Genomic DNA, 72089 nt, shown 5'->3' with positions numbered 1-72089 from the left:
CACCCGTCCCGGATCTTACGGCCAGGAATGAAAGGAAGCACCCGGCGGCGGAGGGGGGTCGCCGGAGCTCCTTCCCGCGGCGGCGCTACGCCGGCGATGGCCTAACTTGGCCGTCCGGGCACTATTTGGGACGAGGTCAAGCCCTGGAGGACGCTGGCGGCATGTGTAACCCATCTGGGCAGTCGTGGTGGAGGATTTGGGCACGACTAGATCAGAACGGCGGCGAGAGCGGCTCGGGGCGACGGCGCATCGACGGCGCTCGCGTTCTGGGCGCTACGGGCGGCTAAAGGCTACTGCTGCTGGTGCAAAAGGACCAGAGTGATGGAGCGAAGCTCACCGGAGTAATGTGGGGGCCGGCGGTGCAACGGAGGAAGGACGGCGACAACGACCGGCGGCGGAGGGGTCGGGCTCCCGCGGAGGAGGGCGATGCCGGGGTGGCCGGGCCCTCTGGATGGTGGGAATTGCTCCGGGAGGTTCCTGCGAAGGAGATGGGGAGGTCAGCACGGCTCGGGAACCTTTGACAGTGAGCAATCGCGGCGGCGGGAGGTCTCACCGTCGGTGGCTTCAGGTCAAATTTCGGCGAGCACAGGAACGGAGGACGCGAGCACGGCTAGGTGGTCCACTCTGGCACCTGGGCGGAGCTCCTGTGGAGATCTCAGGCGGTGGGGCTGCAGCGGATAGGTGTGCCCGCGGCGGCGAGGCTCGGCTCCAAGTAGGGGCAAGGCAGCGGCCGCAATCCGGGTTTTGGGGGCGGCGCTGTTGAGATGAGGTGGTCCAAGGGTGGCGTAGGGGAATAAGAAGGGTGAGGCCCGGGGTCTCGGGATAGGGTTGCGGCGGAGAGGAGCCGGGGATCTTGGCCGTGCAGCGGCGCGGCCGTTGCGGGAGCAGGGGTGCGGGAGGAGGGGGATGACGGGTGGGGTCGGGCGGTCAGCGACAGGAAAGAGAGGGAGAGCGGGGAGGGAGCGAGCGGCCCAGGGAAGCTGGCGCGCGTGCGAGCGGGCTGAGGGAGGAAGCGGGCCGGGCGCGGCCTACGCGGGGGAAGAGGGAAAAGAGGGGAGAGAGCTGGGCCTCGGGCGGCTTTGGGCCGTGGGAAGAGAAAGAGGGAGAGGGAGAGAGGTTTGGGCCGGCTGGGCTGGGCTCCTTTCCATTCCTTTTCTTTTTCTACACTCCACTAATTCAAACAAATCTAATTGAATTCAAATGAATTTGAATTCAAACTCTATAAACTCAACACAAATAAAACAATGCTGCAGCATGAATGCACAAACATTTTAATCCTATGATAAATTTTATTTTCTTGCGTTATAAATTGCTTTAAATGCCACAAAAATTAAAGAAAAGCCTGGAAAATTTATTTAAGCCCAAATAAATTCACTTAAATTAGGGAAAATTACATTAGGGTGTTACACAACGCGCGGGCGTCGTGGCGCGCGGGCAAGGCGCCAACAGAGGGGATTTGAGCGGTGAAAGGCGGGGGAAGCGACGCGTGGCGAGGGGGAAACAAGAGGTGGCCGGCGGCGGCCAAGGCCGACGTACTGTGCCGGCGGCAGGGCGCCTGAAAGCAGAGCAGGAGAGAGCAGGGGCGCCAGGAAGAAGAAGGAGGTAAGAACTGAGCCGGGGACTGATTTGCAATTTCAGAGAAAAGCAGGGACCTCACTGAAAAGAACTTGCAACTTTTAAACCAGTGCTCAAATGAAGATGGTCCAAAAAGCAAAAGTGCAGGGTTTTTCAAACTCTACAACTTCTCTTTAAGGTTCATCTGCAGTTGAGCAACAGTTTTGAAGATATTATAGACTTAGTAATATTTTCACATTTTTATGTAAGTCCTATGGTTAAAAATACTTTTACATATATACCTAATGGTAATTTCACATATTTTTGCAATTTAACCACAGATACCACTTTTTGCAAAACAACCCTCTTACTTTTAAACTTTTCCCTCTACTTCCACCCATTTTGCATAAAAGGACCTCTAGTTAAAATTAATTACATAAATATCACTTTATCCATAACCTTGCACATATTAAACACACCTTTTGCCATACTTTACACATAAAAACATACCAAAACTCTAGGGTATGACCTAGCTAATTACCTGAGTGTCACAGCCTTCCCCCCTAAAAAGAATCTCATCCTGAGATTCCGAAGCAGGATGGGATAGAAAGATCAAGCTCGGAGATTGGCTTGGAAGAAATTGGGAAAGTTACGTTGAAGATAAGATTCAGTTTCCCATGTCGCTTCTTCTTCCGTATGATGGTTCCACTGAATCTTGTACATTCTGATGGTTTCTCTTCTGGTACTTCTCTCTTTAGTGTCTAGGATTTTGATTGGATGCTCGATATAGGTCAGATCTGGTTCGATTTCGATAGTTCGAGATTCGATGATTTCGGTAGGGATCTTGACACACTTCTTGAGTTGGGATACATGGAAAATGTTATGGATGGCCGCTAGTTGGGGAGGAAGTTGAAGACGATAGGCTATAGGTCCACAGTCTTCAAGGATTTCAAAGGGTCCGATGTATCGAGGAGCAAGTTTCCCTTTTACACCGAATCTTTGAACACCTCGGGTAGGAGATACTCGAAGATATACGAAGTCTCCGACTTGAAACTGTAATGGTCTTCTCCGTATATCAGCGTAGCTTTTCTGCCGAGATTGGGCGGCCTTTAGATTGTTCTGGATAAGCCTGACTTTATCTTCTGCTTCCATAACTAGATCGGGTCCAAAAATTTTACGCTCGCCGGTTTGTGACCAACTCAAAGGAGTTCGGCATCGGCGACCGTATAATGCTTCAAATGGGGCCATCTTAACACTTGTCTGATAGCTATTATTATAAGAAAATTCTGCCAGTGATAAGTATTTATCCCAATTTTTGTCAAATTGAAGTGCACAAGCTCTGAGCATATCTTCCAGAATCTGGTTTACTCGCTCAGTTTGCCCATCTGTCTGAGGATGATAGGCAGAGCTTCAAATTAACTTAGTTCCAAGAGCATCATGAAGCTGCTCCCAGAACCTAGCGACAAATTGTGCTCCACGATCAGAAATAATTATCTTAGGTACTCCATGAAGATGAACAATTTGATCCAGATAAATCTTGGCATACCTTTTGGCATTATATGTGGTATGCACGGGAAGGAAATGTGCAGTCTTGGTTAATCGATCAACGATCACCCAAATAGAGTCATGCTTCCGAGAAGTGTTGGGCAGGCCAACAATAAAGTCCATACTGATATCCTCCCACTTCCACGAGGGAATGGGTAGAGGTTGAAGGATACCAGCAGTCTTCAAATGACTGGCTTTGACTCTTTGGCAGATATCACATTCCGACACATATTTGGCAATCTCTCATCTCATACAAGTCCACCAAAAGTTCTGTTTCAGATCTTGATACATCTTCGTACTGCCAGGATGTATAGAGAATTTGGACAAGTGGGCCTCGTCCATTATTTGCCTGCGGAGCCTATGGTCCTTGGGTACAACAATACGTTCGTTGAACCATAAAACTCCTTTAGGATCAACTCGGAAGCATTTATACTTCCCTTCTCCTTGTGTTATCTTCTGTTTAATAATTCTGACCCCTTTATTACGCTGTTGTGCTAGAACAATACTATCTCTAAGTGTGGCTTCAACCGAAAGATGGTTTAAGTCACCTTGGGAAATAATCTCTAGGTTGAGCTTGCTCATTTCCCAACAGAGAGTCTCGTTGACTGCTTCAACGGATAGGCAAGAACAATGCGCTTTGCGACTAAGGGCATCTGCAACGACATTGGCCTTGCCTGGATGATAATGCACTTCCAAATCATAATCTTTGATAAGTTCTAGCCAGCGTCTTTGCCTCATATTCAGATCTGCCTGGGTAAAGATATACTTGAGGCTTTTATGATCAGTATAAATATGACATTTCGTACCCATCAGATGGTGTCTCCAGATCTTTAGGGCATGAATAATAGCTGCAAGTTCGAGATCATGAGTAGGGTAGTTCTGTTCATGAATTCTAAGTGCTCGTGATGCATATGCAATTACTCAGTTGTCTTGCATAAGTACACAACCAAGTCCAGTTCTCGATGCATCATAGTAGATGTCAAAAGGTTTTGAGACATCTGGTTGAGCTAAGACTGGAGCAGTCATAAGATGATCTCTGAGAATATGAAATGCATCTTCGCATTTTTGATCCCAAGAGAATTTCACACCTTTCTTTAGTAGTTCAGTCATAGGTTTGGCTATTCTGGAAAAGTCAGGAATGAAACGACGATAATAGCCAGCTAGACCGAGAAAACTACGAATTTGATGGACGGAGGTCGGGGGTTTCCAATCCATCACTTCTTGTACTTTACTGGGATCGATGGATATTCCATCACCGGAAATGGTATGGCCCAGAAATTTTACTGTATCTAACCAAAACTCGCATTTAGAGAATTTGGCGTACAGGCGATGGTCTCTTAACCGCTGAAGGATGACATGGAGATGTTGGGCATGATCTTCTGAGTTTTTAGAGTAGATCAAGATGTCATCAATAAAAACTACGACAAATTCGTCGAGTTCTTGCATGAAGACAGAGTTCATAAGGTACATGAAATATGCTGGAGCATTGGTGAGACCAAACAACATAACCAGATACTCATATAGACCATATCTGGTAGAGAAAGCTGTCTTGGGAATATCGCTAGGCCGAATCTTAATTTGATGATAACCGGAACGAAGATCTATTTTAGAAAACACCTTGGCTCCGGCTAACTGATCAAAGAGGATATCAATGCGGGGTAGAGGATACTTATTTTTGATAGTCACCGCATTGAGAGGACGGTAATCCACACATAGCCTTAAGCTATTATCTTTCTTTTTCGCAAACAGGGCTGGACAACCCCAAGGTGATGCACTCGGACGAATGAAGCCTTTGTCTAAGAGATCTTGGAGTTGGGTTTTTAACTCAGCCAATTCATTAGGAGGCATACGGTAAGGTTTCTTAGAGATAGGGGCTGTACCAGGTTGGAGTTCTATGATGAACTCGATACCTCTATCTGGCGGCATTCCAGGCAAATCGTCTGGAAAAACATCAGGATACTCGCAGACGACAGGGATATCTTTTAACTTAACCCTTGTGGTAGCATAAGTACAAGGGTTAAGGTGTTGCTGTTGTGGGAGATAAAGAATGGTTGACTCGCAGTCAGGTGAATCTATTCCCACAATTCGAGAAGGGATATCTAAGGACACATGATGCTGGGTCATCCAGTTCATACCCAAAAGGACATCCATCCCCTTTAGGTCTAATACTAACAGATCTGTTTTGATTAGATGACTACCCAGCTGAATTGGTACCCTTCTACAGATTTGATTGGACAAAATCTTACCACCAGGAGTTACGATCTTATAGGCTTCATTTATGTAACAGATATCCAAGCCCACTTTAGTCCCATAATCCATACTAATAAAACTATGGGTAGCACCAGTATCGAAAAGAACAACAACAGGATGATGGTTGATAGAAAATGTACCCGTCATTATTGGTGCCCCTTCAGGGAGTTCGGAGAGTGTGGTGAGGTTTACCCTCCCTTGACGGACCTGCACCACTTGCCTTTTGCCCTTACCCTTGTTGTTTGGATGAGATGTTTGCCCTTGGAAAGATTTCCTAGGTTGAGGGCAATCCTTGATGAAGTGGGACGGGCTTCCGCAGCTGAAACAACGATAATTGCTGTTTCCTGGAGTAGCTGGCGGAAAGCTCGGCCGCAGACCTTGTTGGGGTTGTTGCTTATTTTGTGGCAGTGGTGGTCGGTTGAATTGTGCTTGTTGGGGAGGTCGGGCTACCCATCTGCCAGGTAAATTACCTCGAGGCGGAGCTCGAGGGGCATTACTCGGAACCAACGGATACCTTGGCGACTGTGAAGTTGCAGGTCCTGTAGGTGCTTTCCGTTTCTTTTCCGCTCTGTGGGCGGCAATGCAATCCTCTTGAGTAATGGCCATAATGACCAATTCATTAAAATTGTCGGCCTTCACCAAATTTAGCCATTCCTTAAGTTTGGTGTTTAGGCCTCGGCGAAAGCGATCACATTTGCGGGCATCAGTGTCCGCATGAGACCCTGCATACTGGCATAAGTGGTTGAAAACTTGCGCATACTGTGTAACAGTGCGGGTACCTTGGGTCAAACTCAAAAATTCATTGAGCTTCCGCTCAATGAGTCCCGCTGGTATCTGATGTGCTCGGAATGTAGTTCGAAACTCGTCCCAAGTGACGACGTGTTCGGCAGGTTGCATAGCATGAAACTGATCCCACCAAAGACGAGCAGTACTTCGGAGCTGCTTGGCCGCAAAGAGCACCTTATTCTCATCTGAACATGGAGCTGGTAGTAAGGCGAACTTGGACTCAATAGTTCGCAGCCAGGCGTCTGCATCCAAAGGCTCATCGGCCTTATGGAATAATGGCGGTTGAGTGCTGAGGAAATCCTGGTAACTGGCCGACAGGGGTTCACCTCGGCCTCGAGGTTGCTCCTGATAGTGGCCCATTTGAGCTTGCACAAGTTGATTAAGAAGCTCATTTTGCCGGGCCATAACCTCGGCTAGGTTTGGAGGTGGCGGTGGTGGTTGCTGAGAACTACCAGGCTGACCTGCCCGGAATCCTTCCGGGGTCCCACGAGTAGCTCCAACCATCTGAAATAAAGGAGTCATCCATTATCAACCATAATCTTGCTCCAATTTCAGATAATATGTAATTATCAGACGGAAATGTAATGCATATGTTCCATTCAAACCACTTATAGCAGACACAAGGATATTGAACCGGGTAACCAAACACAGGATTTAGATTACTATACTGATACGGATATCCTTACATCTCACATCAACATACTCAAACTATCACAAACCTTTGCCTATGCTACACATGCAACAAGTGGCTCTATATCTAAATAAACTACACACCACCTAGGTTACATCTAGTACAGCAAGGAGAGCGACGGGCTAAAAGTCGTCGAGGTTTCCCACTGACGATACTCTTCCGGAAGAAGAGTGGTTGAATTGGGGATTTGGGGCGGGACCACCGTGTTCGGAGTCAAGACCCGATTCTCCTTCTATTTCTTCTGGCACTATAGGTGGTGCAGGTTGCTCATGGAGGTCGTTGATATGGTTGATAGCATCATCAAGCTCAATGGTGAGATCTTGAACCTGATCCTGAAGGAACTCAATAATGATATTGCACTGGGCAATAACTGTCTCCCTCTCGTGGATTTGGTTTTCTTGGTTGTTAATGATCACATCGCGCTGGGCCAACAGGTCAACTTGGGCATTTGTGATAGTGTGAAGCTCATTCAGCTCGTCAAGCTACTGGGTGATAGTTCCATGGTGAGCTTGAGCTAAAGCGGACAACTGGTTCATGCTCCGACGTTGCAGCAACTGATATTGATGGTGCACGCTCATGAATCGGATAAGAGTTTGCAATGTCTCAAGAGACAGATCTCCCAATAGATGACTGCAGTAGGAGATCCTGAAGGTCCACTCAGAGTCACGAGAGTCCGTGGCTGGAAATAAACCAATCGGATAGGCAGCCACTTCTTCGGGGTGCTTGTCACAAAGAATGTGAATAGCTTCAAGTGCCGCAGACTCAAAGGTATCCACAAGGCGGTGGCCACTCATGCAAATTGTGACAGGTTGCCACAAGTAGCGAGAAGGATGCTGCGGAATGATCATCTTCACCCTACACCGAGGGACACCCGCTTCAACAAACTCATGTCCGTCATAGAGTGGGGGTACATCATAGCCAAAAATCTGAAGTGACTCCCACAAAAGACGAGGAAAGCCCTCCCAATGGTGAGATACAGAAATACAGATTATTTGGAGTGCATTGGTATGAGCGTGTCCTTGACGATCCCAACGAATATTTGGAGTCTCAGTCATCTGAAGCAAGATTTCAAATGGTGAGATACAGAAATACAGCAACACAGAACAGGAGCCCAAAGGATTCATGACACAATTGCATTGAATGGCTGAAATGCAATTATCCTACAGAAGACTCACAAGATAACTATACTTGGGATAACCGATTCTGATAATAGCAAAGACTGGAAATCAGATGAAAAACTAAGATTCTATATAAGATACCCAACCTAAAACTATCATTAGAACTCCATTAGCCCATTCCTAAGGCAAACAACATATCCTATATTTATGAAAATCCTTTTGTTAACAGATTATGCATGCACGCACTACTCGTCCTCACAACCAAAACAACTGCCGAATATGTTCGGACTTACGTAGTTAATTTCCGGTGGCATAACCATACGTCTCTCACTATATATAACTAATCGATAAACCCTACGCATCCTAATAGTGTAAGCGTGGTTAGTGTACCTGCAGAAGAATACACATATATATACCTCATGAACCTTTCATGGCAGCACGACATGAAAGCGTCCCCAAATATTACTGCTCACTATAGAAAAAGCATCTGTACAATTACCGCCGTACAGACAACATTAACATACGTTATCGAAACAACGTATTCACGGGGGTACCGCAAAATGCGGGGGTATGAACAGCGATCGCCATACCCTGCGCCGAACCATATACTCCCAATATAATCAACCTAAGTTGGTATATTGGCAGCATCTCAAGTAGGCCACTGCTTGAGAAACAGCGTTCGGTTCGCATCACTGACAGGAAGGCCAAGCTCCCTCAGTTGGCTGAGGATCCTTACCTTCTTACCTCCGTTCGTAGGTGTCGTTACAAGAAGTAAAATTGGATTGTGAAGAAATTTAAGTTTTGACAGAAAGTAGTGCTGCAAGTCAGAACTATCTATATATAAATACTAATAGCCACCTAATACTTTCCCATATAACCCTTAGGGCTTTACTTTCTAGGCACAACCTTAACGAGTCCAACGTACTTTGTAAACTCATTTGTTGGCAAACTTTTATCCAGAAAACACTTTTTAAGAGCTTTTCCGGATGTAAAAGTAAACCTACAGCTCTAATACCAGCTGTGGCAGAACCGCCTGAATTATTCCGGCTCAAGTGCGCTAATGATCGCCGCACAACTGCAATCAGCTCAACGCACTTCAAACGGAACAATCCCTTGGTCTGTTGGGTCTCCGCCCGATACAACCACGGTTCAACAGGATCGAAGTCCGTGAGCAGCGCTACAGAGGGGTTTGCCATGGCGGGCCGCCGCGCGGGCGGTGGCAGAATGCCGGCCACCGTCGTCCCGACGCTATGAACCTCCACAGCCTACAGGGACCAGCGCAACAGAACCAGGGGGCAAAGGTGATGCTCACCGAGGGCTCGGGACAGGCGGGGACGCGGCGCAGAGTCGACCTCGGCGGGGTCTGGCGGCGAGGAAGGCCGGTGCTCGTGGGGGTGGACGTCGGAGTGCTCCCCTGGATGTCCGGGCACCTCGGTCAGCGGCGCACGCGGGCGGTGAAGGCCGTGGCGGGACCAAAGGGGCCGAAGATGCGCCGGCAAGAGGGGATTGCGGCGGCGTAGAGGCTTGGGCAACGCGGCGCCTTACCCAAATCCGAGCGGCGAACAGGTAGGGCCGGGGCTCGGGTGCGCTGGGGGGTTTGCGGCGGGTTAAGGTGGCCCAAGGGGCAGCTGCGGATAAGAAGAGGGGGGGGGGGGTTGGCCGCCTTGGCGTGCGGTTCAGCCGAACAACGGAGCTCCCGCTTCTCACGGGGTCGTTGCGGCTCGTCCCAATCCGAGCGCGGCATGCTTCTAGAAGGATCCAGGCGGGGGATGAGGCCAGCGTGCAGCTCGGGCTGGGTGCGGCGCAGAGGGAGGGGACCTGGGGTGCAGTGGAGCGGGGCCACGGGCAGCGACCGAGCGGCCAGGCCGGCGGGGAAGAAAACAGAGGAGGGGGTCGGGCGCTGGAAGGAGGAAGAAAGAGGAAGCGCCGACAGGTGGGGTCAGGCGGCCAGTGAGAGAGGAGAGATGGCGCGGCTCGGGCTGGCGCTGGGGGGCTGAAGGAGCTGGGCCTCGGGCGCGGCCCACGCGGGGAGAAGAAAAGGAGAGGGGAGAGCGGAGAGGGGCGAGCGCACATGGGCCGGGCCAGCTGAGCGCGAGAGAGAGGAAAGAGAGAGAGGGAAAGGAGCTCGGGCTGGGCCGCAGGGAAAAAGGGCTGGCCCAAGGGGAGGAGGGGAAGCTGGTTGGCTGCCTTCTCTAATTCCCTTCCCTTTTCCTTTTCTAAACTAATTCAAATCAATTTTGAATCCAAATTAAATTTGAATTCAACCTCAGCTACTCCTCCAAACAAAAGAAATGCGCCAGCATGAATGCACAATCATGTTGTTCTTAAATAAATTTTAATTCTTTGTATAATTTAATTAGGTTAAATGCAAACTAAGCCCAATAAACCTTTAGAAAATTAATGGAGCCAATTTAAATCCATTATAAATCTTGGAAATTTACATCAGGGTGTTACAAACCTACCCCCTTACAGGAATCTCGTCCCGAGATTCGAATAGGCTAGCTAGCAAAGAGATCGGGGTATGTCTTCCTCAGCTCATCTTCTTGCTCCCAAGTAGCCTCACCCTCTGTGTGATGACTCTACTGAACATGGCACATCTTGGTCTTCTTGTTTCTGGTAACCCTCTCGGATGTCTCCAGAATCTTTACCGGATGCTCGATGTAGGTCAGATCCTCCTGCACATCCAACCCTTCTAGCGGTGCTTGTTCTTCCGGCACCCTCAAACACTTCTTCAGCTGAGACACATGGAAGACATCATGCACTCCTGAGAGACTGGGAGGCAACTCCAATCGGTATGCTACCTCACCTTTCCGTTCCAACACTTTGAACGGACCGATGTATCGAGGGGCTAGCTTCCCTCTCACGTTAAACCTGCGGATTCCTCTCATCGGCGAGACCTTCAGGTACACATGATCACCCACTGCAAAGGTCAGATCTCGACGACAAACATCCGCGTAGCTCTTCTGACGAGTCTGAGCGACCCTCAGATTCTCTCGCACCTGTTGTACTAGCTGTTCTGCCTCCTCAACAATATCCGGACCAAATACCTGCCTCTCGCCAATCTGATCCCAATACAGCGGAGTCCTGCACTTCCGACCATACAGGGCCTCGAAAGGAGATTTCTTCAGACTGGCCTGATAGCTGTTGTTATACGAGAACTTTGCATACGGCAGGCATTTATCCCAGCTGGTACCATACTGAATAGCACAGGCTCGAAGCATATCCTCCAACACTTGGTTGGTTCTCTCTGTCTGTCCATCTGTCTGAGGATGATAAGCGGTGCTGAAATGCAGCTCAGTATCCAACGAATCATGCAACTGCTCCTAGAACCGTGAAGTGAACTGAGATCCTCGATCAGATATGATCTTCTTTGGAACACCATGCAGACAGACGATCCTGGAGATGTATAACTCTGCGAGTCTGGCACCAGAGTAAGTAGTATTCACCGGGATGAAGTGGGCAACCTTCGTCAACCGATCCACTACTACCCATATGGAGTTGTACCCTTTCTGAGTACGAGGCAATCCAACGATGAAGTCCATAGTGATCTCCTCCCACTTCCACTCTGGAATCTTCAATGGCTGCAATAGACCTGCGGGTCTCTGATGCTCTGCCTTGACACGCTGACAGGTGTCACAGATAGCCACATACTCCGCAATGGAACGCTTCATTCCATACCACCAGAATCGTTCCTTGAGGTCATAATACATCTTCGTGCTGCCCGGATGAATAGAATACGCTGTATCATGAGCCTCACTCAAGATCAGCTTCCTGAGATCCTTCACATCTGGCACACATATCCGGCCCTTGTACCACAAGGTACCCTGATTATCCTCCTTAAAATGAGGTGCTTTGCCAATCTTGATGAGTTCACGAATCTCCTGCAGCTTCTTATCTTCTTTCTGATGCTACCTGATCTCCACCTCTAGAGTGGGTTCTACCTTGAATGATGTACCCGAGGTGTGATGCAAGAAACCCGGACTTAACTGCTCAAATTCCTCACATAACTCCTGAGGCATCTGAAAGGCCACGGCCATGTTAACATAGCTCTTCCTGCTCAGAGCATCTGCTACAACGTTGGCCTTGCCCGGATGATAGTGAATCTCCAGGTCATAATACTTGACCAATTCTAGCCATCTTCTCTGCCGCATGTTCAGCTCACTCTGAGTGAAAATGTACTTGAGGCTCTTGTGATCGGTGTAAATATCACACCTCTGCCCAAACAAGTAATGCCTCCATATCTTCAGAGCATGCACAACTGCGGCTAACTCCAGATCATGAGTGGGATAATTCAGCTCGTGCCGACGCAATTGCCGCGAGGCATAAGCTATCACTCTGCCTTCCTGCATCAGGACGCAACCAAGACCATCCCTCGAAGCATCACAATACACTGTGAACCTCTTGCTCTGGTCTGGCAGAGTAAGGACTGGCGCCGTAGTCAACCTCTTCTTCAGCTCCTCGAAGGCCTTCTGACGCTCATTAGTCCAAGAGAAATCCACACCCTTCTCTAGCAAGGAAGTCAAAGGCTTTGCAATCTTGGAAAAATTCTCAATGAACCTCCGATAATATCCTGCTAAGCCCAGAAAAGAGCGGACTTCCTTCACCGTCTGCTGTACCACCCAGTCAAGCACATCCTTCACTTTGCCGGGGTCCACAGCAATACCTCCCTTGGAGATAACATGACTGAGGAATAGAACCTCGTCAATCCAGAATTCGCACTTGCTGAGCTTGGCATACAGCTTGTGCTCTCTGAGCCTCTACAACACAAGCCTCAGATGCTTCTTAGGCTCTACCTCTGATTTGGAATATACCAGGATATCATCAATGAATATCACCACAAAGGTGTCCAGATAATCCATGAAAACCTTGTTCATCAGATGCATGAAGAAAGCCGGAGCATTGGTCAAGCCAAAGGACATGACTGTATACTCGTATAGCCCATACTTGCAAGTGAATGCCGTCTTCGGAATATGCTCGGGGCGAATCTTCAGCTGGTGATTCCCCGAACGCAGATCAATCTTCGAGAATACACAAGCACCCTGAAGCTGATCAAAGTGATCCTCAATACGAGGCAATGGATGCTTGTTCTTGACGGTGACTGCATTTAGATCCCGATAATCGACGCACATTCTCTTCGCGCCATCCTTCTTCTCTACAAGCAACACAGGAAAAGCCCAAGGAGAGAAACTACAACGAATATAACCCTTGGCTAGCAACTCGTCGACAGCCTTCTTAACTTCCTCATGTTCAACGGGTGCCATACGATAGGGCCGCTTAGCAATAGGAGCTGTGCCAGGCAAGAGATCAATAGAAAACTCAATGTCGCGATCAGGCGGCATACCTGGCAAATCATCCGGAAAGACATCCGGGAATTCGGACACCACGCGAATACCATCCGTGGGTCTAGCCTCCATCTGACAAAGAATTCCAGAAGGCTCTGTAGCACCGACAGTGACCTCCTGACCATCTAGTGCTGATAGAAGAATAGTCCTCTTAGCACAATCTATTCGGACTCCCCACTTAGCAAGAGTCTCCATCCCTAAGATCACGTCAATACCCTTGGTGTCTAGCACCATCAGATTTGCGCTGAAATCTACCCCCCTTATGGCCACACTGACTCTGGGACAGAAGACATGAGACCTCAACTGCCCTCCCGGTGAAGATACTAACATGCACCTCTTTAATGTGCTAGTATGAATGCCATGATGCTCAACAAAAGACCGAGTAATGAAGGAATGCGTAGCACCAGTATCAAAAAGCACTGTAGCAGGGTGAGTATTGACCATGAACGTACCAATAACCACGTTGGGAGCCTCGACCGCTGACTCGGCCGTCACGTGGTTCACCCTACCCTGGGCTGGCGCCTTGGGATGAGCTGGGCGCCCCTGCTGTCCAGACTGCGCCTTCAGGGGACAAACTTTGGCGTAGTGCCCCGGCTTGCTGCAGTGAAAACACACTCGTGGGAGTTCTGGAGCCTGCTGCTCGGCAGGAGGAGTAGGCACTCCCTGCCGCGGAGTTGGTGGAGCCGGTGGAGCAGAGCGTGCCAGAGGTGGTGGAAGCCTCTAACCCTATCCCGCCTGCTGCTGCTGCTGAGGACGAGGTGGGTACTGCTGCTGTCGCTGCTGGTACGACTGGATCTGCCTCTGCTGCTGCTGATGGTACTGGTACCGAGGCCGTGTGTTGCTGCCAGACGCAGTAGGAGCCATCTTCCTCTTCTTGTCCTCAATCTCCCGGCGCTTGTGCTCGGTGTTGAGGGCAGCGTCAACCAGATGGTTGAAGTTGTCGAAGTGGTGGTTCATGAGTGCGTACTCCAGGTGGTCATCCAGTCCCTCCCTGAAGCGCTCCTGCTTATCACCATCATTGGCGACCTCAGCGGGGGCGTAGTGAGCGAGCTGGAGGAAACGATCACGGTGCTCGGTCACCGTCATAGCTCCCTGAAATGATAATCACCGGAAAAAGATGATGGAATTTTTTTACTCAGCATTTCTTATAACAAGAGTGGGTTTGAGCTCAAAAAGAAATTGCGGAAAGATTTTACTCCAATTCACCTGCTTGAGCGCAAGGAACTCCTTGTGCTTCATCTTCATCACTCCAGCGGGGATGTGGTGGTGCCTGAAGCGCTCCCGAAACTGGACCCAAGTGAGGGCGTCGCTGTCCCGAGCTGGGTAGGACTCCCACCAATCCAGAGTTGAGCCTCGCAGCTGTCCTGCCGCGTACAGAACTCGCTCCCTATCGTCGCACTGAGCGACATCCAACTGGCGCTCCACTGAACGAAGCCAGTCGTCAGCCTGGAGTGGATCAGCCGCATGAGAGAACGTCGGCGGGTGACCCCTCAGAAAGTCCGCGCGCCTGTCGAGGGGCTGCTGCGGTGGAGGAGGTGGCGGCTGAGCGTGGATCTGCTGCAGTGTCTGAACAGTGTTGTTCAAAGTGGCCATCATCTACATCTGGAGCTGGAAGAACTACTCCGGAGTCAGAGGTGGAGGCATCGGCAGCGGCTGGTCAGTACTCTGGTTGTTCTGCCCCTGCTGGCCAGAACCGGTGCCGGTGCTCCTAGTGTTCACCATCTGTTTGCAGCAGAGCGAAATTTATAAGAGATAGATATTGTACAACTTCCGGAAAGAAAACTCTGACAGGATAAAATAGAGAGAAAAGGATGTACGGTTTTACCCCCAACGTTCTAACTCAATTTTGATTATTTAATTCAGGTTTGTATTTTGATTATTTAGTCGTTTTGCATGAACAAGTTTAACTTCTAAACTATGCAATCAACCAAAAATCCAAATCAGACATTTTGCACAATCACAAACACTCAATATTCAAACGTTAGCTGAGTTTATCACTCCACTCGACTAAAACAAACAGGCGCTCTAGCGTATTTTTGCAAAGGCATCCTAGACTTGTGAGGACAATCAGGAAATTGCAGGCCACGTCTATTGAAATATTCAGACTAATTCTCGGAAAATGCAGAGGGAATTAGCAACTTGAAGGTTAGAGCTTAAGGAATAGAAGCAGAAATGAATGTTTGGGTTTTGCGGAGGCAAGGCAAGGAAAAAGAAGTCCTAAATTCGACCAGTTCTATCTAGGCTTCGTCCTACAGTCGACACGGCTCTGATACCAATTTTGTCACACCCGATTTATAAAGAACATAAATCGAGTAATCATATATGCACCAGAATCAAGTCACGCATATATACCACAGAATCATCAAGATATCATAACACATATCACGTATAACAATAATATAAATCGTAAATGAATTATTTTATTACAACCGAATCAAGAATTGGTTCAAGAGTTGCGGAAGCGTAAAATGAAGTACATGAAAAGCAGGGCACCACAGGGACGTCGATTGGGAGATGAACATCTAGAAGTCGTCGAAGCCGCTGACGTAGTCCTCCACGTTGCCGGGCACTGAGCAGCAGTCGAAGGTACCCAAGAGAACAGAAGAGTAGAGAGGCAAGTGTGAGTACAAACTCGTACTCAACAAGTATAACACAAACTATGAGGCTCTAAGGTTGGCTGACTCAACTGCATTAGCTTTTAGTCTTGGCAGAATTTTATTAAAACTATTTACTACAAGTGAATGAATTACCATAACCCGAATTACTGTAATATCCAAGTAATTAGACAACTAGATACTAAGTTTGGGTGTATTATATGTAAGCATGTTATAGTGTATACAAGTTGTACAAAACATTAGGGGTATCATTGTAATTTAGGAATTGTGTAATTACTTGAGTATAAGTGTGTAAAAGTACTTTTAAGTGGTAAACCTAAATCATTGTACAGAAGAACAGAGCAAAAGTTAAATAAAACATAAGAAAAATAGACTTTATTGGAAACTAGGGATCCATGTGTAATTAACACAAATATAAGGGGTTTACATGTGAAATGGTTAAAAGGTAAAAGTAAAACTCACATTTACTTAAGGGCTAAAATGTAAAAAGAACTAGTCATGATTACTGCAGGAAATCTTGCAAAAAGACCCTAAACATTAAAGCATTTTGTTTGAATTACAAGACAAAGTTTATAATTTGAATTGTGTTCTAAAGTTTAAAATATAACTATATTCTTTGAGATTTTGAACTTGAACCTTAAAGCATTCTTGTAGGATTTGAAATTCTCTACAACTTTGCTTTAGACATTTTCCTCACTAGGCTTTTGTATCAACAGGAATTCTTTCTTTACAGAGGAGTCCCTGGAAATTTCTAAATTTGCAAATCAGTCCTTCTGACTCCTGTCTGCCTTCTTCCTCCTCTGGCACCCCTACTTCTCCTCTGCTCTGCTTCTGCCGCCGCTGCCCACCGCCGGCGCTGCTTCCCGAGCACCACCTCCTGCTGGATTCCTCTCCCACGCGTCGCCCCTTGCCTTCTCCACTTCTGCTCCCCTCCCTTTCTGGCATCCCCCGCGCTTGCCACGCGCACGCCGTCGCCATTCGGCCGCCACCGAGCTGCCGCCGTGGCGGGCTCCAAACCGAGTGCCCAGCTTCTATGTTGCGAGCGCACCAGTACCACTAGGATCTCCTTGACCTATTCCAACTATCAGCTCGCCATTTCCTCGCCCCTAGCCCCTGGAACGCCGTAGCCATCGCCGCCCGAACGCCTTGGCCTCGCCGTGGGCAGGCCCGTACGGACTTTCCCGATCCCATCCAAGACTTCCAGAAGGTTGCCCTCGACTCACTCGTGCTGTTCCCCTCTTCTTTCCCCACCGCCGGCGACCAACCTCGCCGGAATCGACGGTCAAACCTGTGTTCCCCGCTCTGACTCCGGCCAAGGGCTACATTGCAAGCCTTTAAATTCTTCTAGGGTCCTTTATGCAAAGTTTCAGTCCCTTTCTCTATTTCAAACCAGTGAAGTTCAAAAATGTGTAATAATTCATAGAAAAATCAGAACAATACCAAACTTGTTGGGTTAGCATTCTTAGGATGAATTCTACAACTTTTATTTCACAGTCAAGTTATGAAAATATATAGTTTGTTCTGTATTTTAAATACAAGTAAAAGGATGTTTTAATTGAATCTTATGATCTATAGCTTTGTTGCTGTTGATCTTTGGAGCATAGGTTGCACATGATTTGAGTAGGCTTGTGTAAATTTTTGAGACCTAGATCAGCCCTTTAGCTAGAATATTTTGCTACCTTTGCTATATGTTTATGAAAGCTTCACAAATAAATTTCAGAAGCATCTGTGCATATTCAGGGATGAAATTTCTACCCTGACTTGATCTTTATAAGTATGATCCATCATAAAAAATTGGGAACCAGAAGCCTAATATAACTTGAGTTATAAAATTCAAGCTTAAATTCAAAGGTAATTCCTAAATAATATTTATTATGCATGAAAAATTATGAAACTTTTCTGAAATGTTAGTCTTGAGTAGTTTATGATGCCCTTAAAATTTGAACTCTAGTTTTAGTGTAAAACCTCAGATATAATTGCATCTTGAAATTTCAATGTTGATCTTGTTTAAATTGGTGACTTAGTTCCTTTTAGAATAAAAATCCAATAAAACTCCAGTAAATATATCAAATATCAATCTGTGTTTAGTAAATTTTGTAGCTCCTGTGTTGAACTATCTTGCACTGTAAAAATTGTTTAATTTAAACATATTGTTTAATTAAGTGAGTTGTTCTAATTATCTATGACATGAACTATCTAGAGTAATGTTATTTCAATTAAACCCACTTAGGGTAGTTTTCATAAGTATTAATTTAATTTTACTAAATTACAATGTGTCTAAAATTAATTCAAGGTTAATCATAAGTAAATAATAACCTAAAGTTAATTATAATGTTTAACTAATAAAAAAAATAGAAATTGCTAAGTGTGTTTAGTGTTGCTTAAGGTAATTAGATACACTACCTAATATAGTTAAATTGGATGTTTAGGGTAACCCCCCGGTTGCCTAACGAGACTAGTTAGTTTAATTAGTACTCGATAAATGACTGCCCAGTGCAGGGTAGTTAAGTTGACTGTCAAAATGTAATGTCCTTTATTTAGATTGCAACTTTATCGTGAACTGACCTACCAATGTATACATTCATTAAACTTCATTTTGCATATCATGTAGACTCGACCACTCTCGCCGACGGGGATTATCAGCTGATCCCAGAACAAGAAGGAGGTTATTCTGAAGACCCCGGAACTCTCGTCGCGGATTTCTCTGAAGCCCCGAACCAAGGTTCGGAAGAAAATAGTTTGACTAACCCCAACCCCACCAACGAAGGCAAGCCCCGGACATAACCTCTAAGGGAATGTAATAGTTTAAGTAGTCAAACCTCGCGCCATTTGATGTAACATAGATGGCCTATGTAGTGAACTTCCGACGTGTGAAGTAGGTACTATCTGAGTCAGCAATGTAATATAATTTCCGGTTTTATCATCTTGTTCATTATCTTTAACTCTGAGATGAGATGATTGCATGGAATATATGCATTGTTTATCTAAAGTACTTTATTTTCTGAAATTGGGAGTAAGGCTATATGATTAATGATGGACATCTCCTTTATTTCAGATGGTTGGAGCCACACGTGGAACCCCGGAAGGTTTCCGGGCTGATCAGGCCAGTGGTTCTCAGCAACCGCCACCACCTCCTCCCAACCTGGCCGAAGTCATGGCTCGGCAAACGGAGTTGCTTAATTTGCTGGTTCAAGCACAACAGAATCAGCAGCATCAATTCCGAGGAGGCCGTGACGATCGAAATCCTCCTGTGGCTAGTTACCAAGATTTTCTCAGTACCCAGCCGCCTTTCTTCAGTAAGGCCGAAGAACCATTGGATGCCGACGCTTGGCTCCACATCATTGAATCGAAGTTCGCTCTTCTGACCATACCATGTGCGGACTCTAGCAAGGCTTCCTTTGCTGCGCAACAACTTCGTGGTGCTGCCCGAATCTGGTGGGAAATTTCTATGCCATGCAACCTGCAGGGCATGTTATAACATGGGATGAATTCCGGGTCGCCTTTCGAGCGCATTATATTCCCGCAGGACTATTGGAGCGAAAGCTTAATGAGTTTCTAGCTCTTACTCAAGGTGCCAATACAGTTCTGTAGTATGCACAGAATTTCAATCATCTGTGCCAGTATGCAGGGTATCATGCAGATAATGATGCCAAGAAACAAGACCGTTTCCGCCGAGGCCTTAACACCAAACTCAAGGAACGCCTGAACCTTGTGAGGGCTAATACTTTCAGTGAGTTGGTCAATATGGCCTTAACTCAAGAAGACTGCATTGTGGTGCATTATGCCGAGAAGAAGCGGAAGAACCCTGCTGGACCCTCGAGTGCTCAACCACCAAGGTATCGGGTTGTTTCCAATACGCCGCCCAGAGCACCACGGCGCAATGCTCCAACGGGGAGATTGGTTTTTAGGCCGCTTCAGCAGCAAGGAAGGTACAGACCTCCTGTGCCCCCGCAACAAGCACAACAATTTGGCCAACGGCCAAATATTCAACAAGTGCCCCAGAAAGGCAGCAACTATCGCTGCTACAATTGCGGAAGTGCGGACCATTTCATCCGAGATTGCCCGCGGCCTAAGAAACCTAATCAAGGGCAAAGCTCCACCCAGGGAAACCAGAATAAGGGCAAGAAGCCGGTGATGCAAGTTCGGCAAGGACGAATTAACTTCACCACTCTTGCAGAACTTCTAGATGGAGCTCCCGTCATGTCGGGTACATTTTCTATTTACCATAAACCAGTTGTTACTTTATTTGATTCCGGAGCAACACATAGCTTTATTAGTAACAACTGTGGTACCCGACTAGGACTTGAATCTTGTTCTATCCAGGGGTCATATATGATCTCTACCCCTGGAGGAAAAATTACTTCCAACCAAATGAGTAGAAATGTGCCACTTCAGTTAGGTAGTAAAGAGATCAAAACTGATTTGGTTTTACTCAGTTTAGAGGGTATCGATGTCATACTTGGGACAAATTGGATGACGGAACATCGAGTACGGTTAGACATATCCTCTCGAGTTATTGAAATTGATTCCCCATATCGTGGGGCCATTACCCTTTATCTGCCTCAACCAGATTTTCTACACCCTTGTACTTATGCTATCACAGATATCAAAGTCAAGGATATTCCTATAGTATGTGAATACCCCGATGTCTTTCCCGACGATCTGCCTGGAATGCCACCAGATAGAGACATCGAGTTCATCATTGAACTTCAACCGGGCACTGCTCCAATTTCCAAGAGGCCGTATCGCATGCCTCCAAATGAATTAGCAGAACTGAAAATTCAGCTCCAAGATCTTCTTGATAAGGGATATATACGTCAAAGTGCTTCACCTTGGGGTTGTTCTGCTCTCTTTGTCAAGAAGAAAGACGATAGTCTGAGACTATGTGTCGACTACCGTCCACTCAATGCGGTTACTATTAAAAATAAGTATCCTCTTCCCCGCATTGATATATTGTTCGATCAACTAGCTGGAGCAAAGGTCTTTTCCAAGATTGACTTACGCTCTGGTTATCATCAAATCAAGATTAGGCCTAGTGACATTCCAAAAACGGCCTTCTCGACCAGATATGGACTCTATGAATATCTGGTTATGTCATTTGGACTTACTAATGCACCGGCATATTTCATGTATCTCATGAATTCAGTATTCATGCCGGAGTTAGACAAATTTGTTGTGGTCTTCATCGATGATATTCTGATATACTCCAGAACCAAAGAAGACCATGCTAATCATTTACGTGTCGTTCTTCAACGACTACGTGAACATCGCCTTTATGCCAAATTCTCGAAATGTGAATTCTGGCTGGATAGTGTAAAATTTTTGGGACATACTATCTTTAGTCAAGGCATATCAGTTGATCCAACTAAAGTTCAAGAAGTTATGGACTGGAACCCTCCCACTTCAGTCCATCAAATATGAAGTTTCCTTGGATTGGCAGGATATTATCGCCGATTCATTCCAGACTTCTCCAAGATAGCTAAACCCATGACTGAGCTACTTAAGAAAGAAGTTAAGTTCCATTGGGATGATAGGTGTGAGGAAGCATTTCACACCTTGAGAAAACTTCTGACGACTGCTCCAGTACTAGCTCAGCCAGATAGTACGCAGCCTTTTGATGTCTATTGTGATGCTTCTGGAACTGGCCTTGGTTGTGTTCTTATGCAAAACAACCGGGTTATTGCTTATGCATCCCGAGCACTTCGGACTCATGAGCAAAATTATCCAACACATGATCTTGAATTGGCAGCAGTTATTCACGCTCTCAAGATCTGGAGACATCATCTTATGGGTGCTAAGTGTAACATTTACACTGACCATAAGAGCCTCAAGTATATTTTCACTCAAGCTGATCTAAATATGAGGCAAAGGCGTTGGTTAGAATTGATCAAAGATTATGACCTTGAGGTACACTATCATCCGGGCAAAGCTAATGTGGTTGCGGATGCACTTAGCCGCAAGTCACATTATCACTGCTTAACCATATCCACCTTTAGCGACACTCTTTGCCATCAGATGAGAAAACTCAATTTAGAGATCATTCCTCAAGGTAATCTGAATCAGCTATCTATTGAGTCTACTCTTCGAGATAAAATCCTTATGTCTCAACTCCATGATGAGGGTGTCAAGATTATCAAATCCAAGCTATCCCAAGGAGAAGCTAAATATCGGTGTTTTCACACTGATCATCAAGGAGTCTTATGGTTCAACGATCGGATTGTTGTGCCTAAGGATCATCAACTTCGTAAGCAAATCCTCGACGAAGCACATTTGTCTAAATTCTCTATTCATCCTGGTAGCACCAAGATGTATCACGATCTTCGGCAACATCTTTGGTGGACCAGAATGAAAAGAGAAATTGCCAAATATGTGTCTGAGTGCGATACGTGCCAGAGAGTCAAAGCCAGTCATCTCAAGGCTTCTGGTACACTTCAGCCATTACCCATTCCGTCATGGAAATGGGAAGACATTAGCATGGATTTCATTGTCGGTCTTCCCAACACATCTCAAAAACATGACTCCATATGGGTAATCATTGATAGACTCACAAAAACAGCTCATTTCCTTCCTGTGCATACTACTTACTCTGCTAAAAAGTATGCCGAAGTCTATCTGGACCAGATCGTTCGATTACATGGGGTTCCAAAAACTATCATCTCTGATCGAGGGTCCCAATTCATCGCACGATTTTGGGAACAATTGCAATCAGCTCTAGGGACTAAATTGATTCGAAGCTCTGCGTATCACCCCCAGACTGATGGGCAGACCGAGCGAGTTAATCAAATCCTTGAAGACATGCTCCGAGCTTGTATCATTCACTATGATACAAGTTGGGACAAATGCCTTGCTCTAGCTGAATTTGCTTACAACAACAGTTATCAAGCTAGTCTTCAAATGGCTCCTTTCGAAGCGTTATATGGTCACAGATGCCGAACTCCTTTGAGTTGGTCAGAGACCGGTGAACGCAAAATCTTCGGACCAGACCTAGTTGTTGAAGCCGAAGATAAGGTTAAGATTATCCAATCTAATCTTAAAACCGCTCAGTCCAGACAGAAGAGCTACGCAGATAAACGGAGGAAACCTCTGCAATTCCAAGTAGGAGATTTTGTATATCTCCGAGTATCACCTACCAAAGGCGTCCAACGCTTTGGCATAAAGGGGAAGTTAGCACCTCGATATGTCGGACCCTTTGAAATTCTCAACGTTTGTGGCCCAATGGCATACAAACTTTGCCTTCCGTCTCAATTGGCTGCTATTCACGATGTATTTCATGTGTCTAACCTTAAGAAGTGTGTCAAAGTACCCGCGGAAATTGTTGAGACTTGTGCCATTGAGATTGAACCCGATCTCTCGTACATCGAGCAACCTCTTCGAATCCTGGATACTAAGGAAAGATTCACCAGAAGAAGGGCCGTTAAGATGTACAAAATCTTATGGGATCATCACACCGAAGAAGAAGCGACTTGGGAAACTGAGTCTTATCTTCAACGAAATTTCCCAGACTTCCTTCAAGCCAATCCCCAAATCTAATCATTCGGTTTTACTCAGCTTCGGAATCTCGGGACGAGATTCTTTTTAAGGGGGGGAGGCTGTAATATCCAGGTAGTTAGACAACTAGATACTAAGTTTGGGTGTATTGTATGTAAGCATGTTATAGTGTATACAAGTTGTACAAAACATTAGGGGTATCATTGTAATTTAGGAATTGTGTAATTACTTGAGTATAAGTGTGTAAAAGTACTTTTAAGTGGTAAACCTAAATCATTGTACAGAAGAATAGAGCAAAAGTTAAATAAAACATAAGAAAAATAGACTTTATTGGAAACTAGGGATCCATGTGTAATTAACACAAATATAAGGGGTTTACATGTGAAATGGTTAAAAGGTAAAAGTAAAACTCAGATTTACTTAAGGGCGAAAATGTAAAAATAACTAGTCATGATTACTGCAGGAAATCTTGCAAAAAGACCCTAAACATTAAAGCATTTTGTTTGAATTACAAGACAAAGTTTATAATTTGAATTGTGTTCTAAAGTTTAAAATATAACTATATTCTTTGAGATTTTGAACTTGAACCTTAAAGCATTCTTGTAGGATTTGAAATTCTCTACAACTTTGCTTTAGACATTTTCCTCACTAGGCTTTTGTATCAACAGGAATTCTTTCTTTACTGAGGAGTCCCTGGAAATTTCTAAATTTGCAAATCAGTCCTTCTGACTCCTGTCTGCCTTATTCCTCCTCTGGCACCCCTGCTTCTCCTCTGCTCTGCTTCTGCCGCCGCCGCCCACCGCCGGCGCTGCTTCCCGAGCACCACCTCCTGCTGGATTCCTCTCCCACGCGTCGCCCCTTGCCTTCTCCACTTCTGCTCCCCTCCCTTTCTGGCATCCCCCGCGCTTGCCACGCGCACGCCGTCGCCGTTCGGCCGCCACCGAGCTGCCGCCGTGGCGGGCTCCAAACCGAGTGCCCAGCTTCTATGTTGCGAGCGCACCAGTACCACTAGGATCTCCTCGACCTATTCCAACTATCAGCTCGCCATTTCCTCGCCCCTAGCCCCTGGAACGCCGTAGCCATCGCCGCCCGAACGCCGGCGAGCACGAGCTCACCGTCGTCCCATTCCTCTGCAGCTGCTCCGCTTGCACCCACCTCGCCTTTAGCTCCACCGCATCCTCGCACAGCTGTCCGGCCAACCCTTCTCCCCGCTCGGCCACCGGAGCGCCGCCGCGCCATTCGTCCCGGCCGCCGCCTCGGCCTCGCCGTGGGCAGGCCCGTACGGACTTTCCCGATCCCATCCAAGACTTCCAGAAGGTTGCCCTCGACTCACTCGTGCTGTTCCCCTCTTCTTTCCCCACCGCCGGCGACCAACCTCGTCGGAATCGACGGTCAAACCTGTGTTCCCCGCCCTGACTCCGGCCAAGGGCTACATTGCAAGCCTTTAAATTCTTCTAGGGTCCTTTATGCAAAGTTTCAGTCCCTTTCTCTATTTCAAACCAGTGAAGTTCAAAAATGTGTAATAATTCATAGAAAAATCAGAAAAATACCAAACTTGTTAGGTTAGCATTCTTAGGATGAATTCTACAACTTTTATTTCACAGTCAAGTTATGAAAATATATAGTTTGTTCTGTATTTTAAATACAAGTAAAAGGATGTTTTAATTGAATCTTATGATCTATAGCTTTGTTGCTGTTGATCTTTGGAGCATAGGTTGCACATGATTTGAGTAGGCTTGTGTAAATTTTTGAGACCTAGATCAGCCCTTTAGCTAGAATATTTTGCTACCTTTGCTATATGTTTATGAAAGCTTCACAAATAAATTTCAGAAGCATCTGTGCATATTCAGGGATGAAATTTCTACCCTGACTTGATCTTTATAAGTATGATCCATCATAAAAAATTGGGAACCAGAAGCCTAATATAACTTGAGTTATAAAATTCAAGCTTAAATTCAAAGGTAATTCCTAAATAATATTTATTATGCATGAAAAATTATGAAACTTTTCTGAAATGTTAGTCTTGAGAAGTTTATGATGCCCTTAAAATTTGAACTCTAGTTTTAGTGTAAAACCTCAGATATAATTGCATCTTGAAATTTCAATGTTGATCTTGTTTAAATTGGTGACTTAGTTCCTTTTAGAATAAAAATCCAATAAAACTCCAGTAAATATATCAAATATCAATCTATGTTTAGTAAATTTTGTAGCTCCTGTGTTGAACTATCTTGCACTGTAAAAATTGTTTAATTTAAACATATTGTTTAATTAAGTGAGTTGTTCTAATTATCTATGACATGAACTATCTAGAGTAATGTTATTTCAATTAAACCCACTTAGGGTAGTTTTCATAAGTATTAATTTAATTTTACTAAATTACAATGTGTCTAAAATTAATTCAAGGTTAATCATAAGTAAATAATAACCTAAAGTTAATTATAATGTTTAACTAATAAAAAAATGGAAATTGCTAAGTGTGTTTAGTGTTGCTTAAGGTAATTAGATACACTACCTAATATAGTTAAATTGGATGTTTAGGGTAACCCCCCCGTTTGCCTAACGAGACTAGTTAGTTTAATTAGTACTCGATAAATGACTGCCCAGTGCAGGGTAGTTAAGTTGACTGTCAAAATGTAATGTCCTTTATTTAGATTGCAACTTTATCGTGAACTGACCTACCAATGTATACCTTCATTAAACTTCATTTTGCATATCATGTAGACTCGACCACTCTCGCCGACGGGGATTATCAGCTGATCCCAGAACAAGAAGGAGGTTATTCTGAAGACCCCGGAACTCTCGTCGCGGATTTCTCTGAAGCCCCGAACCAAGGTTCGGAAGAAAATAGTTTGACTAACCCCAACCCCACCAACGAAAGCAAGCCCCGGACATAACCTCTACTTTATTACACTGCAACCTATATTATTTATATATATATCTTTATGCATTAGGTTCTTAGGAGTTAATTGAAAACCTAGTTGCATTATCCAGAAACCAATGTATTGAACACTAGTACTTGAGTCCGAATAACTGCTCTGCTTATAGGACCGGTAGAAGACGAGTGATTTCCTGTCACTCGCGCGATATAGGAGTTGTAATGTTTACATTCCTGTTATCACTATAAGGATGACGGACGGGAGTTTTATGAGGTATCATGGTCAAGATGATACCCCGTCTGTATTGATGAATTTGATAAGGTCGCAGTGTATGGTAGCGGTGGTTAAGCGTTTGAAAGTACTAGCCACATGCCGTGAAATATGGTAAGCGGTAAGCCTAGTAACCGATCGGCCCGAGGAGTGGACATACCTCCCACCACATGTATTTGCTTCTTTTGTTGCTTTGTTCGACGTGTAGGCATACGTGTTGCTGGGCAACCAGGAGTACGGGTTTTGTAGTCGCGCTACAGACGTACGTGCTGCACTTTGGAAGTGCGTATGACCTGCAGTCGCTTGTGGTGGCCCTGATCCACGAGTCGGAATGAAAGGCAAACGGTTGCTTCGGAACGACCCTGTGGTGTTCCAAGCGTGTGAGTTAGGTTTACCTTGCAAGGGTTGAATCTCGATTCAGAATCGTCCGCCTCTCACGATGTATGAGACTGCTTATCCCCTTTATCACATAGAGTAACAAGAGCAATTATGTGATTATCAAAGATGATGTTTGAGTAAAGATTCTACCATGTTTGAATAGTTATATGTGCTTACCTAGAATGGTTAATCAACTAGAACCTGAAAGCTAAAAGTTGAAATTAAGGATCTACTCTCTGTTGCTTTTCAGCTGAAAACTCTTCCCAAAGCTAAAAGCCATCATGAGTCTAGCTATGGGCTAAGGTATACCCAATTCCGGGTAAGTCTTGCTGAGTATTAGTATATTCAGCCTTGCTTTTGTTGATTTACTTTAGGTAATCCTTCTGATGAACCAGCGTTCATTACACCGTGGCCCTACCCCTTGCCTGATGGTTGGTCCGTGGAATGGGATCCGTCCCCGGCCAACGCAGATTCCGCCGAGTGATATTATGCCAGGGCTAGTATAATATCTGTAATGACGACGTGTATAATAACTACGCTTTTCAAACTCCGCTGCTTTGACTAGAAACTTAAACTTGTTTTGTAATAATCTCTCCTCAGTGGTAGCTAATGTTACTTTATATATTTTTGTAATATAACTGCCTGTGGTGTAAATTATTTTGGCATTATATCTCTGGACTCACCTTCGTGTGAGGTACCTTGTTGGATCCTCAGTTCGGTGGTTTATCGGGACGTTACCCGACAGACCAATAGTATTATACCGTTTGAAGTACGAGGTAGCCCTCCAGTGAGGACTCGCGTACTTGAGTCGGTATAATTCAGGTTGGTTCTGCCATAATTACATAATAATTAATCAGGATTTATTAAAGCTACTGAGAAACCAAACCAAACCAACCCACCAAGATAACCCCACTAATCAGACGGAGGATCTGGGCCGCTCATGACTGTGAACACAGCTGATATATCAGTTTTACACTCTCGAGAGGTTGCACAACTTTACCCACAAGTCGTGAGCTACGCTAATTGTTCATCACACCTCCTTAGGTGAGATGGCTAGCAAGCACACTACGAGACCGTTACAAAGGATCACGTTGGTAAGGTGTAACCGCTAAGGTTTCTGGATCAGCGACGATGGGGCCCACCTCCGGGGGTACAAGCACACAGCATAGACCAAGCCGGAGGAGCAGGGACCATTGAAGCTTACCACCCTCTTGCCCACGCAGGTAAGTTACTCCCAAACCAGAATGACCTAATTAGTAAGTCAAGACCGTCCCATTCCAGTCTTGTGGTTGCGCGGTTGTCCCAGGTTGTCGCTCTATGAACCGGTCCTTATGGAGAGTGGCCAACCAAGCACTAAGCACCGTGCTGGCCCCCTAAATCATGTTTCTAACAAAAATATCTTTTAAGGAGACGTGAGCCACTCAAGCACACAGCACAGAGGGCCACTCCTAGAATTAAGTTGCATAAGACCATTAGCCAAATTAATCAAAAAGGACCAACATGTGTGAGAGCGCAGCACCTGGCACAACTAACCAAAATGCAACCCAAGGTATAAATGTAAAGGATAAGGTGGCTAGGAAGTCCTTATAGGCATACAGAATTAAAATGCAGTATGAAATTGTATTAAAAAATGATAGGATGTTCATGTTATACTTGCCTTCCTCGAACTCTCCCAGCTGCTGCTCCAACTGCTCAGTAGAGGGCTCCTGGTACTCGTCCAAAGGCTCAGCATCTACTCACGATCGCAACGCCAAAATAGGGTCCAGCACCTACACATACATGCAAGCAAGGACAAAAGATAAGAAACAGTACAACATTACATGAAAACAGCACACAAAACCATGATAGCACTGTCCTACGCGTTACAACGATCGTGTGAGCGCAAAAACCACCTAAAACGGAGCTAAGACGCGAAATCTAGGGCTAAAAACAGGGTCCAGGGACCTTTCTGCAAGAAAACAGGAAGTTCTAAGGGGTTCTGGGCAAAAACTGAGGGTCTAAACGTAATTAAACTATAGACACAGGGGCTAACTTGCTAAAACCCAAGGCTAGGACGGCGGGCACTAATTCCATGAAGCTCAGGGGCCTAAAAGATAAAAACAGGACCTATCTGCAAATATTTTTGAACTACGGGTGGACTGCGGGATGTTTTCTCAGAAGGGCAGGGACTCTTTAGCAAAAGGACCAGGCCGAACCGGTATGTTCTAATTAGGGCCGTTGGATCGGGATCTGGCGGTACGAATCAAAGGGGACGGGGATCGGGGGTCCAGCGGCGGCGATTGCTCGCCGGAGATCAGTCCCGCGGCGGTGCTTCGCCGGCTCGCGCTCTATCCTGCGGTTCGGAGCACTAGGGCTAGGATCTAAGGCCTGGTAGGCACGCGCCGTGCAGAAACAAACTCGATGGGCCCGTGAGCAGCGCTATAGGGGGGTTTGCCATGGCGGGTGGCCGCGCGGGCGGTGGCAGAACGCCGGTCACCATCGTCCCGACGCTATGAACCTCCACACCCTACAGGGACCAGCGCAACAGAACCAGGGGGCAAAGGTGACGCTCACCGAGGGCTTGGGACAGGCGGGGACGCGGTGCAGAGGCGACCTTGGCGGGGTCTGGCGGCGAGGAAGGCTGGTGCTCGCGGGGGTGGACGTCGGAGTGCTCCCCTGGATGTCCTGGCATCTCGGTCAGTGGCGCACGCGGGCGGTGAAGGCCGTGCCAGGACCAAAGGGGCCGAAGATGTGCCGGCAAGAGGGGATTGCGGCGGTGTAGAGGCTCGGGCAACATCGGCGCCTTACCCAAATCCGAGTGGCGAACAGGCAGGGCCGGGGCTCGGGTGCGCTGGGGGGTTTGCGGCGGGTTAAGGTGGCCCAAGGGGCGGCTGCGGATAAGAAGAGGGGGGTTGGCCACCTCGGCGTGCGTTTCAGCCGAACAACAGAGTTCCCGCTTCTCACGGGGTCGTTGCGGCTCGTCCCAATCCGAGCGCGGCATGCTTCTAGAAGGATCCAGGCGGGGGACGAGGCCAGCGTGCAGCTCGGGCTGGGTGCGGCGCAGAGGGAGGGGACCCGGGGTGCGGTGGAGCGGGGCCACGGGCAGTGACGGAGCAGCCGGGCCGGCGGGGAAGAAAACAAAGGAGGGGGTTGGGCGCTGGAAGGAGGAAGAAAGAGGAAGCGCCGACAGGTGGGGTCGAGCGGCCAGTGAGAGAGGAGAGATGGCGCGGCTCGGGCTGGCGCTGGGGGGCTGAAGGAGCTGGGCCTCGGGCGCGGCCCATGCGGGGAGAAGAAAAGGAGAGGGGAGAGCGGAGAGGGGCGAGCGCACGTGGCCCGGGCCGGCTGAGCGCGAGAGAGAGGAAAGAGAGAGAGGGAAAGGAGCTCGGGCTGGGCCGTGGGGAAAAAGGGCCGGCCCAAGGGGAGGAGGGGAAGCTGGTTGGCTGCCTTCTCTATTTCCCTTCCCTTTTCCTTTTCTAAACTAATTCAAATCAATTTTGAATCCAAATGAAATTTGAATTCAACCTCAGCTACTCCTCCAAACAAAAGAAATGCGCCAGCATGAATGCACAATCATGTTGTTCTTAAATAAATTTTAATTCTTTGTATAATTTAATTAGGTTAAATGCAAACTAAGCCCAATAAACCTTTAGAAAATTAATTGAGCCAATTTAAATCCATTATAAATCTTGGAAATTTACATTAGGGTGTTACACTGTGTATGAGCAGAAGAGATTAGCCAATTTGAGTTCACCTGGGGTCAAATTGGCTGATATGGATAGGAACGTTAAAGGTACAGTACTTTAAGGACAGAAAAAGGAAGGATCTTGCCGATTGGATTATCAGCATGTTTTTGGTCTATCCAATTGGTTGGTGCATTGGCCTCGGCCTTAGCCGATTCATGTGCATCAGGTCTAGCCGATTGGATGTCTACTGGTGCTAGCTGATTGGCCAAAGCTGTATCGGCCGTGCCAAACAGAGACTATTACTGTGCTAACTTGCCGATCTGTGGTGGTGTGTTTCGGCAGGTGCAGCCGATATGCCATCTAAATCGGATGTCTAGCTGATCACTGCGCGCATCGGCATAGCCGATTTGTGTTTTTTAGCAAACTAGTCGATCTGTGAACATCGGCACGCTAGCCGATAAGGGTATGTAACTACTCAATATTGGAAGTAGCGGATTGTGCAACAACTACTCGACTCGTGCAACATGTAACTATTTGAGAGTGTGAACATCGGCCAAGCTAATATGTGCGCATGTGCCAGATTTGTGAATCAGCACAAGTAGCCGATGAGTGCACTTGCAAAACTAGTTTATTAGTGAACATCAGCTGAGCCGATTTGTGTACGTGTACTAGTCGATCGGTGAATCGGCATATTAGCCGATTTAGTGCATCGGCACATTAGTCGATTTACACATCGGGTAGAACTAGTCGAGTGATGTATTGGCATAGCTAGTTGATTAGTGCGAGTAACTAGCCGATGGTGCATTGGTAGATTAGTTGAACTATGTATCCGTACGGTCTGTGTCTCGGCGTATTCAGCCGATTGATGGGTTGCCTATGTAGCTGGTTTTCATCCTTAATGTTCTCCTACATTTATTGGGGCACATCAGCCTTGTAGCTGATTGTCCTACTCTGCACTAACTATGCCTAACTGAGATGTGTTTAAGTGTTATTCTAGGTAACTAGGTGTGGTTGCATTGACTTGATTACGTCAGTACAACAATCGAGTGACGTACAGCCGATGGGGTCATCTAAACCGGATCTGCTATAAGAACCAGTGGAACAGAACACTAATATCAGACTAGGCTGATGAGACCACAAGTGCGGAACTAGACTGAAGAGGATGTGGCTGATGGGCTTGTGCCGATAGATGTGTAGCTAAAGAGGGCGTGTGGTGGGTAGGCATATAACCGATGGGTGTCTTACAGACGCGCAGCCAAAAGGCATGTGGCCGATAGGGGTGTGTTTTTATGGGTGTCTAGCTGAGGGGTGTGTGGCCAAATATCTCAGCCAATGAATCAGCCGATAGAAGTGTGCTGACAGAGAGGGTAACTAAGGATTTTGATATAGAAAGAGGCCCTAAAAGATTGCAAACCAGACAAGGACAAGGTCACGATAGCAGGGCATGAGCACTCGTGTGAAAGGGTTAACTAAACATCATACATGTCTATCACAAAAATATGAGCTAAGACTATCAAACTTATCAACAATGCAAAACGAAAAATATTCCATTTACCAAATATATCATTCACTCTTCTACTGGGTAGTCATTTATCGAGTATAGACTAACTTAATTAGCTACACTAAACAACAGGTTTAACTACGTAAAATAACTAGGGCTGGTTTCATTTTAACCTAATAGATATGGTTTATAAACTATAAACAACTGACCTTAAGATTAAGATCTGATGCTACAAAGATTATCACAAACAGAACAAACAGAATCAAAATTACCCTAAAATTTTCAAAACATTTTATGCAGTAAATAAATCAGAATAATTATTGCAAAAAGTTAACACCTAGAACATGTTTTATTTTTACAGAACAAACTAATATAGAACTGGGGTTGAAACTTTTGTCAGCTACAGATAAAGCTATGTCTAAGCTACTGTAAATTTATCAAGATTTTATATTCACAGAAACTATGCCACAAAAATAAACAAAAACAACACTAATCGATTAAGAGTTATTTATAACTGTAGATATATGAAAGATCTTGTTCTGAAATTTTGTGAACAGGTTACACTACTCAAGGGAAACACCAACAAATATTTCATAATTTTTCATAAGCAAAAACTAGCATAAATGAATTATCTTTGAAAACAAGCATAAGTCCATAACTTGGTGTATAGCCTACTAAAAATCCTAATACTTTTACTATGGATTGCACATACAAAAAGGAAGCTAGGGTACAAATTTAAGATACAAACACTATCAGAAACATCCTTAAATAAAATCTAAACATTTCATCAACATATAACAAAGGTACTCGAATTTCTAAGCAATTGAGCAGTAAAGAACTTGAAACTTTTACACAGAGGTGCACATGGAACATACAACCTAAGTTTCAAAATTCAGCTACAACACATGCATATAACATGAGATACAAATAAGACACTCATTTCCTAATATTTAATCTAGAGCACAATATACTAAGATTCAGCCCAAGAACATAAAACAAAACTTGTAGATTTTAACTAACATAACCCAGAACAGTTGAGTTTGCTATTTTAGGATTTTTCTACAAATTTCTAAGAATTTTCAAAGTTCACTAAAAAGGATTTGAAAGACTCAGACTACTTTTGCAGAAAGGACCCTAGAACTTTTTGAATCAGAGCAATGTAGTCCTTTGCCGGGTCAAGACGGTGGCCATGGTGGTCTGACTGGTGTGTTCTCACTGACGGCGAGGGTTTGGCCGAGGGGAAACTGGTCCTACACGATCTATAGGATGGGGTGCACAGGTTGGTGGGTGGTGGGCACAAAGAAAGGCGGTGGAGCAAGGTCGACCGCGAGGAATGGCAGCGGCCGTGGCAGTGCGTCCGTGTTCCCAGTGAGAGGTCAGTGAACATGGAGGGATGGAGTGCCGCACGAGCATCGTGGAATCGTAGAGATGTTATTTCAGTACCTGGTTTGGCTGGAGGTGGGGCGGAAGGGGGTTGTCGACGTGGAGGTGGCTCGGGTTTCATCGGCGGCAATGGCGGCACAGTATTCCTTCGATTCTGGCCGAAGAGAGAACAAAGTTCGATGAGGGTGGGTCGAAGGGCAAGCAGGGGCGGTGAGGAAGCTCTGGGGTGCTGGAATCGAGATGGGGCAGGACGGGGCGGCGAGAATTTTCCAGCGGATGGATCGGCGCTCGGCTTGATGCTTGTGGGGAAGAAGAGATAGGGACATCGCCGGCCAAATTTTGGTGAGGGTTGGTGTTGGGGGTGGAGAAGGAGTGGCCAGCGAGCACCAGGAGCTCAAGGCGCACCTTCTGGAGGTCTTGGGAAGGGAAAGGGATGACCGGAGGAGGGGTTCCCACGGTGGACCGAAGCGGCGGCGGAGGGAGTGAGCTGCGGCGAGGTGGTTCCGGTGGGAGTCCGGCCGCGAAGAGTGGCCTGGGAGTGTCAGTGAGGTGAGGGGAAGCTTCCCAGGGGGTTGTAGTGGTGCGGGGAGGACTGGGTGGGCTGCCCACGGCGAACAGGAGGTCGCCGGAGCTGAAGAAGGTGGCGGCGGTGGTGTTCGCGGCTCTGGGTGCGCACGGCAATGGAAAGGAGGGAAATGGGTTTAGTGTCATCTGCTGGTGCTACTGGGTAGAAGAGGAAGGGGAGAGGAGCAGGCACGAGCGCGGGATACAGCGGCGACGAGGTGGCGGCCGGGCGGCGCTCGGGTTGGCGTGGCGCACGCGAGAGAGGGCCAGGGAGGAGAAGCTAGGGCGGTGGCCGGCGTCCAAGCGACGCGTGGAGTGGCTAGGAGCTGGAGGTGGCGCTGGGCAACGGCCGAGGCTCGGCACATGGCCAGGGAAGCGGCGGTGTCAGACATGAAGAGGGGAGGGGTTCCGAAGGATTGGTTTGCAAAAACAGAGAAGTTCAGGGACCTCACTATAAACTGAAATTTCCCACTGATCCAAAAGCCTAATGAGAAAATGATCAAAATAGAAGTTGTGGAGTTTTTCAAATTCTACAACTTTGCTTTAGGGCTCAAGTTCAGAAACCTAAAGTACACAGCTTTATTTTACAACTTTGCACTCAATTCAAGCTTAATAAAGTTTTTGTCCTTAGTAAGGTGAATTTTGTGTAGTTTTGGACGTAACTGCAAATATTTATGGCAGGTCATGATAACTTGCATTTTTATATTTCAGCCCTTAGTAACTTTGAAAGTTACTTTTGTAATTCAACTACTTGCATAAAAGGACTTGTATTTTTGTGAAATTACATAAATACCCTTATTTTCATGATTTTCCCCAAATTTCACACCATTCAAAACATACATTTCAAATGAAACTTTTGGGTAAATACATTTTTTACAGGGGTTACAGTAAGAAAAATATGTTTGCAAAACAACCCTTCACCTGTTTTGAAGTTACCCCCATCCAAATACATTTTGCAAAAACAACCCTAGTTTTTCCGTAATTATAAAAATACCCCTTATACTTGCATTTAAGTTTTTAAAAGCTTCACATAAACACACACAAGCTTTACACTAACAAGCACATACTTCACACTAACAAATAATGTGCCTAGTTTACAAGTACTTGAACTGTCATAGTTGCCTCATCAAAAACCTTATATGAGAAAACTTCAAGTAAAAACTCACAAAGGGGAAAAGACTGCAACATTAAATCTTCCTGGTTATGTATTATTATATACATGCTATTCTTCATGAATCATGATTAATCTTCACAAATCTTCAAGTTTCTTGCTACATAGATCTACATGATCTTAAATAATTAAGTGGTATACCTTCATGGTAGTTTCAGAAATTAATCGTCAAGTTGATTCCTTCTAGATAATACAACATGAAGAAAACATGATAAAAGATATGCTCCCCTCATAATTCCTTAGTTACATTCTTCATTTTTTTCTCGAATACGCAGGAGAGCTGCGTATCTTTGTATTAAGGAGAAGAGGTGATCGAATTACAATAACCAACTCCCCACTTTGGATCAGAGTGAGGAGTGGTAGGCTTTTCCAGCTAGAACTATTAAAAAAAACTGGAATGTAGGACCTGACCAGGAACACTTCCACCACTAACATGACTAAGTTACTCTCCCTAGCCCCAGGGCAGCAAGGCCCTTAGCACCCCCAACTATCCAAGAATGAGATTCATCTTTGAAGGCCTGTAGACTAACTTGAATACTTGGGGGCCGATCCGTCGAATACGTAGGAATTCCTATGCTTCCAGAGGATCCAGGCTCCAAGTATGACCAGAGAGTTGAAACCCTTTCTATGCAGCTTTGGCACCTTCCTCCAAGACTTTTTCCACCACTCAGCAAATGAGATGGTATGTCAAGGGGGCACCAAAGTAAACAGGTTCAAGGGTTGAAGAATGCTGAACCAGAACTGCCGGGCGAACACACAAAAAGTGAGGATGTGTTGGGCTATCTCATCCTCTTGATCGCAAAGAGGGCAGTATGCTGGGTGTGGGAGTCGCCTTTTTTGAAGGCGATCAGCTGTCCAACAGCGGTTGTGAATAGCAAGCCATATGAAGATCTTGCATTTGTTAGGAGCCCAACCTTTCCACAGTTGTTTCCATGGTTCAAAGTGGATGGCGCCAACAAAGAATGCTCTATAGGCTGATCTAGTAGAGAAAGTACCTGAGCTTTCAAACTTCCAGTGGTGTTGGTCTTCAGTATTGTTGGGCTGAAAGTCTAAAATGGCGTCCCACAGCTCCAAGTATTCCATAAGACCATGCCAATTAAGAGCACCCCTTATATCAGACACCCAAGAGTGATCAATCAATTCGTCAGCCACGGTTCTTGTTTTACGTACTCGCAGTGGGACAAATTTATAAACCGATGGTGCGAATTCCTCTAAGCTGGTCCCAAGCATCCAGCGATCAGACGAAATAAAGTGTTTGTACCATTGCCCACAGCAGTTACTACTGATATAGCAAACATTGTAGTAGTATCCGAGTGGAATGGAATTTCTAGACCAGCCCATGGGCGATTTGGATTGGGTTTTTCAAACCAAAGCCAGCGGATTTGGAGCGCCCACCCCATGACCTCGAGATTGTGAATGCCTAGTCCCCCGAGATCAATTGGCCTCATAACTTTCTCCTAAGCAACCAAACAGCAACCTCCATTTGCCTATTTTCATCCTTTCCAAAGGAAGCCCCTTCTTATTTCGTCTATTGCATGGACAAACCACTTGGGGACCTTGAGCGCGACCAACAAGTAAAGAGGGATGGCTGTACGAACAAAATGGACTAGTACAGCTCAACCAGCAAGATTCACGAGGGAAGCCTTCTACCCAGGGAGCTTGTTTGCTATTTTCTCGAGATGGGCGGACCTAGATAAGTGGTGGCGAAGGCTGAGGTTGTGCATTGCAAGGACTGATTGACCACTTCCACAATATCACCGTCGCACTGAATAGGGATGACACAATTCTTTTGGAGATTGGTCTGCAATCCGGATGCTTCACCAAAAAATGAAAGGACCTTGATATCGCCTAGAGAGGGGTGAATAGGCCATTCCTATATGATGGGAACATGATCAGAATCGATACAACCAGTACGCCCACAGAGATGCATGACTACACTGACATATCCAACAATTCCAGGCCCTCCCAAGTATGTGGAGGATGTGGCAGTGATGTTCTGTTCGAACTCAAGTTTATTCAGGATCGGAATTTAAAGATAGAAAGATTCGAAGTCGGTTCGGACTCGGTTAGGCCAGCCAAACAGATCCGAAATAAAACAGTCATATATCTCACATATGGAATCCAATTTTGGTGTATAAATACTCGTTGGAAAGCTTATTCTGAGCACTTTCAATGGCACCAGTATCGCATCCAAATCCATTCAGAGTCGATGGGAATCATCAAAACAAGTTGTGGCAGAACCAACCTGAATTATACCGGCTCAAGTACGCGAGTCCATTCCCGAGGGCTCCAACGTGCTTCAAACGGTATAATCCCTTGGCCTGTCGGGTAACGTCCCGATAAACCACCGATACACAGGATCAATAAGGTTACCTCACACGAAGGTGAGTCCAGAGATACAATCACCATCACAATTTACATAATAGGGAATTACATTACAAGAGTTTATGAAAGTAGTACAAAGTTTCAAACCTAGAGAAAATAATACAAACCGTTTAAGCTATGATCTTTAGCAGCGGAAAACATACGCGATGATCTACAGCACGTCGACAAGATGGATGTCATGCTAAGCCCCAGCACGACATTACTCGGTATCACCAATGTTGGTCGGGGACGGATCCCATTCCACGGACCAATCTTCTGGAAGAGCATAGGGCCAAGACAGGGAAGAGTAGGATCTTCAAAGGCTTTACCTGAAAAATATAAAACTAGCAAGGCTGAGTATACTAATACTCAGCAAGGCTTACCCGGGATTGGGTATACTTTAGCCCATAACTAGACTCATGAAGGCATTGTGAGGGCTCTAGGTTTATTTTCAGCTGAAAAGTAACAAAGAGTATGAACTATTTTCAAGTTTTAGCTTTCATTTTCTAGTTGAGTATTTATTCTAGATTAGCACCTACACTAAGCAAGCAAGGTAGTGTTTATCATTCATCAAGATTATCCATCATTAATTCCACTTTTTACTCAATGTGGCAGAAGGGATAAGCAGTCTCAATCCTCGTGAGAGGCGGACGATTCGAATCGAATTTAACCTTGCAAGGTAAACCTAACACACACGCTTGGAAGATCCAACGATCATTCCGAAGTAACCGTTTGCCTTTCATTCCGGGTCGTGGATCAGGTCCACCACAAGCGACTGCAGGACCGTACGCACACCCAATGTGTACAGGACATACGTCTGTAGCGCGACTACAAAACCCGTATTCCTGTCTGCCTTGCAGAACGCACTCCCGCACGTCGGTGCGTGTGAACATAACATAAAATCGAGTGGTGGCAGGTATGTCCACTTGCCGGGCCGATTGGTTACTAGGCTTGCCGCTTACCATATTTCGCGGTATGTGGCTAGTACTTTCAAAAACTTAACCACCACTACCAACATTTCGGCCTTAAAACTTTTTATCGAAACAGACAGGGTAAACTTCCAGGTCATGACACAGCACATGTCCCTGTCCGTCATCCTTATAGTGGTTGCAGTAATGTAAACATGCAACTCCTATATCGCGCGAGTGACAGGAGATCACTCGACTTCTACCGGTCCTATTAGCGGAGCATCTATCCGATAAGGACTCGGGAGCATTACATTGGATTCCTAGGATTTATGCATCTAGGGTTTCACCACAATTCCTAGACCTAATGCAAGATATAATATAGATGGATATAGATTGCAGAGTAAATAAAATAGTGGAATATGTCCGGGGCTTGCCTTTATTGGTGGGTCTGAAGTCAGAAATGTTAACATCTTCCGAACTTTGGTTCGGGGCTTGCGATATTCCTTGGTGACGTTCACTTGATCTTCAGACATATCCTTCGTAAACTCCTGGGAAAACTTGTAGGTACCGTTGCAGAAGTAGTCGTATCTACATGCAATGCAACATTACATTCACAGTGTGCATATGAAACTATCTTACTTCACAATACAATTACAATCTAGCACTCATATAACATATTATTCACATAACAACCAAAAAGATCTAAACTAAACCTAGACAGAGCTTTAGGGGAACAACTAACTAGAATCGGCTACTCGTTGAAGATTACAACAGAGCCGATGGGAACAACATGGATTTAGCTGATGGAAAGGTGTATCGATTTCCTAGGTGATCGATGAAAGCATCGATTATTTTGGTAGAAGGATGATTCCTAAAACAGTTGTCTTAACTGAGATGTGCTTAAGTGTTATTCTAAGTAACTAAGTGTGGTTGCATCGGCTCGATTACGTCAGCACAACAATTGAGTGACGCATAGCCGATTGGAGTGTGGTTAAGGGTATATGATCGATAGGTGTAAAGTCGAATTCTCAGTCGATAAATTGACTGATAGAAGTGTGTGGACAAGGATGGGGAAACTAAGGATTGATTGGTCATGTTTGACCGATACGAAAAACGACTAGAATCGGCTTGGTTCGGCCGATGGCAATAACCCTAAGATCGTGGGTATCTTTCCGATACGACTTTGCGCAGTCGATGTAGGACAGAACAAAAGGATTGTATCGGCAGTAGCCGATACTAGAAAGGTAACAATCGTATCAGCTAATCAGCCGATGGTAGAAGTATCGACTGACAGCTGTTACGCAGAAACATCATGAGCTCAAGAAAACTGATGTTTAGCGGCTGAACTGATAGCCAACGCCAAAGCATAATCGCAGAGATGTTTTGGCTATGCAGCAGACATACAAGAACTAACGGGGATCCTTATACGACAAAGAACTTAAAGAAACAGCAATCAAGACGAGGACAATATCTTGATGGTAGAGATATGAGTTCTAGGGTGATAGGATTAACTAACTGTCACATTTCTCCACTTAAAACATACACCCTATAATTTATCTTCTAACTGTAACATATGCATACAATATAAGGTACAAACAAGGTATTCATTCCCTAACATTTAATTTAGATCACACATCATAGACTTTCACTCAAGATCACAACATAAAACTTGTAGATTTTGACCTAGGGTTTCAAACAAAACTGATTTTGTACTTTTATGAACTTTTTACGAAAATCTATGAAATGTAGAAGGTCACTGATTTGAAATAAAGGAAGTTCTGGAAATCTTACAGAAGACACTCTAGAACTTTTTAAAATATAGCAATCAAGTCTCTGGTTCAGGAAAACGGATAACAGGAAGTTAACGACGATATTCCGGCAAAGGAATCGTCGGCATTAGAAAGATTCAAAGAATCAGGGCAGACCTTGGTGGTGGAGAAGAACAAACGGAAGTGAATTCCCGCGGTGAATAGGATCGGTGAAGAGAAAAGCTCGACGATAATGAGATTCCATGGTTGATGAAGAAGTTTGCCGGCAGGGTTGCCGTACTTGGTTGCATTGAGGCTCCTCCGAGCTCGTTACGCCTAACTGCCGCCTTCGCTCCACAACTCCTCCTTCCGACTCGCCTCGTCGTAATCGTCACCTTCGATTTGCCTCCTCTCCTTCCAGCTTGCTGCCTCTTGTGCATCTCACGCAAAAACTCTCCATCGTAACTCCTCCTGCGCGTGCCGTTGCTCGGCACGTCGTACTCCAACATCACCTGCTCATGCCCGTGGGCCCACTTTGCTCCAGCCACCCAACACCTACACACGCCACCGGCTTCTGCTGTGTTACCGCGCGTGTGTTCGCGCCACCCGCTTGGCGTCGCTCACATTCACTCTTGCACTGCCAGCCGTGCCGCTCACGAGTTTGCGTCCACTTTCTGCGCAACATGCGCCTTCACTCGCCCGTGCGTACGCACTCGCTCCCGTGCACCTCCATGCTTCCTGCTGTCGTGCACGCCTTAGCCACATCACCTGCTCCCGCTCGCGTCTCGTCTACTCCCGAGCCACGCACCAACGCCGGCCTGCCACCATCCTGTGCACGCTCGCGCTCGCCCAGCTCCTGCACGCCACCGCCCTGCGCTGCTAACTCCTGCGTACACCATCGCGCACGCACCCCCGCGCGCCCACATCTGCGCGCTCCACATTCGCGCTTGCGCCACTCCGGCCGAGCCAGCGCCGTCTGCGACGTTCTGCTCTTGGGCTCTTCGTGCACACACCTGCCCAGCCCCGCACGCCAGCTCGCGCCCGCGGCGCACGTCTGCTCAGCCTCCACGCGCTTCAGAGCTCCGCTTGCGCTCCGCGCTCCGCTCACCGGCCTGCCTGCGCGTCGCTTGCCCGCATCACTGCCGCTCTGCGCCACCCGAGCCATGTCGCACCGTGCGCGCTCTCACGGCCAGTGCCCGCCAGCGTCCTGCACCCGAGCCGCTCCACTGCGTTAGCCGCGGCCCGCACCAACCGCTGCCACCGCCTGCTGGCCCGCTGCTCGCGCCGCTGCCGCTCGCCAGTCCGCTCCCACGCGCGCGGCCTCCGCTCCCGGGCCGTCCCGGCCCCGCGCCTGGGCCCGCCTACCGCGCAGCGCCTCCGCTCCTCCACGCTCGGGCCGAGCCGCCGCTCCGCGCGCCTGCATCAGCTCGCCCGGCCGCCAGCGCCTGGATCCACTCCTGTGCCGCTAGCTCACGCGCGCCGCCAAGCCCAGCGCCCTGCTGCCGCACGTCTGCGCGCCGCCCAAGGCTACGCGCGCTTGCTCGGGGCCGCCGCTCGGGCCGTCCGCGCCGGGCCGCCTGGCTGCCCGCGCGCGCCCGCGCCTGGCCGCGCCCCGTCCTGGCTGCGCCCGAGCCGCCGCACCGGCTCGCGCCCCGCGCTGCGCGACGCCGCCCGCGCGCGCCTGGGCCGCGCGCCCTTGACCGCGCCGCGCCTGGCCGCCCGAGCCACACGCCGGCAGTCCTGCGCCGGCCGAGCGCCTGGTGGAGGAAAGAAAGAGAGGCAGGGAAGGAGGTGCCCAGAAGTGTGACACCGATGGAGGGAGGGAGGGGAAAAATTGGAATTGGACAGAGGTGGAAGAGAACAGGATAGAGGCGGCTGGGATAAAAGAAACAGAGGAGAAAGGGAAGTGGAATTCTCTTAAGGACTTATGCGTAAAATCAGAAAACTGCGAGGGCTTGACTGTAAAACAAAATTTCCCGTTGATTTAAAACCCAAATGAAGAAATGCCCAAAACGAAAGTTGGAGAGTTTTTCAAGCTCTACAACATTGCTTTAGGGCTCAATTTTAAAAACTCAAAACCTATATTTTTACACGTGAATCTTTGAACAAAAGTCAGATTTGAATTGCTTTTGTCCTAAAAATGTAATTCATAAAATTTCAGGATTTAAATGCAAGCATTTATGACACGTCATAATGACGGGATAGACTCGTCATAATGGTTGGATAGACATGTCATGATGACTTGCACTTTTATACTTTAGCGCTGAGTAAGTTTGAAAGTTACTTTTGTAAATGAAACATTTGCATAAAAGGACTTATACTTTTATAAAATTACATAAACACCCTTATTTTTACCATTTTACCCAAACTTTTTACCCACTTCAACACATGCATTTCAAATGCAACTTTTGGATAAATATATATTTTTTTACAGGGAATAAAATATGAAAAACACGTTTGCAAAACCACCCTTTACTTATTTCGAAATTACCTCCCATCCAAACACATTTTGCAAAAACAACCCTAGGTTTTATGTAATTACAAAAATACCCTTTTTACTCGTACTTTTAAATTTTCAAAAACTTCACATAAACACACATAACTTTATACAAACAAACACATATTTCACACTAACAAAATATATCTAATTTACAAATACATGAACTGTCACAGCCCTCCCCCCTAAAAAGAATCTCGTCCCGAGATTCGGACGAAAGACTCCTTAAGGGAAGAGAAGCAAATCATTCATCAAAAGTGGCAAGAAGCAATCACACCAAAGAAGATTGAGGTTGATGACGAGAGAAGGACGAAATGAGTATAACGAGAGCATGAGGAGATTGTACACAGATGAGTTTAATAAGATATGAGAGGAAAAGGTGATCAAATTCTCATAGAGCTAAGATCACAACATAAGGATGATAAATGTCGGCGACATTCATCACAAGACTTATGGATAGCAAGTGGGAATAGCACAAGAGACTGATAAGTGATATTTGAAACATTCTTGCTCAGAGTTTATTACCTGAATGATTTACATGATATTGATTGCAAAACATGCTCATTTATATTGATGCAATCAAGGGATAATGACAAAATGCTCTACTCAGAGTGCAATGCTCGATATATATATAGCCATGAATGTGATGCTCTGTTGAGATGTATGATTGCAATGATGATGCAACATGAGAATGAGGGATCCCATGCACGACCGAAATGATGCATATGCCACAATGCAATTACCATGATGTTGAGCAAATGATGCATACACCATGATGCAAGGATGATGATACTTGCAATGTATGCACGTATGAAATGCATGGAGTATGATGCATACCCTCATGAGTTGATGATGCATATGACTCGCATCCTACAACCGTTCTCTCGGAACTAACACCTGGGTAGTCCTATATCCTTAGACGAGGATCAAAAGTTAGGACACTAGTAAGGTTGCATAGAAAGAGATTGCAGTGGGGTTACGTCACATATACCTAGTCACCAGTGCGCCCCTAATGGCTCAATCATGTGACTGCAGTGCACATGTGGCCTTAGGTTCTGACACGGCATCATGGTCATGTGATTAAACACCACCACAAAAGAGAGATAGCAACCCTGTAGTGCCAACAGCAACAAGAAAGACTTAGGAACCCGAAGACAACCTGAAGTTATATTAGAGGCACACCCGTTAGTTAGTCTACGGATTGTCGATGACGATGCAACACCATGCACTGACCAAAGATGATATATGTTATGATGCATAACTTTTGCCATAAATCTTTTTATTTTACTCAAAATCATCTGAGCAAAAATTGAAGGTACAGCTCTCAGATGTTGTAACCAGATTAGTCAACGATATAAGGTACAACACCAAGAGAGGATAGATAAATCACTAGATAATGGATTGAAGGATTTGATGATAACCATCAAGGTTTAACCATCAAAGGAGAAGTTCAATGGTTCTGCCGAAACAGATTCAAAGCAAGATCAAGGATTTGATTTGGCTGTCCAGCTAAGATCGGTGATAGGGTTCAAAGATAACCCAATCCACTTGATTCATAAAAGACGTTCTTAACTCTAAGATAGCCCAGCAGATTACATTAACTCCTACAACACAAAGTCAAAACAGGCATTCAAATACAAGCACATGTTTCGGTACATCAATGTAACAAACAAGGCAATCAGGTCAATCCAAGATGTTATGATGCATGCACGTTCTACACGTCCTCACAAACAAAAATAACTGCCAAGTAATCTTGGTCTTACGTGGTTAAGTACGGTGGCATCATATAAATACGTCTCTCCCTATAATAACTAGTCGATAATCCTAACCGTTCAAAACCCATCGAATCGTGGTTAGCATTCCTGCAGAAAACACAATATGTATATAGTGAACCTTTCATGCCAGCATGTCATGAAAGCGTCCCCAATCATTACTGTTCACTATAGAAACAGCATCTGTACAATTACCGCCGTACAGACAACGTTAACATACGTTACCAAGATAACGTATTCACGAGGGTACCGCAAAATGCGGGGATATGAACAGCGATCGCCATATCCTGCGCCGAACCATATACTCCCAATATAATCAACCGAAGTTGGTATATTGGCAGCATCTCAAGTAGGCCACTGCTTGAGAAACAGCGTTCGGTTCGCATCACCGACGGGAAGGCCAAGCTCCCTCAGTTGGCTGAGGATCCTTACCTTCTTACCTCATCGTCGAAGATGTCGTTACAAAAAGTAAAGTTGGGTTGTGCATAAATTTAAGTTTTGACAGAAAAGTAATGCTGATAGTTAGAGTTATATATACATATACTATAGCCACCTTTAATTCCCTTATAAGCATTACCCTAGGGCTTTACGTACTAAGTACAATCCTTAACGAATCCAACGTAGTTTTGCCAAACATTTTGTTGGTCAAATTTTTATACTGAAAGCATTTTTAAGGTAAAATGTATCTCCAGAGTAACCTTATAGCTCTGATACCAGCTGTGGCAGAACCAACCTGAATTATACCGGCTCAAGTACGCGAGTCCATTCCCGAGGGCTCCAACGTGCTTCAAACGGTATAATCCCTTGGCCTGTCGGGTAACGTCCCGATAAACCACCGATACACAGGATCAATAAGGTTACCTCACACGAAGGTGAGTCCAGAGATACAATCACCATCACAATTTACATAATAGGGAATTACATTACAAGAGTTTATGAAAGTAGTACAAAGTTTCAAACCTAGAGAAAATAATACAAACCGTTTAAGCTATGATCTTTAGCAGCGGAAAACATACGCGATGATCTACAGCACGTCGACAAGATGGATGTCATGCTAAGCCCCAGCACGACATTACTCGGTATCACCAATGTTGGTCGGGGACGGATCCCATTCCACGGACCAATCTTCTGGAAGAGCATAGGGCCAAGACAGGGAAGAGTAGGATCTTCAAAGGCTTTACCTGAAAAATATAAAACTAGCAAGGCTGAGTATACTAATACTCAGCAAGGCTTACCCGGGATTGGGTATACTTTAGCCCATAACTAGACTCATGAAGGCATTGTGAGGGCTCTAGGTTTATTTTCAGCTGAAAAGTAACAAAGAGTATGAACTATTTTCAAGTTTTAGCTTTCATTTTCTAGTTGAGTATTTATTCTAGATTAGCACCTACACTAAGCAAGCAAGGTAGTGTTTATCATTCATCAAGATTATCCATCATTAATTCCACTTTTTACTCAATGTGGCAGAAGGGATAAGCAGTCTCAATCCTCGTGAGAGGCGGACGATTCGAATCGAATTTAACCTTGCAAGGTAAACCTAACACACACGCTTGGAAGATCCAACGATCATTCCGAAGTAACCGTTTGCCTTTCATTCCGGGTCGTGGATCAGGTCCACCACAAGCGACTGCAGGACCGTACGCACACCCAATGTGTACAGGACATACGTCTGTAGCGCGACTACAAAACCCGTATTCCTGTCTGCCTTGCAGAACGCACTCCCGCACGTCGGTGCGTGTGAACATAACATAAAATCGAGTGGTGGCAGGTATGTCCACTTGCCGGGCCGATTGGTTACTAGGCTTGCCGCTTACCATATTTCGCGGTATGTGGCTAGTACTTTCAAAAACTTAACCACCACTACCAACATTTCGGCCTTAAAACTTTTTATCGAAACAGACAGGGTAAACTTCCAGGTCATGACACAGCACATGTCCCTGTCCGTCATCCTTATAGTGGTTGCAGTAATGTAAACATGCAACTCCTATATCGCGCGAGTGACAGGAGATCACTCGACTTCTACCGGTCCTATTAGCGGAGCATCTATCCGATAAGGACTCGGGAGCATTACATTGGATTCCTAGGATTTATGCATCTAGGGTTTCACCACAATTCCTAGACCTAATGCAAGATATAATATAGATGGATATAGATTGCAGAGTAAATAAAATAGTGGAATATGTCCGGGGCTTGCCTTTATTGGTGGGTCTGAAGTCAGAAATGTTAACATCTTCCGAACTTTGGTTCGGGGCTTGCGATATTCCTTGGTGACGTTCACTTGATCTTCAGACATATCCTTCGTAAACTCCTGGGAAAACTTGTAGGTACCGTTGCAGAAGTAGTCGTATCTACATGCAATGCAACATTACATTCACAGTGTGCATATGAAACTATCTTACTTCACAATACAATTACAATCTAGCACTCATATAACATATTATTCACATAACAACCAAAAAGATCTAAACTAAACCTAGACAGAGCTTTAGGGGAACAACTAACTAGAATCGGCTACTCGTTGAAGATTACAACAGAGCCGATGGGAACAACATGGATTTAGCTGATGGAAAGGTGTATCGATTTCCTAGGTGATCGATGAAAGCATCGATTATTTTGGTAGAAGGATGATTCCTAAAACAGTTGTCTTAACTGAGATGTGCTTAAGTGTTATTCTAAGTAACTAAGTGTGGTTGCATCGGCTCGATTACGTCAGCACAACAATTGAGTGACGCATAGCCGATTGGAGTGTGGTTAAGGGTATATGATCGATAGGTGTAAAGTCGAATTCTCAGTCGATAAATTGACTGATAGAAGTGTGTGGACAAGGATGGGGAAACTAAGGATTGATTGGTCATGTTTGACCGATACGAAAAACGACTAGAATCGGCTTGGTTCGGCCGATGGCAATAACCCTAAGATCGTGGGTATCTTTCCGATACGACTTTGCGCAGTCGATGTAGGACAGAACAAAAGGATTGTATCGGCAGTAGCCGATACTAGAAAGGTAACAATCGTATCAGCTAATCAGCCGATGGTAGAAGTATCGACTGACAGCTGTTACGCAGAAACATCATGAGCTCAAGAAAACTGATGTTTAGCGGCTGAACTGATAGCCAACGCCAAAGCATAATCGCAGAGATGTTTTGGCTATGCAGCAGACATACAAGAACTAACGGGGATCCTTATACGACAAAGAACTTAAAGAAACAGCAATCAAGACGAGGACAATATCTTGATGGTAGAGATATGAGTTCTAGGGTGATAGGATTAACTAACTGTCACATTTCTCCACTTAAAACATACACCCTATAATTTATCTTCTAACTGTAACATATGCATACAATATAAGGTACAAACAAGGTATTCATTCCCTAACATTTAATTTAGATCACACATCATAGACTTTCACTCAAGATCACAACATAAAACTTGTAGATTTTGACCTAGGGTTTCAAACAAAACTGATTTTGTACTTTTATGAACTTTTTACGAAAATCTATGAAATGTAGAAGGTCACTGATTTGAAATAAAGGAAGTTCTGGAAATCTTACAGAAGACACTCTAGAACTTTTTAAAATATAGCAATCAAGTCTCTGGTTCAGGAAAACGGATAACAGGAAGTTAACGACGATATTCCGGCAAAGGAATCGTCGGCATTAGAAAGATTCAAAGAATCAGGGCAGACCTTGGTGGTGGAGAAGAACAAACGGAAGTGAATTCCCGCGGTGAATAGGATCGGTGAAGAGAAAAGCTCGACGATAATGAGATTCCATGGTTGATGAAGAAGTTTGCCGGCAGGGTTGCCGTACTTGGTTGCATTGAGGCTCCTCCGAGCTCGTTACGCCTAACTGCCGCCTTCGCTCCACAACTCCTCCTTCCGACTCGCCTCGTCGTAATCGTCACCTTCGATTTGCCTCCTCTCCTTCCAGCTTGCTGCCTCTTGTGCATCTCACGCAAAAACTCTCCATCGTAACTCCTCCTGCGCGTGCCGTTGCTCGGCACGTCGTACTCCAACATCACCTGCTCATGCCCGTGGGCCCACTTTGCTCCAGCCACCCAACACCTACACACGCCACCGGCTTCTGCTGTGTTACCGCGCGTGTGTTCGCGCCACCCGCTTGGCGTCGCTCACATTCACTCTTGCACTGCCAGCCGTGCCGCTCACGAGTTTGCGTCCACTTTCTGCGCAACATGCGCCTTCACTCGCCCGTGCGTACGCACTCGCTCCCGTGCACCTCCATGCTTCCTGCTGTCGTGCACGCCTTAGCCACATCACCTGCTCCCGCTCGCGTCTCGTCTACTCCCGAGCCACGCACCAACGCCGGCCTGCCACCATCCTGTGCACGCTCGCGCTCGCCCAGCTCCTGCACGCCACCGCCCTGCGCTGCTAACTCCTGCGTACACCATCGCGCACGCACCCCCGCGCGCCCACATCTGCGCGCTCCACATTCGCGCTTGCGCCACTCCGGCCGAGCCAGCGCCGTCTGCGACGTTCTGCTCTTGGGCTCTTCGTGCACACACCTGCCCAGCCCCGCACGCCAGCTCGCGCCCGCGGCGCACGTCTGCTCAGCCTCCACGCGCTTCAGAGCTCCGCTTGCGCTCCGCGCTCCGCTCACCGGCCTGCCTGCGCGTCGCTTGCCCGCATCACTGCCGCTCTGCGCCACCCGAGCCATGTCGCACCGTGCGCGCTCTCACGGCCAGTGCCCGCCAGCGTCCTGCACCCGAGCCGCTCCACTGCGTTAGCCGCGGCCCGCACCAACCGCTGCCACCGCCTGCTGGCCCGCTGCTCGCGCCGCTGCCGCTCGCCAGTCCGCTCCCACGCGCGCGGCCTCCGCTCCCGGGCCGTCCCGGCCCCGCGCCTGGGCCCGCCTACCGCGCAGCGCCTCCGCTCCTCCACGCTCGGGCCGAGCCGCCGCTCCGCGCGCCTGCATCAGCTCGCCCGGCCGCCAGCGCCTGGATCCACTCCTGTGCCGCTAGCTCACGCGCGCCGCCAAGCCCAGCGCCCTGCTGCCGCACGTCTGCGCGCCGCCCAAGGCTACGCGCGCTTGCTCGGGGCCGCCGCTCGGGCCGTCCGCGCCGGGCCGCCTGGCTGCCCGCGCGCGCCCGCGCCTGGCCGCGCCCCGTCCTGGCTGCGCCCGAGCCGCCGCACCGGCTCGCGCCCCGCGCTGCGCGACGCCGCCCGCGCGCGCCTGGGCCGCGCGCCCTTGACCGCGCCGCGCCTGGCCGCCCGAGCCACACGCCGGCAGTCCTGCGCCGGCCGAGCGCCTGGTGGAGGAAAGAAAGAGAGGCAGGGAAGGAGGTGCCCAGAAGTGTGACACCGATGGAGGGAGGGAGGGGAAAAATTGGAATTGGACAGAGGTGGAAGAGAACAGGATAGAGGCGGCTGGGATAAAAGAAACAGAGGAGAAAGGGAAGTGGAATTCTCTTAAGGACTTATGCGTAAAATCAGAAAACTGCGAGGGCTTGACTGTAAAACAAAATTTCCCGTTGATTTAAAACCCAAATGAAGAAATGCCCAAAACGAAAGTTGGAGAGTTTTTCAAGCTCTACAACATTGCTTTAGGGCTCAATTTTAAAAACTCAAAACCTATATTTTTACACGTGAATCTTTGAACAAAAGTCAGATTTGAATTGCTTTTGTCCTAAAAATGTAATTCATAAAATTTCAGGATTTAAATGCAAGCATTTATGACACGTCATAATGACGGGATAGACTCGTCATAATGGTTGGATAGACATGTCATGATGACTTGCACTTTTATACTTTAGCGCTGAGTAAGTTTGAAAGTTACTTTTGTAAATGAAACATTTGCATAAAAGGACTTATACTTTTATAAAATTACATAAACACCCTTATTTTTACCATTTTACCCAAACTTTTTACCCACTTCAACACATGCATTTCAAATGCAACTTTTGGATAAATATATATTTTTTTACAGGGAATAAAATATGAAAAACACGTTTGCAAAACCACCCTTTACTTATTTCGAAATTACCTCCCATCCAAACACATTTTGCAAAAACAACCCTAGGTTTTATGTAATTACAAAAATACCCTTTTTACTCGTACTTTTAAATTTTCAAAAACTTCACATAAACACACATAACTTTATACAAACAAACACATATTTCACACTAACAAAATATATCTAATTTACAAATACATGAACTGTCACACAAGTCGACCTTCAGAATCTGTCACGGTGCTGTGTCACCCTATTTTAGCCCAATGGGCCGTGTATCAAGTTGAGTACATTACGGATGCGTCCTAGGGTTAGAGTACGACACCAGCACCCATGTGGTCATTCTCCCACGTCCTTATACACTTTAGCCGCCGTCAAGAACACTTGAATTTTATTTTGTTGAAAGTTTAGCTATTGCTACTAGCTTGTAGACGCGTGTGTCGGCTAGACCATCAATTCTACTCGATTCAGAACCCCACCTTTGTGATTTCAGATTGGTTGTTATCTCTATATTTGCAATTGAGTTGCTTGTTCTACTTGTTCTTGCTTATTCTTCGATTGCTTGCAGGACGAGTGCCCTAGTGGCCGGGTGTTGCGCTCCACAAGATCGTGGCAACCATTGAGGGTGGTGTATTGGTTGCTAAGGTGCAGCATCCTTGGATGGCTGTAGTCGGGCCGTGAACGTCGTCTTCATCCACCAATCGAGTTATCCATCCCCTCTCATCGAAAGATCAGGAACAAACCCTACAGGGTTCACATCAGTTGGTAACGAGAGTAAGGTTATTCAGTGAGAGACTTCCAATCCTTCGCTATTTTTAATCCCTATTGTCCAGAAAAGCCAAAAAGAATTTTAGTAGATTATTTTGCCTACAATCCTAAAGACCTTTTGAGCCTTTTACTAGAACTGCTTAATTAGAGCTTGTTGAGTCTTTAGTTGCATCAGTTATGTTGAGTTGCTAGTCTTAATTTAGTCATTTAGAGTTTCAAGTTCTTGTCATCTCATTTTGTTTCAGAGTTTCAATTCAGCACGGGACGAAAACTGCTGTAGTTTGTATGTTCGGTCTCCAATTTAAGAGTTTGAATACAATCTGGAAAGCTTAACTCATGGTCTTTCAAACGGATCTAACCTTGGTCACAAACTCCATCTGAGCGCTCCAGAATCGACTTGGAGATTTGCATGTCTGGCTATCTGAAAGAAAATTTGTCATTCTGAGTTGGTAGAGGTTGTATGAAGTAATCCTTTTGTTTTGGTTGTCAAACAAAAGATTTTAGAACCCTAAAGAAAGAGAAAAAACAAAAGAAAAAAGAAAAGAAAAGGAAAAAACAAGAAGAAGAGAAAAGGAACAAGAAAGGGGTTGTTTTTTGTGTTTTTGTTTTGGTTCTGGTGGTATGTTGTGATTTCCTTTGTGTCTAGGCTCACGCCTCTAGCACGGTCTAGACTAGGACCAGCACAGTACCACCGTTGAATGATTACTCAGCTTGCTTTTGTGACTAACATGGTTCTAGTACTTCGTTGCTTTAGCCCACCTACAGCTCCACATTTTTTACTACAGTTTGAAAGATTTTTATTACTGTGGCACTGATACACTTTGTTCCATGGTTGCAGACTTGTTGGTTGCCGTCACCTCCTGTTTTGCTTGGTAAGAATAGGTAAGAACTTGATTGCAAGAGTTTGAGAGGAATTGTAGTGTACTGCACCATGTTTCAACAGTTTATAGACCACATTTTCCTTGGCAATTTGTTTGTTGTTTGCTAACCATGTTAGGCATGGATAAGGAAATGGGAGCTAACAGAATTCACCATAGATGCTCAATTCAACAGCGGATGGGAAGAAATCCACTCAAGGTGCATGATGATATTTTAGATGCGGTCAGTTCTGCTATACCATATTTTAAGGGAAATTTTGACCTTCGCGCATACATTGATTGGGAACTAAAGGTAGAGATGGAATTCGATGAGTATGATTTGTCCGAGGAACAAATGATTTCTGCTGCTTCTAATGCTTTAACAAGATATGCGTTGAATGAATGGAAACATATTTGTAGGCATAATAAAGTTCCCCAGTCATGGATAGACTTTAAAATTCTATTTAGAGATGTCTATATTCCTGCATATTATGCTGATTATTTGATTGCCAAGTTAGAAAAATTGTCATAGGGTAGTAGGACTGTGAGAGAATACTACTGAGAGTTTAAAATTTGTATTTTATTTTATTTTGTTGAAAGTTTAGCCATTGCTATTTGCTTGTAGACGCGTCTGTTAGCTAGACCATCCATTTTACTTGATTCAAAACCCCACTTTTATGATTTCAGATTGGTTGTTATCTTCATATTTGCAATTAAGTTGCTTGTTTTCCGATTGCTTGCAGTAGGAGTGCCCTAGTGACCGGGTGTTGCGCTCCACAAGATCGCGGTAGCCATTGCAGGTGGTGTATCGATTACTAAGGCGGCAGCATCCTTGGAAGGCTATAATCAGGCCGTGAACGTCGACTCCATCCACCAATCGAGTTATCCATCCCCTCTCATGGAAAGATCAGGAACAAACCCTAGCGGGTTCACTTCACTACAAACTTTAAAATAACTTGTAGTAGAATTAGTCTACTAGAAATTTCCAAAATTTCTATCGGAAATTTCTATAGGAAATTTAAGGCTACCTCAAGAACAAATTTTGATCTAGGTACGCCTATCCACTTCTAGTCAAATCTATGGGTTGCAAGATCTTACTTGAGATGTGTAGAAGCTTTCTAACCAACCACCTGCAACCAAAAGCTCATAGGAAAATAGATCGGGAAAATATGCATGAAATGGAGCAAGAACTCAAGAGCAAGCAAACCAAGAATGGAGACAGAATGATTTGTTTCCCAAAGTTCAAACCCTTCGTTGAGGGTTCCTACGTCTTCGTTGGGTGCTTCCAAAGAAGCTGGGTCGCGCTTAACCTTTTCCCCACTTCACTTCTTCATTTCTTCCTTTACGGAGGCAAAATCACACCTTCACAAACTTCCCGTGGCACATCACAATCCTTGGGTGCTCACCGGGCAACTCCTTGCCCTCTAGGGTATTGAATCCCCAAGAGTAACAAATGCTTCGATGTTTCTCGCTATGAACTTGGGTGCTCAAGAATGGATTTGAAGCTCACAAGTACTCAATCTCTATTTCCAATCTATCTCCCAACCCCAACTCTCTTCTCTTCTCAAATCTCAAGCAAATCTAGAGAGGGAGAGCAAATCGTGGCTGTGGAATGTGTTCTTCGTGAGTGGAATTAGAAGCCCTAACCGAGAGGGTCATGGGGCTATATATAGAAGACACCCCAAAACTAGCCATAGTGTCCAAAGTTAGCTCGGTCAGAAATTTTCGATCCGACCGGAAATTTCCATCGCACGGGTCAGAAATATCCGCCCTGGTCGGAAATTTTGCCCCACATTGGAAATTTCCGCCCGCACCGGAAATTTCCATCGTCCGGACCAGACATTTCCGCTGGGGGTCGGAAATTCCCGACAGCCTCGGAAATTCCAGTAGCGTCCGACTGAAACGTCCATAACTTTTTACTCCGGACTCCAAATTCAATGATCTTGAACTCTATGGAAAGCTTATCCAGAGGAGTATCCATTCCAACTGAATACAATGCCTAATACTGTCCGGTGCAAGTGTTGTGATAAGTGTTTCTCTCATGTTAGTGTGACAGTTCATGTATTTGTAAGCTAGGCTTATAATTTGATAGTGTGAAGTGTACGCTTGTTAGTGTAAAACTTTTGTGTGTTTGTGTGAAACTGTTGAAAATTTAAAGTACAAGTAAAAAGGGTATTTTTGTAATTACAGAAAAACATAGGGTTGTTTTTGCAACATGTATTTGGATTAGGGTAATTTCAAAATAAGTGAAAGTGGTTTTGTAAACATGTTTTCCTTGTTTTAACCCTTGTAAAAATATATATTTATTTATCCAAAAGTTTTATTGGAAATGTGTATGTTGAAGTATGTAAAAATTTTGGGTAAAGTGGTAAAAACAAGGGTATTTATGTAATTTTATAAAAGTATAAGTCCTTTTACGCAAATATTTGATTTACAAAAGTAATTTTCAAAAGTTACTAGGGGCCAAATTATAAGAATGCAAGTAATCATGATAGCTTTGAAAACTTGCATTTAGGCCCAAGTTGTGTGTAAAATATGTAACAAGGACAAATCTTTAGAAAACTTAAAGTTAGTCCAAAATTTCAAAATAGAGTTGCATACTTTTAGTTTTTGAACTTAAACCCTAAAGCAAAGTTGTAGAGCTTGAAAAGTTGTACAACTTTCATTTTGGTCATTTCTCCATTAGAGCCCTGTATCAGTGGGAAATTTAGTTTTACTTCCGGGCCCTTGAAGTTTTTGCAAATTGCAAACAAGTCCCTGGCGCTCTCCTATTCCTCTTCTTCCTCTGGCCGCCTCCCCTGTTCCTCTGTTACAATGCCGCCGCCGCCGTCTTCTTTAATCTCGGCGTCAGTACAGCCCCCCTCGCCCCCCCCTCTCCACCTCAGGCGCCGCCTTATCCCTTCCCCGAGCTTATCCCTTCTCTCCCCCGCCCATTCCTGTGCTGCCACGCGTGGGCACCGGCTGCCTGAGCGCCGCCCGCACTGTTTCTGTCCGCCGCCGTGGTTTCCCGGCCGTGCGCCCTCTCTCCCCTCCCCTTTCCTATAAATAGCACCCCCGGGACATATAGAAGCCGTTTCCCCACTCTGTTACACCCCTCCCACGCTGCAACCCAGATCCCCGCGCCACCGTGCCGTTGCTGTTCTTGCCTCCCGCCGGCGGCCCCTGTTCCGACCGCCTCAAGCCCGGCTCAGGCCTCATTCGGGTGTGTCTCGGTTCCCTCTCGCTTCCCACCCCCTTCCCCTTGCGGATTCACCACTGCATCGCCGGAATCGGGATGGACTCGAGCTTGCCCCGGCCGGCCATGGCAGGAGGACCTGCCTGCGAAAATTCAATTCTTTATAAGGGTCTGAATGAAAGATCTCGGTTCCTTCCCCTTTTTCAATGTGTCGAACTTGGAAAACACCTAGAAAATCGTAGAAAATTCAAAAAAATGTGAAACTAGTTGTATTTGAATCTTCATTTCAAATTCTATCACTTTTGTTTTATGACCATGCTGTGAAAATAGATAGTTTGTACTGTATTTAGAATAAAAGTAAATGGGTGCTTGTGATTTTATGTGAGTGGTATTTTTGGCTTGTAAATTTAGTAGAAAATTGTAGGAAATTCCAAAAATTGCAAAACCAGTTTTGTTTGAAACTAGGTTTCGAATTCTACAACTTCTATTAAGTAACTTTGATATGAAACAAAATATTTTTGAATCTATATTAAATCTAAGACATGGAAATGTAATATCCAATCCGTAATTCCAAGTTTTACCTTACAGGTTAACTTTGTGATCATGATTTTTGATATACAAATTTCTATAGATGACATATAAAGTGATATAAAATCTTCAAATCTAAATTCATGATATAATTTAATTTCTTTTAAGATAACCATTTCAAATTATTCCGAGCAAAAATTTGCTAAGCATACCTTTTAAACTTTAATCAATTAGACCTCTTAATCATGAATTATGAAGTAATCTATTTTTAAATATTCAAAATCTTATAACATTCTTTACTCAAAAAGTTTAAATTCAAATCTAAATCTGAATTTAACTCTAATTTATATTTTAATATTTATCTTGGATTAATTTAATTTATTTATAATACAATTAACTAAATCTTTTCAGTAAAACTTATTTAATTAAATCTTTTGATCAAAATCTTTAAATATGCAATCAACCTGTGTTTAAATTTTCAAAACTTTATAACCATAATTATTCAAGGTTCACATTCAATTTTGAATTTAATTTAAACTTGAAATATTTTAATTCCTGTTTTCAATTAAATCAATGCTATAATCATGAATTGAATGTAAATGATTCAGAGCTTAGGTTCCCTTTTTGTACCATAAGTTCTTAAGTGTTAACCTTTTGGATTGCAGCTAATCTTTGAAATATAGCTTGAATCCTTTTTGTTTAGCCTTGTGTAAAAATTTTCAAGTCTTTTCCTGCTCTTTAGCTATGGAATTTAAGTGCCTTTGTGTTGTAGTTGATGAAATGTTTGTACGTAGATTTTAATCTTGCTAGGACCTTTTCTGTAAAATCAGCACACCCCGGCCTTTATCGAACACATACCTTTAGGATACACTTATCGACTACATACCTATCGGCTAGGTACTCTGTCGGATTAAAATGTGAATCGGCTATGTGTGAACCTTTGTTAAACAGCCGATTTATCTGAATTTTCACACTAGATCTTAAGATTCTTGCTTTCGGCTAATCCAAGCTGATTTTAGTTGTTTTCCATATAGGTCAATTGTGTCCAATCAATTCTTAGTTTTCCAATCTTTACCGGCACACTTCTACCTGCCGATTTGTCGGCTAAGAAGTCAGTCACGTACAACCCATCAACTATACACCTATCGGCCACATTCTCGTTAGACTAGTTTCGCACTTGTGGTCTCACCAACCTAGTATAATATTAGAGTTCTGTTACACCTAATTCTTGAAATAGGTCTAACTTAGCTAACCCTATCGGCTGAACGGCACTCAATTGTTGTGTTGACGTAATCCAGCCGATGCAACCACACCTAGTTACTTAGGATAATACTTAAGCACATCTCAGTTAAGACACGCCTCTGTTAGACATGACCAAAGCACATCCATCGGCTAAACCTGATGCATCCTCATCAGTTAAAGCCAAGACCTTTACACCAACCAATTAGATAACCGAACATGCTACCCAATGAAGTTAGAATAAATGTTTAGGGTAACCCACCTTGTTGCTTAACGTAACTAGTTACTTTGGTTGATACTCGATAAATGACTGCCCAGTACAGGGTAGTTAGGTTATTTGTCGAAATGTAATGTTCTTTTATTTGAATTGCAACGTTATTGTGAATTGAAATGAAAATGTATGCATCCATTGAACTCCATCTTGCATATCATGTAGACTCGATCTCTCCCACCGACGGAAATTATCAGCTAATCCCGGAACCAAAAGGAGGTTATTCTGAAGATCCCGAGGACTTCGTCAGGGAATTCTCTGAAGGCCCGAACCAAAGTTCGGACGTTATTAACTTGACTAGCCCCAGCCCCACCAGTAAAGGCAAGCTCCGGACATATCCCACTATTTTATTTACGCTGCCATCTATGTCTATCTATATTATATCTTGCATAAAGTCTAGGAATTGAAGTGAAACCCTAGATGCATGAATCCTAGGAATCCAATGTAATGCTCCCGAGTCCTTATCGTTTAGACGCTCTGCTAAATAGGACCGGTAGAAGTCGGGTGATTTCCTGTCACTCGCGCGATATAGGAGTTGTCTGTTTACAATACTGCAATCACTATAAGGATGACGGACAGGGTCATAGGCTGTATCATGACCTGGAAGTTTGCCCTGTCTGTTTTGATAAAAGTTTTAAGGCCGAAATGTATGGTAGTGGTGGCTAAGCGTTTGAACAGTACTAGCCACATGCCGCGAAATATGATAAAGCGGTAAGCCTAGTAACCGATCGGCCCGGCAAGTGGGTATATTTCCACCACTCGATCTTTACGTTATGTTCACACGCACCGACCTGTGGGAGTACGTTCTGCATGGCAGACAAGAATACGGGTTTTGTAGTCGCGCTACAGACGTATGTTCTGCACGAGTGATGTGCGTACGGTCCTGCAAGTCGCTTGTGGTGGCCTGCCCACGAGTCGGAATGAAAGGTAAACGGTTGCTTCGGAACGCCCTGCCGGTATTCCCAAGCGTGTGTGTTAGGTTTACCTTGCAAGGTTAAAAATTCGATTCGAATCGTCCGCCTCTCACGAAGCTTGAGACTGCTTATCCCTTTTACCACATTGAGTAAAAAGTGGAACTAATGATGGATAATCTTGATGGATGATAATCACTACCTTGCTTGCTTAGTGTAGGTGCTAATCTAGAATAAATACTCAACTAGAAAATGAAAGCTAAAACTTGAAAATAGTTCATACTCTTTGTTACTTTTCAGCTGAAAATAAACCCAGAGCCTTTACAATACCTCCATGAGTCTAGTTATGGGCTAAAGTATACCCAATCCCGGGTAAGCCTTGCTGAGTATTAGTATACTCAGCCTTGCTAGTTTTATGTTTTTCAGGTAAAGCCTTTGAAGATCCTACTCTTCCCCTATCTTGGCCCTGTGCTCTCCCAGATGATTGGTCCGTGGAATGGGATCCGTCCTCGGCCAACACCGATGATTTCGAGGGATGTCGTGCCTGGGCTTAGCATGACATCTGTCTTGACGACGTGCTGTAATCATCGCATATGTTTTCCGCTGCTAGAAACCATAGCCTTAACAGTTTGTAATGTCTTTTCTAAATTTAAAAATTCATACTTCTTTTGGAAACTCTTGTAATGTAATTCTCTGTGATGTAAAATGTGATGGTGATTGTATCTCTGGACTCACCTTCGTGTGAGGTAACCTTATTTGATCCTGTGTATCGGTGGTTTATCGGGACGTTACCCGACAGGCCAAGGGATTATACCGTTTGAAGCACGTTGGAGCCCTCTGGGGTAGACTCGCGTACTTGAGCCGGTATAATTCAGGTTGGTTCTGCCACAGTTAGCACTTGAAAGGTTAGGTTTGAGCATCGATATATAAGCAAAGCTATCAATGTTGCATCACTCTTGATAGTAAGGCATTACCTATACTCAAGATTAAATAATAAACACAAAATCATTCTCTTGAGTTTGAATACCTTCACCATGTCGCTTTTCCTCAATATCATACTTTGAGGGTTTGTAAGCATTTCCTTTATCTCTTTCTTGAAGATTATCCTTCTTGAGCTAGTGCCTTGAGGTTTCTCATTATATATGATCAATAATCAACTTGACATCCTCAAGACACCTAAATCCATATGATTCAACAAAGATTGATGATTAGCAACTTTTGACTATCTATGGCCTTGATTGGTCCATAAATGCTAGCACTAACTTGCTTCTTCACCCTAGCATGGGTACATAGGTGCCAAGCCCTTTGCTTGCCCTTCTCCCTCGCTTAGTACCTCATAGCCAAGTTCTTACTAAATCTTAACTATCTTGCCATCTTAAATCACATGTACCCGTGCACCACAATATATACTCATTGAATTCCATCTGTTCAAAAATTTATCCATATACCAACTTTAGGATCAAGCAACCAAGAATCTTCACTGCTATTGAAATTTAAGCTCTTGATCATATTTCTTTCTTCTTGATCAATGCATTATACTCATTGAATTCCATTTGTTCAACAAATTTATCCATGTACCAACTTTGTGATCAATCAACCAAGAATCTTCATTTCTATTGAAATATTAAGCTCTTGATCACATTACTTTCTTCTTTATCAAACTATCAATGCTTTATCAATCTTTACTCATTCATACAAGCAAGTCATCATTGAGATCAAATAATAGCCCATGCAACTTTGTCTCATTTGTCTTTCCAATATGCTTACCCTTTCTTCAATTTGAGATATTATAATTTTAGTACACTCATTTGCAATGTGACCTATCCAAATCTCATCAAACTCATTAGTTCTTTAATTGTGTTGTCATTCAACCACCAAAACCCACAAGGGGGCCTGGATGCATGTTGACGGTCCTTAAATACTAAATCTGACCGTCAACTATACTCATAAATAAAGGAAAACTATACACCTTACTAACATATTTGTATCACTAACCTAGTTCCACAGTTGTTTTGGATAATAAGCCATTTCAGGGATACAAGTCTGCAAGAAGAGAGAAACATACACAAAACATAGGCAAAAAGTACATAGAAGATCCCATCCTGCGATTACCAAAGATAAGAGAGCCTAAAAATCAAACAAAACGGGCGCGTCAAGGCACAAATCACCAAGGATCATCACTAGGGCCCACATGCCAGCCAACCAGAGGAAGGTAGAGCTGAGGGAGCACCATCTAGGTTTGGCCGACCCCTAGGTCAGGCTAGAATTTCTCTTTAGCGAATCCATTCATCCTCGAGGTCGTTGAGCAATCCTCGGCCTCCGGTATGGCTTTGTATTCAACTTGTCAGTATCTCATTAATAATATAGAGATTAGTCATGGTTGCTATGCTAACTTGATAGTTTATCATACCATGCCTTGTTCTTCAATAAGTTATGCTTTATATGTGGTTAGGCCAGATGTTCTAAGTAAAGATATTGATTCATTGTGCCTTTGGGCTTGCCTTAGCACTTTAGTTGTCCATTCGAAGGGTGGGAGACCCGGGGCCGCTAGGGTAGTGATCTCATACACGGTGTTGTAGGGGTAGACAACAGGTGGTGATAGCGCTGTCCGTCTGCTATGGCGGAATTGCCGTTATTAGTATTGACGCTCGTTATAGACCGATTTTGACCACAATTTAATGCAAGAAACCATGAGAACTAACATTTCATGCCTGCATATTTATCCAAAATAATGCCAAATCCACATGTCCCTTGGAAAATATTGCTATGTTGGAAATTGAGAAGAAATGCAGGTAAAACATGCTCTAGGATCCAAGCTATAAAACACCGACCAATCATGAGCAAGCACGAGGATTGAAGGACCCACATGACAGCCTAAACACACTCTCAATCAAAGGCAACACCTCTTCGACCAATCAAAACGCACCGTTCAGCCTCCCATGGATTAAAGGGCCCACCAAGTATGCAACCAACATAGGACTGCGCCAAGTCACCCAGAACTGATGTAAGGGCCCACATACTAGTCTCCTGGCCAAAGGCGGTGGCCAGGTGTTGGCCAAACCACTGGTTCGGTCGAACTGACACTGGGCCCCTCACCCCCAGCTTCCACGTGACGCTTCCTGGTGACATCTAGAAGTCGGTTCTTCCTGCGCCCACCTATTTTCCCGGTCGAAACCCCCCTGGTCATAGCTATAAATAGTAGAGGAGGGGGTAAGAATGAGAACACATTGGGCCTCCTCACTTGTGCTTACACTCTCATTCTTGAGCTTTAGGCTCACCTTAGAGGTTTAGTGCTGCCTAGATAGTGCTTAGAAAATAGGGAGAGAGTGAGGGGAAGTCGAGTTGGTGCTGGTCGGCCCTCGACGCTCTTCTCCAGCTTGTACCTTGATGGATGCTTATCAATCATAGTAAGTGTTCGTGATTTCCTTTGTGCTTTAGTCTCTTAGTTAAGTAATAGTTCTAGTCACCTAGTTGTTTACTCGATCAATAGTTCACTAGTGTAGTGGATGCTCTAGAGTAAGATCGATTCTAGAGTTAGTAAAGGACAGTATAGACATGGTGTCTAGAATAGATTTTACCTGTTGGTTGTGGTATATCCATGGTTAGATGAGGTAGGTAGCAAGTGGTGACAGCCATATCTATCCAGGGTAGCCCTCCTCGTTCGGGTATATCACAGTGCCGTATTACCGGAGCTTACCAGGTTTTGTCCTGTGGGAAGCTAGTAGCCCGACTTGAACAATGAGGATTGATCTATCTTACCTCTGATTCTTAGTCTTAGGAATCCTCTCTGCCCCTTTTCTCTATCCAGTGTGGTGTCCTTGGATGAACCTGAGCCTTAGATAATATACACACATTCCTCAGTGGATATGATACCCCGGAATACTCCTGGGTGAAAGCTACAATGGTATCTGTGCGCTTGTAGATTAATTTGTGATCGTAAAAATACCCAACAAGCTTTCTGGCGCTGTTGCCGGGGAGCGGTTGCTATATTCTCTTTTGACCTAGTTCGCCCTTGTATCTTTTTCTTTTCTTTGATTCTATCTCTACCCTCGCTATCCATGGAGAAGCTATCCATTCAATAGCTCTTTACGCGAGTTCTTTGAGCCATCACAATCTTCGAACAAATCCCTTAATTTGGCTATGAACTCCGTCCTGACTTTATAGCCATGGTTCAGAATCAACCCTTCTCCAAAGCAATTAACGAAGATCCCTATGATCATTTGCAAGAGTTCGAGGAATTGTGTTCGTGCTTGGTAATCCTAGGCATGACACATGAAACCTTGTGGTGGAAGTTGTTTTCTTTCTCTCTCATAGAGAGGGCAGAGCAATGGTACACCTGCACGATGGGGAGTATGAGCGGTGATTGGGAAGAACTTCAAGTTGACTTTTATTATTCATTCTTCCTTACGGAACGCATAGACTCCCTACCGATTGACATCCTCGACTTTGAGCAATTAGAGGAGTCCATAGGTGCAGCATGGGCTAGATTCTCATGCCTTTTGGCATCTAGCCCAAACTTGTCTATGCCTGATGATGTGTCATTAGACATCTTTTGCTTGGGTTTAGACATGAAATCTGCGCTAGACCTCGATGTTGCCGCCAGAGGTTTGTTTGCACACAAAACTCCAATGGAAGGAAGAGAGATCCTACATCACCTCTTAGATAACTCTTCTTTCCCTACCGACCATAACGAACCCTCAATAGTCAAATCCAAGTTTACACCTTTTGCATCCCAAGATTCAGCCATTGAACCCTCCCCGAACCACGAACACCGAAGGAAGAAGAAATTCAACCTTCAGAGTTCTCTTCCCGATTCGAGGATGATCCTTCAAGAAACATTAGAAACACCTCGAATCATCATAGGCACGAGAAGCCTACGACATCGTTGTGTCTTTAAGACCCTCGATGAAAATTTCCACCATACAACCACAGTGGATTTTTTGAAGGAGGTAAAGCGTACTTCTGAAGCAATTCAGATTAGCTCAACTTCCACAACCATTCCTTGTGCTATGAAGGGAAATGCCGTAGAAGCCCTTCATGACCCTACTAATGATGAGGCTTGTATCTTATCCGAGTACCTCATAGGCACTCTGGTGGGTAAAAAGCCTCAGACCCTGACCAACAAATACGTTAGAAGTCCCTCAGGACTCTTCTTTGAATGTCAGGGGATCGCAAGGGACGTGCCGATCACCATAGACAAAATCGAGGTGCGCTTAGATTTCCACGTCTATGATGTCATCGATTTTGATCTTCTCCTAGGCTACCTGCTAGGAAAACTTCTCAACACATCTCAAGGAAGCCTAGATGAAAACCTTAGGGAAACCGCTTCTGCCATTGCTACCTCCTATTTAGAAAATCCTATGGCAAAGCCTCATCCCAAGCAAAACACGCTCGAGAAGGTGACGTATGGATCTCCATTTATATCGTCCAAGACTGTTCTTTTTGAAGCTGCAAAACCTGCCACTTCCAAAGAGTATGACTCGGAAGAAATCCTTCACCTTGGTGAAGATGAAAGATCATCATCACCCTCGATCGAGTTTGAGCCTCTTCCCGTTGGCTCGGAGTATGTTGTTCTCGACTGTGATCGAGATCCAACCATAATCATTCATGATCAATCTCTTGAGATGGAAGATCCATGGGCCACGGAATTTTGTGAGGTGCTGACTCTGGAATCCGAAGGAAAGGATTCCATGGATAAGCATGAGAGATTCATTCTTGAAATACAACAAGAACCATGTTCATTCAATGCCTCTCGAGAGTTAGCCATGCTTTGTGCCCCGAGCACGTACGAGGACTACAACCACCTTAACATCCTCTCTTGCAAAAGGTTTAGGAGGTTGGTTGCAGATGCATATGTTTATCATAGGTATTGCAAATTTCGTTGATGCACTATGGCACTAACCTTGCAGCTAAAGCTTCAACAATAATCAACAATTAGTGGTCAGAGGGGAACACACCACCAACAATAGCTACAAGAGGATGTTCCCATGGTCAAGCCTGTGACCATAAACAAAGCACTGCTGGGAGATAGCCCGGATTATCATTTCCATTTCGAATAAAAGCAAGATCATGTCTTTAGGATAAACTCTCCTTCGGGTATTTTTGGTCACTAACCATTTCAAGTGGAGGATGGACAGGTGACGCCTAAGAACGTGAGAGCTGCACCGACTACAACACCATGGTAATTCTTGGTGAGGGAATGATTATGCAGGGAAACTTGAACTCTACACACTTGAAAATGTGTTGCCCAACAATGCAAACTCCAAGTGTGGGGGAGGTATGTGAGTACCCCAAGTAAGTTCCTTTCGAACCAATTCTTCTCTTGGTTTGCAGATGGTGTTAGTTCTTGCATTTTGCCCAACTAAAAAAAAGAGAGGAGTTATCATGGTGGCAATTCAGAATTCTCCATAAAACAAAACGCCATGGTAAGTACCCTTACGTATGTCCTGCTTTTGACTTTAAACAAAGCCCTTCCGGGAGGTAGCCCGAGGTTCACCATTCTCATACTCATGCTTATCTCTGTTTGAATATAGCTGGATCATATTTTCATGCTTCCTCTATCCGTGCTCGTCTGCTCTAGTTTGAACATATGCTGCAGCATACATTCATAGGCCTTTTAAACTAAGCATGGTGCTTAGGTTAAAATGTCTTCTTTAGTCAAACTAGACATGGTGTCAAGTTTGATTGATGAACCTTAGAGTTAATACTTTCATGGACATCGATGGTATATGTGGACTAACCCCTGCAAGGAAAATCTTGAAATCCAAACGGCTGAGTTGTTGAGCTGAATTCAAGTGGAAAGGTAAGTGAAGGCATTGGATTCATGTTGCGCAATATACGAAGGAGGTACATACCACCTTCAAGGGTCCCTCGGAAGTAAATCCTCTTTCACTTATGTTGATGCAATTCTAATTCAGCCTTATTTGAGTAAGTCTCATGGTGAAAATAAAAAAATATTTTAGTTCGAATAAAGTACTCCCTAGTTCTCGAATCAGTAGAGTCCCTTTTTGTTTCAATCTTTTTGTTTTTGAATAAAAGCACCAGGTACAAGAACAAGTGTGGGGAGATCTATTGGAGTTCCAATGCACATAAGCTCGAGATCACCCACAACACACGCACAACACCGAATGAACCAGCACATAAAAGGCCAAGGCGAACAGGTGCTAGCGTGGGTTGGCGGCACCCCAGGTTTGCCAAACTAGCACTAGCCCCGCTTGTTCTCCATCGTGACGGTTTGTGCACTCTACCCCTCATTATCCTTGACCCATGAGTTTAAATGAAAACCTTTATTGTCAATCACTAAAATTAACTCAAGGTTATCCTCTGATAATGTACATCAAACGATTGGCTTGCATATATTTTATTCCTTGCTAAACTTGAATTTGTGAATCATATCCTAGGGAACCCATAATTGTTAAGTTGTTGAAAAGTGAGACATGGTTTGATGAAGGAATCCTTGGTTTCTCTGCTTTTATGTCTGGAAAATTTTATTTCAAAAAGAGAACCCCTCCATAGCTTTACAAACTCACCATGTTTGTCCTACCAAAGCCATATGTCGATCTTCATGAAGGAAACCATTTAGATATGTGCCTTATTGTTGCTTTGAGCTTCATCAAATTTTGTGACCCTAGTAAGATGTCTTTTCATACTTGCTTGATCAAGATCACGTACACTCCACATCCTAAACTTCTCCAATGGAAGTTAGCCATTCCATCCTACACTTATGGTTGGTAATCAGCAAGTAGAGCAAATTATATGGCATGCAAGGCTATAAACATGGAAAAGCTGAGATGCACTTATGGTTTGACTGTGATATGCTTTTTTAGTTGGTCAAGTTTTATTAAGCAAGCATTAACTAAGTGTAGTATATACCAACCCTTAAACAAATATCAAAGTTAAATAATCAACAACATAAATAAATAAAGAACATCAATTTAGATCATCTTTAAGTTCAAATATCATGTGAGTGTCTAAGCCGCTCTTAACCGTGAGCATGGCTGATATATCAGTTTTCACTCTACAGAGGTTGTAAACTTTACCCACAATTCTTCTTTTTCTTGATGCCCAGGTTTGCAAGGCCCTTAAACACTTCCAAGGTGAGTGGCAAGGATTCACTATGAGGCTTTTATAAAGATTCCCTAACTTATGACAATTTGCTAAGGTTTCCAGTCAAAGCGGTCATAACCCTCCCTAATGAGGTAATGCCTTAGCCAAGGACCACATATATCAATATGCCTCAAGAGGACCGAGCTATATCCCGATGATGCAACCCCTCTTGCACTTTCGGTAAGATTATCATAAGCTAAAGTTTCTAATTAATCAGCCAAGACCAGAGCCATGTAGTATTGTGGTTGCACTATTTTCCTGGGTGGTTTTCCATGTTCCAATTAATGCAGTGATCTTAATTATCATCGATAAAGTATTCCATAATATGTGTAAACCAGTGTAACATGATTTCTAGGTTATCCAACCAAAATCTAAGTAAAAGCAACTAGCATAGCTACAACGTAAATATTATAACCCAGGTTTAATCGAGGAATTTTAAAAGAAACTAGGCACATCCTTAATTTGGGATCCATCATATTCTAGACACATGTATGCATATAAAGTAAATGTGTGTATTTATAAAGTTATTGGGACTCAAGTATGATCAAGGACCACTTGCCTTTGTCAAAGAACTGCTGCTGCTCAGGAACGTCTTCAAAGCTCGGCTCTTGCGGACCCTCGAACTGCGCACCGTCTATCGTAACACACATGTACATACAAGCAAACAAATACAATAAATAAGAAAATATTTCACCAAACAATATAAACAGAGCAAAATAATATTATAAAGTTACTGTGTTTGTCGCAAAGGTCGCATGAGCGCAAGAATCGATGAAAACGGAGTTAAAACGGAGAAGTTATGGCTAAAACATGATTCTAGGAGCCTATTTGTAGAAGATTTGAAACTAGAAGGGCTCTGATCAAAGAAACCGAGGGCTAGATCATAATTAAACCTTATATCTAGGGTTCTATTTTCGGAAAAGATAGGGGCCTAAACAGAAAAAAAAGGATCTATTCGTGAATACTTTTGAACTACTGTGGATTGCGGGTTGATTTCTACAAAACTTAGGGGCTAAAGTGCAAAACCACCTTGGGTTGACTGATATCTGGTTCTATTGACTCAGGTTTAGATCTTATCTAACCCATCAGATCTGGACCTAACGGTCAGGGGCGGCTGGAGGAGCGGAGCGGCGGCGCGGGGCGACGGCGACGAGGGGATATGGCAGCGGACGGCGGCGGCTCGCCGAGGTAAACGCGTAAACGCGTTCCCAGCCTCGGTTTCGAGCGCAGGTTGCACTGGGAGGTTGCGGGCATCACGGGGAATCCATCTAGGGGCTCTGGAGGTGGCGGAAGTGGCCGCAGACAGTGGCCCGTGGTGAGGGGCGGCTCGGGACGACGGCGAGGTCGCGTGAGCGTGAGAAGGCAGCTGGCGAGCATCCTTACCCCACTACTGAGCTCCTGCGGTGGCTTGCGGAGGGGAAGAAGCGGCGGAGCGGCAGCGCGATGGGCGACCGAAGCTCAGCAATGGCAGGCGGCGGAGGAGCTCGGTGCGCTAGGGTTTTTCAGGCAGAAGCCAGCGGCTGCAGCTTGGGGGGAAAGAGCTAGGCGACGGGGCTTAAATAGGGCGGCCAGCCGCCTAGGTGTGTTGGCCCAGGACTGCACGCGGCGGGGCAGCGCCGGACCGCGGTCGGACTCCGGCTCGAGTCCGAGCCGGTCGCGGGGAAGGGACAGTCCCGACAGGCGGGACCCACCCGTCAGCAAGGGAAAGGGGGAGGGAGGAAGAAGTGGGCCACGTGGGGAAGATGGGCCGGGGAGGAGCTGCTGGGCCGCGCGAAGGGGAAAGAGAAGAGGAGAAGAAAGGAAGGCTGCGGGTTGGGCTGCGCAGGGAGAGAGACAGAAAGTGGGCCGGGCCAACTGGGCTGTGCGGGAGGGGGAGGAAAGGCCGGGCTGGGCCAGGCTGCAAGGGAAAAGAGAGAAAAAGAAAAAGAGAGAGTGGGTCGGGCCCAATTAGAAAAAAGAGAGAAAAAGAAATGCATTCAAATGAATTTGAATTTGAAATTTAAATTCAAATGAAAGACAAGCTATAAAACAATGCAATGGGGCATGAGATGCACAAAACCTATAGTTCCTTATATTTTTTTATGGTTTATTAAATTGCTATTAATTCACGATAAATGCTCTAAAATCAAAATGATGGAATAAAAACCTTATGGATCCTAAAAGGAATTCTAGCAGAATTTATTTAAGTTTATAATTGAAAATTAGGGTGTTACAAACCTACCCCCTTTAAAAGGAATCTCGTCCTCAAGATTCGGCTAGGCTAGCAAAGTGTTGGGGAAATTCTGCCTGTAACTCGTCCTCTCGTTCCCAAGTAGCCTCATCCTGTGCATGGTAACTCCACTGAACCCTACACATCCGTATCCCCTTACTACGAGTGATTCTCTCTGCTATGTCCAGGATTTTGACTGGGTGCTCCGTGTACGTCAAATTATATTGTACATCCAACTCCTCCAGTGGCAACTGTTCCTCCGGTACCCGCAAACACTTCTTGAACTGTCATATGTGGAACACATTGTGCACGTCTGACAGTCGCGCAGGTAGCTCTAGTTGGTAAGCTACGTCGCCTTTCCATTCCAAGATCCTGAATGGGCCAATGTAACGAGGTGACAACTTCCCTTTGACCTAGAATCTGCGCAAACCTCTGATAGGTGACACTTTCAGATACACAGTCTTCTTCCTCAAAAGTCAACTCTTGTTGTCGAGTATCTGCATAACTTTTCTGTCTCAACTGAGCCACTTTCAAATTCTCACGTACAACCTGTACCTGTCTTTCAGCCTCTTTAATGATCTCAGGTCCGAACAACTAACTTTCACCTGTCTCACTCCAATACAGCGGAGTCCTGCACTTCCTGCCATACAAGGCCTCAAACGGTACCATCTTCAAACTGGCCTGATAACTGTTGTTGTAGGACAATTATGCAAATGGCAAACTCTTATTCCAACTGCCTCCATATTATAGGGCACAAGCCCTAAGCATATCCTCTAACACCTGGTTGGTCTTTTCTGTTTGCCCATTAGTCTGCAGATGATAAGCGGAGTTGAAATTCAACTTCGTGTCCATCGACTCATGCAACTTCTGCCAAAACCGAGATGTGAACTGAGTACCTCTATCTAACACAATTTTCTTAGGTACCCCATGCAAACACACAATCTGAGAGATGTATAACTCCGCTAATTGTGCCGCTGTGTAAGTAGTCTTCACCGGCATGAAGTGAGCTACCTTGGTCAATCGATCCACTATAACCCATATGGAATCATAACCATCTCGTGTGCGTGGCAATCCCAAGATGAAATCCATACCAATCTCTTCCCATTTCCATTCTAGCACCTTCAATGGCTGTAACAAACCAGCTGGTCTCTAATGTTCTGCCTTGACCCTCTAACACACATCACGCAATGCCACATGAGCTGCAACATCACGCTTCATGCCATACTACCAATATCTCTCCTTCAGATCCTGATACATCTTGGTACTACCCGGATGGATAGAATAAGCTGAGTCATGAGCTTCCTGCAGAATTTTCTCATGAAGATGATCCACATCGGGCACACATATCCTCTTTCGGAACCACACAGTTCCATGCTCATCTTCTGTGAAGTAGGGTGCCTTGCCTGCTTCTATCATCTCCTGTATCTCCTGAATCTTAGGATCCTCAAGCTGACCCTTCCGTATCTCTTGCTCGAGGGTCGGCTCTACCTCTATAGTGATTCCCTCCGTATGAGCGATGAACCCAAGATTGAGTCGTTCAAACTCCTCATACAACTCCCGAGGCATCTGGCTAACCATTGTTGCGTTCGCATAACTCTTGCAACTCAAGGCATCAGCAACCACATTTGCGTTCCCTGGATGATAGTGTATCTCCAGATCATAATCCTTTATGAGCTCTAACCACCTTCACTGTCTTAGGTTGAGGTCATTCTGAGTGAAAATGTACTTCAGACTCTTGTGATCGGCATATATCTGGCATCTGTGACCCAACAAATAGTGCTGCTAACTCCAAGTCGTGTGTAGGATAGTTCTGCTCATGTTTCCTCAACTGATGGGACACATATGCAATCACGTGTCCCTCTTGCATCAATACACAGCCAAGACCTTATTTTGAAGCGTCACAATAGATGTCAAAACTCCTATGAATATCAGGCATAGCCAACACTAGTGCGATAGTCAACCTTTTTCTCAACTCCTCAAAGCTGTTCTGACATGCTTCTGACCATAGAAACTTCTTGTCTTTCTCTAGTAGTGATGTAAGGGGTTTCACTATCTTAGAGAAGCCTTCTATAAATCTCCTGTAATATCATGCGAGTTCTAAGAAACTCCGAATCTCTGACACTGTCGTTGACGGTTCCCAATTCAACACATCTCTAACCTTCCCTGGATCCACTGCAATACCTCCGCCTGTGATAACATGACCAAGGAACGAGACCTCTTTCAACCAGAATTCACACTTGCTGAGCTTAGCATACAACTGATTATCCCTGAGTTTTTGCAAAACAAGCCTCAAATGTTCCTCGTGTTCCTCCTCATTCCTGGAGTACACCAAAATTTCTTCAATGAACACAACCATGAACTTGTCAAGATACTCCATGAACACTTAATTCATCAGATATATGAAGTAGGCTGGAGCATTAGTCAACCCAAATGACATGACTGTGTATTCATATAGCCCTTATCTGGTAGTGAAAGCTGTCTTGGCAATATCTAAGGGTCGTATCCTCAGCTGATGATACCTTGACCTCAAATCAATCTTGGAGAATACTCTGGCTCCCTTCAACTGATCAAACAAATCTTCTATACAAGGCAGTGAGTACTTGTTCTTGATGTTAACCTTATTCAAAGCTCTATAATCGACACACATCCTCTGTGTACCATCTTTCTTCAACTAATATCATGGGTGCTCCCTAAGGTGAAGAACTAGGATGAATGAACTATTTATCTAACAATTCTTTTAGCTATTTCTTAAGTTCTTCTAGTTCACCAACTGACATTCTATATGGCCTCTTAGCAATAGGTGCACTACCAGGTAAAAGATCTATGATGAATTCAATGTCGCGTTCAGGTGGAATATTTGGCAAATCATCGGGGAAGACGTCCGGGTACTCATAGATGACTCTGATGTCTGTGACAGTTAGGTAATTAGAAAACATGGACACTAGGTTTTAGTATGATGCTTGCTATGGTATATGTGGGTAGTACAAAAGACTAGGGGTATATTTGTAATTTCTATAAAATAGAGGCCCTTAAGTGCAAATTGGGTGGAATGGAAGGTAGCACTAAAACCTAGGAGAAATATAATACTAGGTGTTAAAATTATGTTACCCTAAGGAAGAAAGGGTAAAAGGTAGATTAAATTCAAAGGAAAATAAGTCTTTAAGTTAAAGCAGGGACCTAAGTGTAAATACAACATAAGTCCTAGGGTCTTTTATGCAAAATAGTTGATGTGTGAAGTGACTTTCATGTTTACTTGAGGGCTAACATGTAAAAGTACTAGTCATCATGACATTCCATAAACATTTGCAAATATATCAAAAATTTGATCAAATCCCCTTTGGTAAGGACAAGGGTAATTCAAAATTCTACCTTGTTCAAAATTCCACATGTAATGCTGCAAACTTTGAGTTTTTGAATTTGAACCCTAAAGCTAAATTGTAGAGCTTGAAAAACTCTACAACTTTCATTTTGGGCTTTCCTTCATTTGATCTCTATATCAGTGGGAATTTTTAGTTTACCGAGAGGCCCTTGAACTTTCTGAAAATTTTAAATCAGTCCTCCGGACCTTTTCCCTCT

At 45.0% G+C, this 72089-nt stretch overlaps 1 protein-coding gene across 1 annotated transcript; it reads right to left on the bottom strand.

The window, feature by feature from the left end:
* Positions 1 to 43728: 43728 nt before the first annotated feature.
* LOC112878540 lies at positions 43729 to 49584 on the bottom strand. Its single transcript, XM_025942830.1, has 4 exons — positions 48169 to 49584; positions 46678 to 46831; positions 45635 to 45664; positions 43729 to 43740 (listed from the first exon to the last, which is right to left on the bottom strand). The coding sequence occupies exons 1-4, from the start codon at positions 48498 to 48500 to the stop codon at positions 43729 to 43731; spliced, it is 528 nt and encodes a 175-aa protein (XP_025798615.1). The 5' UTR covers positions 48501 to 49584.
* Positions 49585 to 72089: the final 22505 nt, after the last annotated feature.

The sequence above is a fragment of the Panicum hallii genome, unplaced genomic scaffold (assembly GCF_002211085.1).
Source record: "Panicum hallii strain FIL2 unplaced genomic scaffold, PHallii_v3.1 scaffold_10, whole genome shotgun sequence".
NCBI classification, from domain to species: domain Eukaryota; kingdom Viridiplantae; phylum Streptophyta; class Magnoliopsida; order Poales; family Poaceae; genus Panicum; species Panicum hallii.
The sequence above is the reverse complement of the archived record's forward strand: the minus strand, read 5'-3'. Positions and strand labels throughout refer to the sequence as shown.

Excerpts from the sequence above, each read along its gene's own strand:
- LOC112878540 (XM_025942830.1), bottom strand. The coding sequence starts at position 48,500 with ATGTTGGAGTACGACGTGCCGAGCAACGGCACGCGCAGGAGGAGTTAC. Across the intron at positions 46,832-48,168 it reads TGTTCTTCTCCACCACCAAG|ATACGACTACTTCTGCAACG; the intron begins GTCTGCCCTGAT and ends CATTGCATGTAG. Across the intron at positions 45,665-46,677 it reads CTTCAGACCCACCAATAAAG|GTAAAGCCTTTGAAGATCCT; the intron begins GCAAGCCCCGGA and ends TATATTTTTCAG.